General features: G+C 36.5%; 3 protein-coding genes across 9 annotated transcripts; 1 reads left to right on the top strand and 2 right to left on the bottom strand.

The window, feature by feature from the left end:
* Nucleotides 1–14,082: 14,082 nt before the first annotated feature.
* Nucleotides 14,083–17,124, bottom strand: LOC114140321 (N-acetyltransferase family 8 member 3). The gene has a single exon (XM_028010094.1). It carries the CDS (start codon nucleotides 14,892–14,894, stop codon nucleotides 14,196–14,198), a length of 699 nt encoding a protein of 232 aa, XP_027865895.1. The 5' UTR covers nucleotides 14,895–17,124; the 3' UTR covers nucleotides 14,083–14,195.
* Nucleotides 17,125–45,738: 28,614 nt separating this feature from the next.
* Nucleotides 45,739–50,351, bottom strand: pfdn4 (prefoldin subunit 4). Its single transcript, XM_028011732.1, has 4 exons — nucleotides 50,221–50,351; nucleotides 49,764–49,871; nucleotides 48,811–48,951; nucleotides 45,739–46,174 (listed from the first exon to the last, which is right to left on the bottom strand). Exons 1-4 carry the CDS (start codon nucleotides 50,296–50,298, stop codon nucleotides 46,043–46,045), a joined length of 459 nt encoding a protein of 152 aa, XP_027867533.1. The 5' UTR covers nucleotides 50,299–50,351; the 3' UTR covers nucleotides 45,739–46,042.
* Nucleotides 50,352–53,688: 3,337 nt separating this feature from the next.
* bcas1 (brain enriched myelin associated protein 1) lies at nucleotides 53,689–68,862 on the top strand. 7 transcript variants are annotated; one of them, XM_028011006.1, is made up of 15 exons: nucleotides 53,689–53,797; nucleotides 53,941–54,012; nucleotides 54,191–54,275; nucleotides 54,931–55,244; nucleotides 57,491–57,673; nucleotides 58,535–58,594; nucleotides 58,940–58,975; nucleotides 59,187–59,402; nucleotides 61,656–61,715; nucleotides 61,866–61,907; nucleotides 62,050–62,091; nucleotides 64,094–64,216; nucleotides 64,328–64,408; nucleotides 64,726–64,941; nucleotides 66,983–68,862. In XM_028011006.1, the coding sequence occupies exons 2-15, from the start codon at nucleotides 53,974–53,976 to the stop codon at nucleotides 67,061–67,063; spliced, it is 1,578 nt and encodes a 525-aa protein (XP_027866807.1). In that variant the 5' UTR covers nucleotides 53,689–53,797; nucleotides 53,941–53,973; the 3' UTR covers nucleotides 67,064–68,862. The 7 variants fall into 7 exon arrangements, with proteins under 7 accessions (XP_027866807.1, XP_027866805.1, XP_027866808.1 ...); XM_028011004.1 differs by having other exon boundaries at nucleotides 62,038–62,091; XM_028011005.1 differs by having other exon boundaries at nucleotides 53,700–53,797; nucleotides 53,944–54,012; nucleotides 62,038–62,091.
* The last annotated feature ends 3,227 nt before the right edge of the window (nucleotides 68,863–72,089 follow it).

Raw genomic sequence — 72,089 nt, 5'->3', positions numbered from 1 at the left:
TATTCTAGCTTTATTATACAGGTGAAAAAATTCACAGACTATAATTTGGGTTTTTATTTAGAGAGACATGGCAGTTTCCCTAAAATAATCATACTAAGTATTCCAAAAGGTCCTTCCTGAAGAGTTTTTATGTATCCTAAAAACCAAGTTATTTGAAAAATTCATTATATATCAAGAAATATATCAAGCGATGGGGTGAAAATGAACTACTATGTCTTTCTGACTCTGAAGAGAACCCAATGCATGTAGGGTTTTTTGCTCTTCTTCTTGGTCCTGTTGAGACGTGTTGTAAATTTCCTCTTCACTGAAATATTTATGAGATTAGATAATAGTGTTTTGGGTTCACTATGGGTCTCAATGATTTTTAATTTACAACTAAAACACCAATCCAGACAAGACATCAAAATAGCTTTCTGTTTACCGTAATGTGTTACACAGAAATTTGGTAGCATAGCATAGCATACACACAGACATTTTGTCTCACTGAGTATTTTGAGGAGAAATAAAAGACAGTGTTTTTGAATTCACTTTAATTTAATCAGATTAAGTAAAAATTAAAATAATGCACTTAACCCACAGTATTAGTTGAAAGTAGTACCAGCGGTATTAATTTCAATTGAACAAAAAATTGATAATTCATAAAATAAGTTTAATTGCATTTAAAAGAAATCAAATTTGGAAAAAGAATAAAAATTGTTTTAGTTGTCATTGATGTTGCGGTATTGAGAGTTGAGAACAATTTGTTGGAAAATACACAACGAATAACATCAAACTTCATTATTCCATCGACTTTGTAAAATGCTTCATTAGTTGTGGCAGTGAAACATATCATGAGTATGATGCAGCCACCACCATGCTTGACAGCAGTTTTGAAAATATCACTATGACTCATTCAAACATACTTGTGGTCAGTGTTGATAAATGGCTCAATACTGAATAAGCCCAGGTTAAATGCATACATTTCTGGCCAAAAACCAATGCATACACTGAATTCTTGTTAAACAAGAAAAATCAATTGTTTGTCGTATAATAATTCCACCCAAGGAAAGAACAAATAATCCAGTTAATTATGAGTGGAGCTAAACTTCTGATTGGAGTTCAAAATCTTAATTTATTAGATAATAAATTAGTAATTCACCTGAGCAAAGAAATCTGCTCATTTTCTGCTCTTCCCAGATCCTAACAACACAAGCTGTAATATCATCATCATTATATAGTTCAGCAAAGTTTTGCCAGTTAGGAACAGAATAAAGTATCAGTCTGTCCTGGAGAAATCCAAGCAAATTTAAGATGCAGCCATGATTAGGCCTGTGTGGTTTGTGCTTTTGACCCCAAGGAGGTGATGTGACTGATGAGGCCCCTCATGTGGCACCTACTCGGGTCTCATCAGCTTCTTTTCTGCCTATGAATCAGACAACAGGATGAGAATACAGCACAGGAACCCTGGTGTGTACTAGCAACTAAAGCTGAAAAAGATGGAAACTTTATGGCAACTTAGCGGGGATTTTCAAATATTGTCCAACAACAATTAAATCTCCTGAGAAAGGAGCGGACGGATGTGCTTATTTATGCAATCTAAGCTAGCCGAGGGTACAAGCGACCCACAGCAGACATCTCCATTTCAGTGCAGCACACAGAATTAATAAACATCCATCTGTCTACCCTTCCTCTGCAGCCGATATTCAAGCTTCTGGGCTGTTGCAAGTTGTAACTGGGTAAAAGTCGTTTTGCCCCAGAGCCACAAGGCAGGCAGCCTGGAGGTGTAGGATGGTCAAATTTAGCGATATTAGTGTGGCTCTTCAGGCATACAGAGGGACACAGACAGAAACAGGGCCAGCAAATGAAGGATGAAGGTTTGCCTGGATGTCTGTGTTTGTGTGTGTGGCACAGTGGTGACAGTGAGTCTGTCTGTGGGAGGATGGATGAGTGGGATTTCAGTCAGTTGGAAAGGAAGACTTATTGCTGTGGTTTGGAGACAATATTTACAATCCATGATGGTTTTGCAAACAAAACTGTAGTTTCTAAGTCTTTGTCTTTTACTTTGCTGGATCATGTTAGTGAAAGAATAAAATAATAGAGTAGCTATTAAGAAAACTGATTTTCCCCTAGGTCTTTGTTTATTGATAAATGTTTTGGTCACTAGAAAAAGAGACTAAGACTGCAAACATATTTTTCTTTAAAGTATGTATTTTCCAGGCATGTAGTGTCATTTTTAAAGTCCTTTACAATAGTCAAGGCTGGAGTTAATCAAAATTTGTAGAAGTTGCTCAATGAAAAGTGTGTAAAGGTGTAAATGAAAGAGTCTTTGTAAAGTGCATTGTAGAACCATGGAGCAATTAAAAATGTTGTTTCACAGAAGTCAGTTCAGGAGTCTTTATTAACAGTGTTGCTGATGTCTAAGAATCTGGAGCTGTTTTTAGATTTCCTCTGGGAGTAAAGAAGGAAAAGATGGGGTTCACACCGTGATCCAAATTATTACACAAGTGATATTTTCTCAGATTTTCTTAAATGGTCAATGCAAATGATGGTCAGTATAATTTTCAAGTCATGAACTATTACAGTATAAATCAAATTTTACTGAACAAAGCTTCTCATGAGAACAGTATTTTTTTCAAAAAATAAAAAACTCAAAATGCACTGTTCCAAATTGTTATGCACAGCAGATTTTCTAAACATTTTATGGATTATAAAGAACCGCAAACGGTCATTCTGTGAATGTGCAGCATTAAATGGTCACATGAACTAAAATCAAAAGCTATTTCAATCAAAAACATCTTAACAGACCCAGTTACTGTACATGTTAACATAGGATCCCTTCTTTGATATCACAGCACAATTCTTGCATCCATTGAACTTGTGAGTTTGTGGAGTTTCTGCTTGAATTTCTCTGCAGGATGTCAGAAAACCTTCCCAGAGCTGCTGGTTTGATATGAACTGCATTTCACCCTCAGATCTTCTGCTTGAGGACCTCAACCCAAGGGTTGAGGTCAGAGGAGGATGGTGACCACACCATGAGTTTCTCCCCTTTTATGCCCATAGCAGCCAATGACACAGTGGTATTCCTTGCAGCATGCATTGTCATGATGAAGATGATTTTGCTATGGAAGGTACGGCTCTTCTTTTTGAACCATGAAAGAAAGTGATCAGTCAGAAAGTCCATTTACTTTGCTGAGCTCCTTTTCACACCTTCCTTTTCACACCCTCTGATGGGGCCGACTAATGATTCTCTCTCCATGATTTCGGCCCAAAGCATGACTCCACCACCTCCTTGCTGATTGGGATGTGGTGGCCATCCACCACCAATCCACTACTGCGTCCATCTGGACCATCCAGGGTTGCACAGCAGTCATCAGTGAACAAGTCTGTTTGAAAATTAATCTTCATGTACGGCTGGGCCCACTGGGACCGGTTCTGCTTGTGAGCTCTGGTTAGGGGTGGCTGAATAGTAGGTTGATGCACTGCAAGCCTCTGGAGGATCCTCCACCTTAAGGTTCCAGAGTCACCAGCAGCTTCAAATAACTGTTTGCTGCTTTGTAAGGGCATTTTAACAGCTGCTCTCTTAATCCGATGAATCTGTCTAACAGAAACCTTCCTCGTTCTGCCTTTACCTGTATAAAACCATCTTTGTTCTGAATCAGCCACAAATCTCTTCACAGTACAATAACGCTTCAGTTTTCGTTAAATATCTAATGTTTTCATACCTTGTCATATGGCACTACACTATCTGATGATTTTCGCCAGCAGAGATCCTTTCTCTTTCCCATATTGCTTGAAACCTGTGGCCTGCTTAATAATATGGAACATCCTTCTTAAGTAGATTTCTTTTAATTGAGCTCATCAGACAAACTAATCAACCCAGCTCTATGAAATTAATTGTAGTGATTCAAAGAGCCCTGACACACAATACCATCTATAAATGTAATAGCACAACAAAAAATGTAACCTTTATGACACTTAAATCCAATTTGCATAGTAATTTGGTGTATAGAGGACAAACCTTTCCCTGCTCGTTAAAACTGTTCTTTCTATCTTCCATATAACTTGTTTTATGGCACATTTCTGAAACGCAACGTACAACAAAAATGTAAATGTAAATTTTGATGCCTCACTTTATCAACACGTTGGTGAAAATGATAGTTTTACTAGGAGTTGCGGCGTTAGCATTGCTTAAACCTGCAGCTCTTCTGGCAGCAGTTGTGACAAGAAGCAAATATAATCTTTTTGGAAAAAAAAAAAAATCTGTTCAAAATTGCAAACAAATTATGTTTTTCCAAGCAGCGTCTGCTTCACATCACCTCGGTGGTTTCACACAGACAACTCATTCCTAATTTGTGCACCGTGATGGAGGAAGAGAGAAGAAAGCACACACATCTGCCCGATAATTGTTAGTATAGAAGAGTTCCTTGGTTGTGGTGCTGATTTCACTTCTCTTAGGACAAAAAAATCAGAATGTCTCCTGATGTTGCAGCAGTAAAATAGTGCTGTTTAATTTTTTTATGAAGAAAAGGAATTATTATTAGAATATCCCTATCAGTGGGGTTGTATTGATTTTGAAGCAATACAAATTTCACCTTAGAGATATTTTTTGAGACAGTTTTACAAATTTTGATAATAGACAGTAATGAAATTATCACAGAAGTTTAGGAAAGTAAATCCCGAAAAAAAAAGAATCTATCCTGTGAAAAAATTGTATTGCTTGGTTTCATTGTTAGAAATACTTTAGTAATTATGTTCAATTACTTTCAAACAAAGTAACTGTTCTGCAGAAGATTATTATACTCAAATGAGTCCAGAAACACTTAATGATCATGGTGCAAGTAGTCAGATTGTTTAATGTGAGGAAATGCTTGAAATGTATTTATCCAACAAGATCCACTTTAAAACAGCTTCACTGTATAGTCCATTTTGTCCACGCAGGTAGGTCTGTGTTTCATTTAGAAAGAAATCCATTTTGGAAGGAAGAATCCACCTCAAAATGATCCTCAGAGACGCTGGAGCTGCAGCAAGCACAATACACTGTTTAGATATATTTGTCAGCCTGTCCAAACATTAATACTCTAGAGACACAGCTTCATGAAAAATGTACGTTGTTTCTCTGTCTCGACCTATTAAATCCTCTATTAAGTTTCCAAAGGCAGTCAATACCAGTTTCTGAGCCATTTGGTTTATCTTAGAGCTTGCGTTTCACCTTGCATATTCCACATTTGCACACTGTCAATACAGCTCAATACTGACAGCATGTAAAGCTGAGGAAAATGCAAAGTTTCCAAGAGCAGGTACAAGAGATCTAGTAAGATATCACGTCTTATTTTAGAACCTGTTATTAACAGGAACATTTTACATTAAAACATTACACTACATTATTGCAGACAATCCCCTTTGGTTTGAAACTGCTTTTGATTTAAAAGACTTTACCATCCTTTTCATGAGACTATTAGTGTCTTCAGTCAGAGGCTTCTTCAAATTCAGTGTAATACAAACTGCTACAAGAGATCTTTCCTGCTAAGAACCATCACTATGTACAATAACTCACTGAAGATTTTGAATTAATACGAGTTACAGCAACATTTAATTCCCTTCAGGATCAACAAAGTATTTTCGAATTTGAATTTTCTTGTATGTCAGTTAGGATTTCTACTTTCTACATACTTGAGAATTTCTCTTTTTTTTAAAAAAAAAAGAAGCTAAACTTACCATGACTTTAAGCAAATTGGCAAAGCATAGACAATGATTGTGTGAGTTTGCAAGGCCCTGTATGGTCAAAAGCAGCATAAAGATTTAGATTACATTATGAAAATGCACACATTACGCCCTAAGACCGTAATTTTAAGACCACAATTTTATTTTGGATAAATATTCTGTGGTCTGAAGTGTTTGACACAGTAATCGTTGTTATATTTGGATGGGGGACATTTTGCTGAACTATTCATGAGTTATTTCCCCAAAAGAGATTCAGAGGTTTTTATTGCGGCCAAGAAAGCAGAGAAAGGTCAGGCCCAGACATCAGGAATTATAGCGTATTATACAAGCAGCAGCATAATCTGTGCTAATATGACAGCCACCATGTTCGCTGTTATATAACTGATAGCAGAAACTACGCCAGTGTCACTTGCTTCCTTAAGAAGAAATCGAAGGCCTTAACAGGTCTATTTCTCTCACTCAGAGCTGCAGGCTCATCACGCCTGAGCAAAACGTCGTCCTCGCACAGCAACACAGGCCACATATCCTCACCGCAGAGCAACATAATCTGAATGGGCATAATAAGAAACTGTCCTCCAACTCTTGTCATGGAACTTCAGAAACCTTTAGAATAACATGTAGCTCAATCAAAGGAGGAATGTAATGTATTTTCCTTGAAAACTTGGAATCGTGATTAAATTCTGTATATCAGTGTGTGGACGTGATTTTAATGTAGTTGTGCAGAAACTCACCCGGAGTTATCTGTCTTTAGCAGAAGATGACATTAATTGCAGTAGTTGCAGGTCAATTTTCTATGGCTTATTAGCTAGACAGTCTTTTTATTATCTGTTACAGCATAATGTGAAATCTGGGAAGTCCTGGGGGAGCAACAGACTTGTTGATTCTTGTCTATTTCTTACACGTCACAGACCTGCAAATGCATGTCTGCATGTATTCCTTTGTTTTCTGTTTGTGAACAGTCTTGGGTTTTCACAAGCTCAATCATGTAGCAAACAATGCAACACGTAGCTTGTTTAAAATACCGTTACAAATATGTAACAGTATTTACATACTTAAATAGAAACGCATTGCAATATTACCAAGGCAATGGCTAAATGGAGTTTTTATCTGCTACGTTTCTTGCTTGTATCTATAGCTAGCTGTGCTGTCCAGTTTATATGGGAAGAGCATAGAGAGAGATGTTCTTCCTAAAGGCAATAATGCATCAACATGACACCACATCTAAACGCGTAACACACATAGGCGTAAATCCCAGGGGATTGGGGGGGGCCGGACCCCCACAATCTTGGAAAAGTCTAGAACTGTCCCCCTCCCCCAATAAAAAATTATTGAAGAAATGTTTGCATTTAAATAATATCAATATGAAAAGGATAAAAGAAACAAAAAATTAAATAAATCCGCCATTTATCTCAGAAATATATTATGATTAATTTTCTGAACTTTGGTTCAGTCCAAAGTGTAGGGCACAGGCGCCGTTAGAGCCACTGAAGTGAGGAGCTAGCTGTTAGCTGTAGCTCTGTATCACAAATAAAAACCCCTCCAGTAAGTAAATACATACAGCAAAATACATGTAAACATTTTACTTACTTTTATTTATCACTGCTCAATAAGAAGAAACACATTAACAATAAAAATCAGACTGCAGTTTGTTATTCCGTTACTTTGATTCATGATAAGCTGCCTTATTAGCAAAACTGCTGCACTGCTTTCATAGACAAGCTTTTTTGTTAAAGGTAGCAAACATCTCATTCATATTTAGCTCTTTAAGTTTTAGTTAATTAAAAGAGTTTGAAACGGGAGGGAGAGGCTGAGCAAATGGACCCAGCTCTGTGTGTGGGAGCTGAGAACAGATACAAATTAACAAAAAGTTATGCCTTTATTTCTCACTTTCTTCAACACAGAGCCTTTAAAACCACAAAATAAAATCTCAATATTTTTCTATATGAACTCTCGTGCTTTAAGTGTTACGTTTAAATTACGATACTCCCCAGATATTCATTTCTATCTACTTATTTGTTCTCCGTAACCAGGACATGCCAAAACTAAAAAAGGCTTAAAAATAAAGCAACTGAACAAGTTTTAATTTAAATACGCCATAACTTGTATTGGGAGCCATTTCAATAAATCAATGTTTTTGGGGAATTTTATTAAGAACTCCAAGTTATTCATTAAAGCTTTTGTAAGCTTAAATTTTTGTAAAGATGTAGCAGAAATTAAATCAGTCAGACTGAACAAAACTCATATCTGAGCAACATTTTAATTTTAGTTTTATGTCTCTGCAGGCTGCTTACTGAAAAAAAAAAAAAACTTTTGATGCGCATTACTAGTCATTTTTGGTCCTGCAGCTTGAATATGGTTTAAAAACTTTTTAAACCACATTTTACGTTACATTTCAATGGAACCGACCCCCCCAAAATTTCTCTCAAGAAATTTTTATGTTTAAGGTCCCCCCCCATAATGAGATGGGATTTACGCCCTTGGTAACACAGTACATACCAGTATATACAAATAAGTAATGAATGCAGCAATATTTTCATCAGTAGGTATATTTCTAATATTTTGTTTGACAACAACCTAAGAACTTGCTAATGACCTAAGAAATAAAAGCAAGTAACAATTGAAAAGACATTGTGAATAAGCATTGTACACACTTACAGAATGGATTCTAAATGGATTCCAAATTTCATAGAAAAGCCTTTTCTGAGCAAAAACATTCATTGCTCAGAAATTTTGACCCATTCATCTACACATAATGTCTTCAAATTTTGAACATTCTGGAGATTTTTTTTCATGCACTTTAGTTCCTTCTGTAGATTTTCGGTTAAATAATAGTGACATTTTTGGAAATCTGCACTTGTCTCATTTGTGGTCTCTAACAGGTTTCTTCCAGTTTTGTCCTGCAATCCCTGGCCACACTAGTCTTTCCTATTACTTTTGTAAGTCACTGTATTAAAGAAAATTATATAACTGGGTTTATTTTGCTGGATCATGTTAGTGAAAGAATAAAGTGATAGAGTGGCTATTAAGAAAACAGATTTGCAACATTTGCAACTCCCAGCAACAAAAAATTAAATTGTTAGTGAATATAATGAGGACCAGGATACCTGCAGCTCCTTTTTCAATGTGAGTGAATCATTATAAATACAAATTTATACTGCAGCAGAGCCCATTACTTCGCTTTTAAAACAAGTTATTTCTATTTCTAAGATAACTTTTGTCTCACAACATCTGTCAGACGATGTTCAGGATGTTTTATGAGTTTGTGGTCACCAGAGCTCTGACTGGGGCAGCAGACTGAGAGGAGTGAATGCCAATAGGCTGAATAAACCGATCTGCAAGGCCGGTAATGTTGTTGGGGTTGGAACTCGGCTCTTTATGTCGGAGAGTAGAAAGCTGATTAAGTTAAGAGCGATAGTGGATACTACTCCAAGTCCACTCCGTGCTGGTCAGCAACAGAAGCGCAGGCTCACTCATCATGTTGAACCAGCGAAAAACCCAGGAAATCGTTACTGACTTCCTGCAATTCCTCTATGTGACAGCCCAAAGTGCATTTATCCAACTTTGGAATATTTTACTCATTGTTGTGTTGTTTGTAATTTGCCATTTTCATTTCATCACTGCAATCACATGTTTGTGAATTAGAATTTGTTGTATTATGCTGTACTGCTTTGCCTTTTAATGAGAAGAAAACCTCATGTATATTTTCTTGGCTTCCTGGGTTCATTTCTTTCATCTAATTGTTTTTTTATGTAACAGTTTGATTCGTCATAGAAACAACCCAGTGGTGTAAACAATTTTACTCTAACAACAAAAACTTGGTTAACAATGGATTTACTCTGCAGTATTTCACAAAAAAAAAGATCTAAAAAGGCACAAAAAACTTATTCTATTTTATATGTATTGAGGTCATAGACATCACAAGAGGTGGAAAAATTTAGCTAATCAGCTGGCATTAACAGATTTTAACATCTACAGTCAGATTTCCAATCCAGTTTGCTCTGGTCTCCATCAAATTCTGTCTCCATGTGTTTCACTGCAGCCAAATGTTGCTTAAACCTATGCAAACATGTTCCATATGATGATTATTAGTGAAAGTGTTCAAATGAATTTAATAAAAAACATTCCAATAAGAAGAAAACAACACCAAAAATAAGCTTTCAAAAGAACAAGCTTGTTTTTGACAAGGTAAATTTAATCTTCATAAAATGAAGCTTTACAACAAAATACCAAAATATTTGAAACAACCCCAAAACAAAACACTGACATTGACTGTTGCTTTGTATACCAATCTAACTGTATCTAAACTTCTTACATGGAGTAATTGAAAAACCTTTGTCATATTTAAAATAATTTAAGATATATACGTACATGCCCATTCCATCTTTTGGCTCTAAGGATCCAAACATAATAAAATAGCACTAACCAGATTTTAAATGTTTAATGCAATTCCTTTCTTCTGTGCAAGGACTTTATCAGTGCTCCTGTGTGCACAGTGCTTGCTCACTTTTCTCAGTCAGTGCTTATAAAAGACAAATTAAAAACTGATTTCCATTTTCCATCAGTTGTCACAGTTACTTGAAGCACCTTATTTAAAACTGCAGTTTGTAAGCCACTGTTGTGATTGAGATGTGACTGCGATACGAGTCCCTTAGTTCATTAGCTCAAAGAATATACACCAAAATCACTTTAAGCACAAGAGGATCACTCCAGAACTTTTACACCTCACTGTATCGGATTTGTAATAAAAATTGATTGTCCCATATTTCTTGTAATTACAGCAGCTGCAATCAATTTCTCAGTTGTTGTTGTGTCCAATTACTTCATTGAACAAATCCCCACAGTCCTCTTCCACTGAAGCTGCAGCTCAGCAAACAAGGCAGAATCTCGTCCTCTGCGACATTCAGCCACCATGCAGCTGTTTCCTGTTTAAAACACTTATCAACCACAGGGCCATGCAAAAGTATTCGCACTTCTTGAGCTTTTTTCACATTAATCACATTTCACCCCAACAGTTAGATGCAGTTTTTTGATGACTTTTGAGGACAAGAAGAAGAAGTAGATAGTTTCTAACATGGGAGAAAGATGATACGTTCTGTTTTAAGTTGACAACCCTATAAAAAATTCAAATTAAAACAATTGCTTTCAGAACTCCTCTGGTGTATAATTTTATCTCAGTATATATCCAGTTGTTCTGTGAAGGACCCAAAGGAGTACAAACATTAAAATCAAGCAGACAAGTCAGGGAAAAGTTGTGAATTTTACATCCCAGTCAGGTTAAACTATTACTGAAGTTTTTTAATCCATTATCCAAAATGGAACAATTATGCACAACTATAAATCTACCAAGTTGGGGTGGTCCAGCTAAAGAGAAGCATCCAAGAAGATCATAGTAGGTCTAGAAGAGCAGCATATACAGGTGGGAGAACCTGTATGTGTGTTCTTAAATGTACTAACATTTAAAAACCATTGGTTGTTCATGCCATAAATTTGGTCTTTATGGAAGAGTGGAAGTTATTGTTTGCAGATCACTGTCCTAAACACACTATCAGTGACATATGATAATGGACCTTAAGCTATTTTGCAAAACGAATGGGTAAAAAAATTGTTTCTGAATACATAACTCAAAAGAACGAAGTTTGAAAACAAATACTTTATATATTTTTCATATTTTTAACATGTATAATTTTCCTTCAACTTGTTATGATGTGTTTGTCTTGCCAAAGATCATCAATTTCATACGTTGAAGTTTCTGGTTGTATTGTAACAAACTAAGAAAAATCTCAATGGGCACAACTTCTATTCCCATACATATAAAATGCATCAAATTACACATTCATCTAATATTTTATCTGTGAATCATAAATATTCATGAGAATAATTTCCCACATGCTCCAGCTTCCTTAGCTTGGATTCATGTGACCTATTTAACAAATTTCTACTGATTTTACTGTCAGAATCTGGTGTGTGGTCTTAACCTCTCCTCCGAAAGAGGATTATGTCCAATCATTCAATGAAATTAGGGGCAGATTTTGCATAATTTCAGCTTTTTAAATGTAGTAACAAAAGTTAGAAGAAAATGTAGACAGGAAAAGCTTTGCGATGTTTCTTGGATTTATCAGCTAACGTAATTGGCCAGGTGTTCTTCTGCAGAGAAGCTCTAGGGAATGAACCAAAAGTAACTTACTTCCTGTGGTGCAACAATGAAGATGAAATGCGATTATTCAAGGCAGTGGTGAATAACATATGATGATGAATGATCCAAACAATCTACGTTTGGCTCTAATACAGCAGCACAAAGTGAGCTGGTATCCTTAAGCAATTAATCACCATAATGTTTGCCTATTCAATAAGGATACTAAAAGAAACAGCCCTGTTTACACACAGTCGCTGCTTGTAATGTTGATTACTTGCTTTGTTATTGTCATCAAAAGTTTGCCTAAAAGATATATAAACTCCTTCCATCATAAGCAAAAATGCTTAGATCAAGATAAGAGTTTGATTTATAAGATAAGGAAAAATACTTTACTGCAAGAATGCAGGAAGACACAATATTATCTCCAGCTATGCTGAAAGAAAATTCATACACACACACACCCCATACCATCCCATCACTTTTCCTCTAAGAGCAGACAAAAAATGTTTTCCAATTGGATTTTTGATGTCTTCCTTTGAAGAGATTGTGCCCATTTTTTATTGATCTTAAGATATCTCACACTGGGAATCTTCAGTCCTATAATGACAAACCAATAGAAAAGTCTCTCAAATCAATTCCAAAGAAATTTCTAAGAAATTCTGGGATGAAGGTGCCAAAAACATTCATGTTTAAGATCAGGCAGAGTTGAAGCTGATAAGTACTTTAAACTATCACAAAGACACCAGTGGCCTCATGAACCCATTGACTTACATGTAAGCGTTTTGGGGTGACAGTTTAGGGGCTAAAAAGACTAAATACATTTTCAAAACAGAAAAAAAACTGACTGAAGTTGGGTAATTTGTTACTTAACCGTTCACCGTTTTCCTGATGTACATTGGCACAAGTTTAGATATGGTGATTATCAAAACCACAAGATTTGTGATGAATCTTCATCTAACGTTGACACCAGATCCAAACAGCACTTCTCAGTGCTGCATGGGTATGAGTGGAATTACAATTAAGCTGTCATTACCTTGAAGCCAGTTGTGCTGGTAATTGTGAGAGGATGACAACAGGTTGGCCTGCATTAACTCTCATCTTCCTTTGGCGGGTTCAGCACCTGCCTGCTGGCCACCGGCCGAATGTTTTTCTGACAGGCTCAGCAGGAATGATTGATGCCTGAAGGTCTCTGATGGTGAGTGCATCTCACTGCCAAGCTGCTCCATCCAGCCAGCGTTCTCTCTTGAAACTCATTTTGGCCACACCTGTCCTTGCACGATTTGATTCTCGATGCATTTTTTATTTATTTTTTTTTTTTTGCTTGTAGGCTTAATGCCTGGTAACATGCTCATACTTCCAAGATAAACCAACGCTGTGTAGCACTGATAATTTTTGGGAAATTTAATTACCTTTGGGGGATTTCTGATGCAATGTACGATGAAAAATCTGTAACTCCATGTTGTTTACCTAATGATTCTTGGGGTGTGTCAGAACCGCTTAACAAAATCTAAAGAAGGTGTTGAATTCCCATGGTCCTTCATAGTCCTGTGTCCTGTTCAGAGCAAATATTATTGCAAAATGTCAAGCTTTTATTTGATGTCAAACACAGGATTCTTTATGTGTATTTCACTGGAATGCTCTGCAGTATTGAGAAGTCTTTATCTTCTTTTTATGCCACACACATACACACACCTCACACCTTATCTCCAAAGAATTTTAAACCCGCCAATGTCCTGATACTACTGCATTTCATTGGTATTTTAAGCAAAGACTTGTAGGGTCTTAGAAGTCAGCCGGCATTAATTCCTCTGAGGCAAAGGGATTCTACTTCCCCTAGAAAGAAGCTTAAGAGAAAGTTCTCCTGTTTTCAAAGGAGTGTTTCTCTGTTTTCACAAACATTTTATTTAATTTTCTGGACAACTAAAGAATAGCTAATTAATTCTGATTATGTTTATGTTCCATAATCACTTTTACAATGCTTCATATACATTTATTTAATTTTTTTTCCATTTGCAAACAATAAGCTAATTCGACCAAGCGAAAGAGTTGACTAATTGTCTCATTGTTCTGAAGGTTTGTGGGCAATGGACTGTAATGAGAGCAGGTGTATGCATAGTGTATCACAGTAAACAAAACTACAAAGAAACTGTGAATATTGATGCCGCTTTGTAGAGAAAATTTAATATTTATTCTTCTCATCGAAACTATGAGATGAGCAAGCTAACAAGTGCACCTAGCTAGCGCATACAGAAAATGGTTTGAATTAAAAATGACAATAAACATAAATTAGTTGGAGTATTCTTGCTTTACTGAACTATTTGCTCAGTCTCAGGTGTTGAGGTCAAACTAGTGTCCATTTTTCTTAAATTAACTTCTCCATTTCAATCACATTTATTCTTGCTAATTTGGAGAACCAGGGATTAGCATGGGTGTTATGGTAGGATGACGTTTGAACAAAGCCTAGTTTTTGACACATAGAAATGGCCGAGGTCTGTGGCGAGCTAAGAGCCATAACGAAGCGGGAGAAGCCTCGATCCTTGCAGAAATCCAGAGCCTTCCGTGTGAGCTGCGAGCCCAGGTTTCTGCGGCGCCATGCGAATGCCACGACCACATGAGTCATCCGGGCGTAACTTCTGTCTCCTGCGTCTTGAGCAAACTCTGTGCCGCTCACTCCACCGTTCAAGTCGTCAAACCTTTCCCCTTCTTCCACCCCCCTTTGACCCATCACCGCCACCATTCCCACCACCTTGACCTGACCGTTGATGTCTGCCTCTGCCACCCAAAAGCCATTGTCTGGGATTTCCAGGTAGCTTGCTTGAATGTCGGCCATGTCTGTGTTTAGCCTCCCCATCATGTAGCTATCGTAGATGTCATGGCAGCAGTAATAAATAAAGCCAGCCCAAAGGGTCCCAAAGAGCAATGCTTGGAAATAGGAGCTACCTCCAAGGACGTAGCCAGCCATGGAAATACTGAGAGCAATCCCGACATGGTCTGGATTGCTTATTGCCTTGAAAAACGCTGGGTAAACATGTTCAAGTATCCCATCGTGAAAGAGTGACATGACCACATCTTGATCTGAGAGTTTGTATTCCCTGATGGAGAACTGGACTGAAAAAAGAAAGGGAGGGGAAAGGAAAAGAGTTTTCAGTGAGACTAATCTGCCTGTTGTCGCAATAATAAATTCCTGATGGATTTCATAATAGGCTCAGTAAGCTTACCTAATGCTTTTAAAAAATACAGCCATCAATATACCTCTTACAGAATCTTACCGTTTTCATTGTAATTAATGCCTTTGAGCTTTGATACAAAACCTCCATTTGCATGACAACCTGAGGTGAAACTCACAATTGAAATTATTAGCCTATTATTTCATTTTCACATTCCAAGCATGAGTCATTGTGTGATGGAATACAATTAGGTCTCAAATGCACTGCTGATAAAAATCCAATCAAGGTGAAATCTTGAGGCAACAAACAAAAGGTTTCCGGTTTCACTGAGTGGTGTTATATGTCATCTAGGCATTTAATTGGTGACACTCATTCTCTCTTTTTCTCTCATATTAGAATCTGAATCTCAATTATAATCAACTCCTCTAGCAAAAAAAAAAACTACAAAAGTGCTGAAAAGATTCTAACTTACAGTCGCTTTTGTGGGCCATGCCGACTCTTTCCCCTCGTCTTCCGCTTGCACTGAAGAATTTAATGCTGCTGCTGTGCCTGGACTTAGGCTACAGATTCTGATAATCAGTCGTTCATGAAAGGGATTGAAATTGGTCTGAGCATGCTCACCATACACACACACACACACAACATGAAGACCTTAGACGACTTACGACCAATGATTGTTGAAAGCACTGAGCAATGTGTATACTAAACCACACAGCTAAATTGAGTTGATATCAATTTGTGGAAGTGTGTTAAAAGTTTGATTGAAATTATTTACAGCAATGATTTGATTAAGAAACATAGACTTTTTTTATAAACTTAATTAGCTTAGTCAACAGAGTAAAGAACTCAATCACTGGGTTTCTTTGGGAGGATGAGCACAGATCCCGAATAAATTGAGAGGGGAAACTGAGCAGAATGTAAATACATTGCACGATTGAGGTTTTAATAGACAATCCCCAGCCTAAAATAATCATAATCATAATACAGGTGCATCTCAGTAAAACAGAACATCACTGAAAACTAGTGAAACTCATATAATTCAGAGTGATTACAAGTGTCTATTTCTGTTAAGTTTGATGATTATATGAAATCTTTAAATGAAAACTAGCAATAATGTTTCTTTGAAAATTTGAATATTAAACTGGTCCATAAATAGTGATTTTTTTTTAAATACATAAATGTCAGCCTGCCTCATTGTACATATTGTAAGGTATATGTACTCAGTATTTAGCAGCTCCTTTTGTATGAATGCCACATAACTAGGGTGTGGCACAAAGATGATGTTATGTTGGGTCTAGTATTTTCCTCTGGAGCTTAGCTTATACATTGCCTCAAGAGTTTATGTCAGGTGAATTCAGTTGCTAATCAAGCACAGTGGAACTATAATTTTTACATTTCACTTATTTTCTTTTAATCCACTCAATAACAAATTTGAATCACTGTTTTTCCTTACACTAAACTATTTTTGCTAGGATGCACCACTTTTGTGGGTGATCTTCCTTGTCACTGACTGTCTACTGGATATTTGAAAAACTTGGTCTTCGTTAGCTCTAAGCTATTCTGAGCAACATTAAATGAAATAAACTTAAAGTCCTACATTTTATGTGTAATGATGCTACATAACATGAGTTTTTGAATTGTTCTAATAAACTAAATGAAATCTCAGATGACAATCTGGGTGATTGATTTATGAACCTGTACAAGTCTTTGTGAGAAAACAAATTCTGGGAAAGTTTTGGCTGTTTCTTTTCTGCCGTTAAAGGTTAAAATAAAATGAATACTGTCAGCCTGTCTGACATAAAGGTGTCCTAGGCTGTTGGTGTCTTGTGCAATAATCTGGTGGCCCTTGGACATGATTTAATTTTCGTTGGCAGGAGAGGGGCCTTTACACCTGCTTAAATCAATAGCACTGTCTCATGAATCTATAAAGGCTGGAAGGTCGAGTTGTACAGGAAGTTTTTGGAACCAACTCACAACCACCATGCAAGTTCTAAATCCTGGACCTCCAACCTCGCCATCACTGAAATCTCTTTTGGTGAGAACAAATCCCCTTAAATCTTCCTTTCCCGTTTTCATCTCAGTCTGAATTAAATCCCATCGGATCAATCTAAAAGCTTTGGCAAAATTAAAGAAACGGAGGGAAATTAAAAGCACATCATTGTTGGTTTGATTAAGCTCAGTTTGATAAATTTGCCACAAAGTAATTAATTCCCATGTTCTGTGGAAAACTTAATTAAACTCAATAAATTAATGTAATAAAATGCTAAAGACTTCAGATGTGCTGATTTTCATTTATTGGTGGTAGTATTATCACATATGTTTTGGTGTTGTTAAGAGTAGACATAAAACATATAGTATTGCAATCATAATCATCATGATTCATCTAGGAAAAGGTTTAGATGAATACAGTTTGTTAAAGTAAAAAGATAACTTTCTCAGTTGACCTTATTGTCTGATTTGACAAAAAAAAAAAAAAACTACTAATGCAACTGAAATATTTGAACTCCGATAATCACAGCATGGTGGCACAGAAGGTAGAACTGCTGCCTTGACGCACAACGGATGAAGTTTGCATTTTCTCCCTGTGCATGAATGGGTTTTCCCCAGGTACTCCAGACTCCTCCCACATTTCAAATACATAACTTTTTGGGTTATTAATCCCTATGATTTTCCTCTGTGTTTTCTTGTTGCTATGTGATAGACTGGTGACCTGTCCAGAGTGTAAACTGCCTTTAGCCTGATGACCATTAGAGATTGTGTCTTTGCTGCGGCCCTCCAAGGATTAGCAGCTGTACACAATTAATGGATGGGCATGGATGTAGCAGGATAGGGCAGAAATTGCTCCTGGATAAACAAATGTGGTTCTGTTGTTGGTTTTGAAAAAAGACAATAGACTGCTTGTTATAGTAAGGAGTTGCATGAGCAACTTCTGAGTAGTGAGCTAGCTGACCAAGTTGGCCAACTTAAGGGACATGGAATGTGGATTGCTTGGAGAATAAGGCTGAGCAGCAGCCATAAGCCGGCCAGAGCTTAGAAGCAACCTGCATGAAAAAACACCACCAAGTCTTGCACATATGAAGTATCCTTGAAAACAGGGACTGATTATTTACAACTGCAAGTACACAAGCAATTTGCTCCTTCAAGTAAGACAACTGAATTCACAGCATCATGGTATTTGTAAAGGTGGTTGAAATCATGAATACTTGCCAATTTTCATTCAAAACCTTCAGATATCTGCTACAAAGGTTAAAAGAGATTTCATTTTTTTTGGCATCATTAATCAAGTAGGCCAACAAAATAATGGTTTCACCACAATAAATTTAAAGCTTTTGACTTGCCTACATTTAATTTAGAACAAGCTAACAGAAAATATATAACCTGTGAAAAGAATAGTATACTATTTTGTCTATAGACAAGATATGACAGTGTGAGTAGTTTCTATTAGTATTAAAGTTCAGGGATGGCATTTTAAAGCAGGGTTAGATTTTGAACAATATCCCAAGCTTTAGACATCTCTGTCCCATCAATAAACTGAAAATGAAGACAATATGGCACCATTTCATACCAAACAAGATATGACCATCCACCTGAACCAGCAGGATGGTCAAGGATAGTCTGAGCACTAGATTCTGTGAGGAGTTGATTTGAGTCCCTGATAATTTTCAACATTGTGCAGCTCTCCTAAATCGAACCCTCTGTGGCTCACACTTCCTGAAAATGTTATTGTGTAACATTTCTTCAATTATAGAATAACTATAACAAAACATATCAGAGTTACGACTATAAAGTTCAACATGTGCAGCTCTTCTATCTTCCTTAATGGAAAAAAAAAAGAAATAAGTCAGACTAATTTGTCTCTTTTTCACCAGCAGAATGACTCTGAATTTCTCAATAACATGGAGCAAATGTCACAAGTGACTTTCTCTAAAACGTCTTCTCGTTTTATCTCACAGCTTCTTCGTTAGTGCATGAGGAAAATACGATATAAAGAGCAAAGACACCATTAATTGATAAAACTTAAAGACGATGTATAGCTAGAACAACCATTGAGTGCAATTTTTCTTTTTACCAGAAACAATAGAAAATGCTAAATGCACAACTGCCCTGTTACAATTTGGATGTTTCCATGGCAACAGATACAACTGACAGGTATCACTAATAATGAACGGTAATGAATTTAAAAATAATATAGATTTGATTGTTTTGACAAGATTACCGATAATCACCTCCTGAAAAATCTGACAGAAACAGAGTAACATGAGTCCCCTGCACTTTGCATTCTACTGCAATTTTACTAATGCGAGGTTTGGCTGTTGCAGATTCTGAAATGATGACAAGTAACAAAACAATGATTGAAAATTACTTTAGAACATTGATGTGCAGGATTTGGGCTGGGGAGAATAATGGAATCTTGCCTGGAGGGAACAAAGCAGCTGAGGTCAACAAACACTACCAGACAAAAAGCAAGACTAACACAGCCTTGAAAATATGATCAAGAAACATTCAGACCATAACAGGGCAGTTTGTGGGCGTCTGTATTAAATATTGTTACAGAAAACATATGGGTCCTCGTCTGTGGCGTCAGGCCTTTTATGATTGTACATAATTTAACTTATGAGCTCTGGAGATAATTACACAGTGAATGCATCGTTGGCTGAATACAGAACAGTTCAAAGATGCAATAAGCAAAAAATAAAAGGATGGTGGGAATGGAAAATAACAATGCAGCGCTGTGTGCTACCTGTTGTGCTCTCTGTTTTGGACAGGGGAAGTGCACAACTCAATACATTGTGGGAGTGTATTTCTACATGTGTCTGTAAATATATAACTACTATTATAAGCCACAACATTTCAGTTTTATTATAACTACTGAAAGTACTGACTTTCAGGGAATATTTGGATCGATTGGGGATGAAAATGGCAACATTAATTATATTTATAGCTGGTTTGGTTCACTTTCAAATTATACTATCAAACAAACCAAATCCTTTAAAAACCTGTTCATTCACTTGACTGTGGTGGCGCTGCATCAAGGAACACCGAAGGAATCAACACGAAAACCTCTGAAGAAGACACTGATTGCAACTTCCATCTTTGAGAAATGTAAAAAAAAAATGGAGTGTCAGATCTTAGTGGTTGAATAATTTGTCTTTTGGTATTTCTACCAATAATGCTAGACAGTGGTGGGGTTTTTTGTTTGTTTTTTTTTGGTTGTATTCAATCCCTTGCACTACAATCTGCTTCCAGGTTTTGGAACGGCCTCTGATCTGCTTGGCATTCACATTTGCATTTGAACAGCACCAGAGTTCAGTTCAACTGAACAAAGACCTAGCAGAGTTTTTTTTTTGGTGAGCAAAGTTTGACTACACAGTCACACCTCCCCAAATGAACCGGACTTTCTAAGCAAACAAAGTGTAGTTTGATAAAAACGGACTATGCACTTTTATGTTTTAATGTGCCCTGAAAGCTCCGTGGCAACTGATCCTTAATAACAAATTTTTTACTCAAAAACCCTTATCTCTGACAACATTGAGGCAGAGGTTTTAATTTTTGATCCAGTTCTCATGGATGGCAGCTTCGCCTCTGTCAGAATGCCCCAGGGGTTTTGAAATTTTCAGGTTGGGTGTTTGTCAGCCAGGAAATGACAAGTACACTAATAATCAGAATGTGAATGCAGACCCTGTTTCATATAAAGACTTATTAAAAAGTCCTCCTGTCCATAACATTTGAAATAATTAAAAGCCTTAGCCTTTATCCGAGGAAATGTAAATAGAGACATGTTGACTCTTTGCTTTACTTTTCTTTCAGATGCTTTAAAGTTTCTTCAATTTGGGTCACCACATTATATTGATTGCAGAACTGCTTGCAAACTAAAAGCCTCTTAGCTCTACTTAGCGAATCATCATCATCGTAATCATCTCACTCTTCCTCACTGTCTCACACACACACAACTTAATCCACTTTTCTTCCGAAAAGAAAAGTGGCAGGCTGTTATGAGACTCTTTTTGTAGTATTTCAACAAGAAAACACATTGATATAATTCAGAATCAAACACCTACATGTGGCTGTGGGTCCATTGATAAGACAATTACAATACTCTTCACTTTATTGATCTGTTTTGAAAAGATTGTGTGTTAAAGCTTTGAAGGGACTTGGGATCCATAAAGCTGAAGATTAAAGCTGAAGAAATAATCAAGACACAGATGAACATAAGAAATATACTACAAGTCCTTCCAGCACATCATTGAAAGTTCGTCATAAAATTAGTTAAGAGTTTTTCTGAGCTGATTGCCCATTGTCTTGAAGTTGAAAGTCATCAGAAACACCTGAGTTGCCTTGGAAACCAACTAAAAACTAAACTGCTTCAGTAAAAGTACAGTGGGGACATGGGTACCACTGAAATGAAATTTTATTCGTGGTTGTATTCTTCCACAAAGACTGAAAGGGAAAGAGCCTGTTTAGTATGCTTGTCATAACGCTTTGACATTAAGGGATTAAACCATAAAATTGTGATTTCCCCTTCATATCCAGTGGCAAGACATCATTTAATCAAGCCCTAAGAAGACTTTTTTCCCCATCTCACAGCTTTTCCAGAAACTTGGAAACAAATCTAGTGTGCAGCCAGTCAAGTGACCACAAACGGAAACTATATCTTGCTGTCAACTTGCTAGACCAGTGTATTTCATCTGATATTGGACATCCAAGTTAAACATGATATTTTTTAAGCATTGCAATAAAACTAGCAAAAAAATAAAAAATCTGATTTGGCTCTATTAAAACACACAAATAATGTCTATCACCATTTATGAATTTGGCATGCCCATCAGTAAATAGCTTAAGTCTCCTGCATACCTGATTAGGACTAATCTATGGTCCCCAGGAGCTTCATCACAGTTCTTATGTCACTGAATAAAGGCATATTTACAAATAATATTTTATTGTAAAGGCAATCATAATGCTACTGCACCTTGATACTGGGCAGATAGAGGTTTGTCTGCAGAATCACATTTTCGTTATTTGTTTCCTCAGAGTTATTTCCCTGTAGGAAGTTTCTTCACTTCCACCATCAGTTTAGCCTTCTTGAGTGATGCTAGGTAAAGATTTGATCTATAATCTGAGCCTCACACACAATACGGGCCATGTTGGGCAAAAACAATATGCTTGATGGCTGGGTTTTTGTGGCATGTTTTTAGTAAGCCTTAAACACACGACAGAAGAAAAAAAAAAAAAGGATAATATAAAGTTCTGTTAATCTATTTATCATAGACTAAACAGAGGAGCAAGTTGTTTACTCTGTTGAAGAAAGAGACGTTAATTAGACTGTAACAAGCACAGAGCACCACACAACTAATTCAGACATGGACAAGCCCGGTTCTGCTCCTATCAGTCACACATCCCAGAAGATTTACACTTGACTCACCAGTGTTTTAACTCATGCAGTTAAACACACACACTAAAATGGAGCTGAAATATGTAAAAAAAAAAATTAAAAAAACATAAAAAAACATACAATACAGTGGCATTTTGCCGTTTCACCTATTTTCCAAATTTACACGTAACTTGACAAGCCAGAGCAACTTTATTTTCTCTCAAGGTACTGCATTGATTGAGCTTTCGGAGCCAAGAGAGTCAAAATAAGGCCAGTACTAATAGCTACCTAGCGATCAAATTCTTTCAGCATTCATCAGATCTAACCATCCAGGCAGAACGGAGCTGATTGAGGTTTCAGGCTACAGTAAATTTTTGCATTTTGAGAGGAAATTGTGTCTGTATGAATGTTTGACAGACATCCTTTCAACTTAGATACAGTCAAAAAAAGCACACAGTGCTCATTATTTCCCTGAATGATTACATTCTGGTGCGTTCTGCAATATACCAGGTTTGTTATGGGATCCACAAGTATGGTTTCAGTTGTGTTCCCCTTATTCCACACAGGCTTGTGGATTCCCAACTTCTGGTTATGATAAATCTGAATTCAGAATGCTTTAACATGACCAAAGTGTGTGAAGTCGCAGGGAGGTCAACCTCTAAATCGGACCTTCCTCGCTAATCCAAAGAGTGCATTCCTCAGAGCATTCCTGAGTTTCCAAGCTTATTCAAAGCATCTTTACACTATCAAAGTCCGTTTTAGCCTTACTTTGACAGAGCAACAACACATTACTACTCATGAGTTTTCAGCTATCAAAATGTAGAAGGTTAGCTGCAAATAAAACAAAGACTTTGGAAAAGGGAAGGAAATATGCAATTATAGGATTTTGTTGTGATATATTTGCATCCTGTGGTAAACGCAGCAGATGTACTGCAAGCAACCCGCTGTTATAGAGTTCTCTGTGTATCGGCTGATGCACAGCTTCAGGCAAATATAGTATGTGATTTCTTTTGGATATTGCCTATTATGTTGGGGTTTTACACATCTCAATCCCGAGTGCTGTTTAAAGGCCATTACGATTCAAATATTATAAAAGCATCTCCACTGATTTTTTCTTTGAAATTGTACTAGAAATATATTGGAATCAAAAGAGGCTATTGGAAAAAGAGTTATGGTTTAACAACTTATTACTACTGAGATTTGAGCTGACATATTATGAGAACTTTCATTTGGTTTTTGTCACATACACTATCGAGGTTATAACGTTTGACTGGCTAAAATTTATTTAGTAGGGCAACAGTCCCTCATTAACCATCTAATAAATAATAAAGAATATGTTCATTTGGCCATTCTATTTTGATTATTATTCTGCTCAAAAACCCAAAGAAAACATAGTTTTAGTTACAGCATGGTGGTGTAGTTGGCTTGCAGAAAGAAGATCCTGGGTTCAAATCTACTTTGTAGCTTGCATGTTTTCCCACTTTGTGTTTTATTAAAAACTTCAGAGTTAGTCACTAATTTAGTCCTGTCAAATAAAGCACCAAATTATGCTGTTGCAGGGAAAGATTAATTTATCTTAATTATTACTGTTTTGTTTTTTTTTAACCAAAGGTGCCATTTAGGGTGAATGGTGCTGGAGAATAGTTACTGTACAAAGAAGTATCAGAGCATCAGTATAAGTCCTGATAATCCTAGATTGGTCATGATCAGGTGTTAATGAATAACAATCAGTTCTATGCCCTGGTCTAAATGTGAATCGATCAGTTTATATCTTGTTTCTAATAACACCCTACAAAGTAAATAAATCAAAAAAATAATGGGAGCTTGTTATGCTTTGGTAGTCTTACGACTCTCATTCTGATTGTAAAAGATAAGAACTATAAAAGTCAGAAACGACTACAGGCCCATAAGGGGATAGAAGATGTTTTCTTTCAACTCTTGCTTCATTATCTTGCTTTATCACAAACCAAGTCATGCTTCGTTTCCTTGTAAGTGCAAAAACACTTCACAGTGCTCAGACAAAAGCGTCTGTCTCACCTTAAGTGAGGATTCTAGGTAATTTTCATTCTGTCTGAGAGACTGCGCCCAGTAAAGGTGCAACAGTCTGCAGTATTTTTAAAATTGTGATCTAAAGAGGTTTGATAGGATCAGCAAACAGCAGCTGAATAAGTTATGATAATTACAGGACATAATCAGCTCACTGGGCCGCAAGTGGAAAATCTGGATCCCACAGAGAATAGTTTTAGGAGATATTGTCCCTGAAGAGGACGTTCACTTTATAAACAACAGAGATGGATAGATGAATTGAAGGTTACATCTTGTCTAAACCATCCATGCAGCAAACAAAAGGGAACAAATGGCCTCAGGGCTTTGCTAGAGGAAGGCAACGTCAAAGTTTTACTACTTTTCCAAAGCACATATTTTAGTATTTTGTTTTTACCTCTAATTAATTTAGTTTTTTTTTTCTTTTTCTAATAAGGCGATCTTGTAGCATAAATAATACAGTGATCATCTGGTCAAACCTGATATATGTCATTATTGCACATCTAAATGAATCGGTTTCTCTAAAATAATTGTTTCCATTTACAAAGAAAATATAAGTCTTGTCTGTCTTCTCTGTTGTCTGTCAATATAGGACATGAATCACCATGAATCCTAATGTGCATCAAAATGGTCCATCACAGATTCAAGCATTAATAAATCAAAATCTCGAAAGTGCTAACTGACCCAGCCTATTTGGAACTGTGTTATTGGTTTACTGGATTTTGTTTTTCTGTTCTAAATCTATTTAAATATAAAATGGGTAATATTTTGTGAAGACTGATGATATATACGAGTACTTGCCACTTGTCTAAGTGCAACTAATTATGCTAATAGCAGAGAAACAAGTTACTGTTACAGAAAAATTGTCATAAGTGGCCATGCTAACTACCCCAAGCATTCACAACAGGCTCTGGTATGGCGAACTAGCTGCCTAGCAGACTTAAAGGGAGAAGGGGTGTACATGAGCATGATTGACGGCGCTAACACCCTCCTCCTGGCTCTGATTAGTTGTTTTTAACTGGGAGCTGTGTATTTCTATAGGTGACTATACCACAGGAAGGAGACAGGAGAGCTTAATTTTTTTTCTACAGATTATCTGTCACATATCAAACTGTCACTGCCTTGTAACAGTTTTACAAAATCTGTTTTTAAAAAAGCATGTTGTTTATAAACGTTACATACTGCAGTTTTATGTAGCTTCCTCAACCCTGCAGATTTTCTCTCTTCTTGCACTTTTGATGTCAGTAAACTTGTCCCAGAAACTTTCTCTCTCTTTAAGCATCACTTTGAGCATCTCAGTGCAGATTTTTCCATCCCTGGTGTCCTGCTACCTGGTAACTTTTTACTTACCTCAGCAATTTCAACCAACATGACGGACACTCCTGGGTCCTTAGGCTCTACCTCCTTTGCAGCATGGTGACTTAGAATCAAGAGATCATCAAGGTGCTCCTTCAACTATTATAAAATGTAAATAATATTAACATAATTTTTTTGAATTTCCTTTATCCACTTTTTTTTTTTTACCATTTTAATCCAAACATAAAATTGTAATTATTAGAATAAATGGCAAAGTAAACTAACAGTGGGAAGATGAAAACACAAAACTCTCCACTGAAATGTTTTCCACTTAGACTTCTGACATCAAAATGCTGCGTAAAGAAAATCTGATCAGATGTGAAACCATGTAAGACCAGGGTGTGAACTAAACCATTAGACTAAGACCAGCACTTAGTCTTCATGTTACTCAGAATATTTGCTTTTCAACAAATCATTTAGGAAGACGGATTGCTGAAAAGTCAGACACATAATGTGGTTGGCTGGGTTTACTTCACAGAAAATCTTTTACCAATTTGTAAAACAAGTTGAACTTTGTCAACAGGGTTCTATAACCAAAATTCAGACAGTGGGAGGAAGCCGGAGTACCAGGGAAGAATCCATCTTCACAGGGAGAACATGCAAACTATCTTCGGAAACCCAGAGCCCTCTTGCTGCAAGACAGGACTGTAACCAACTTCAGATGGATGGATTGTTATTTACCTAGATGTTTTTATCAGCTTATAAAAAGCTTCATTTCATTTTTTTTGGCATCTTTTAATGTCTAATTAGACATCTTATTTTCAGTGCATGACTTGTTAATATATTGTTCTTTTTTTAGATTTTCTTTTATTTTGTTGACCAAATATTTCCATTTAAGAAGCTATTGTGATATTTTTAACCTATATTTGCCATTTCTTGCATTTTGACTTAAAGATTCATTAAATCCTATTGAATCACTTGGATTATAGCAATATTTTTCTCATCTCCTTTCTGGAACATTCCTGGGTCCCAACCCTTTCCATGTAACAGTCAAGTAAAGACACTCAGTTTGTAGAACTTGTCCTTAAATCTGTGTTAATAGAAGCCGGCTTAGTGTTGAGAACTAATGAACCAAATAAAGATCAGGGAAGGCCAGTTTGCTGAATAATCTTTTAAAATCAGATTTAACATCAAGAAAATGCTTGAGAACAGAACTGTACTAAGGCTCAGATTCATCCCAGTCTCCCGCAGGGGTTGGCCGGGTCAGAAAAAGAAACTGCAGCAGCCTCAAACTAAACTCCATCTATCTCACTTAAAAAGCTGCCCACCTCCACCTAGCCAACCGATACGCCTGGAGACATCGAGGGGGATTAGGGAGGGATTTGGCAGACGGATAAAACTATGAATAACCAGTGGCTTGTTTCTTTCATAAGGAGAAACTGATTTTGTTTAAGGTTAATTATGGTCTCGGGGAGGTAGTTGTAGGCTAAATTAAACAAGAAGTTCAACTGGAGCAAGGAATATTTTGAAGTGTAACATCTTATTGAATCCCTGATTAAAGGCAAGAGCCATTATTATGTTGAGAATGAATAACTGTAAATGATCAGGTGAATAGGGAAACAATGCTTAATTCATCCAGTCACGCAGCCATACAGTGGTATAAATTGACAAACTGAAATTTCTACAATTTCTGCTCACTTATCTTTATCATGCAGATTCTAAATGCAGGAATTCTCTTAAAGTGATTAAAATGAAGACCTGATCAAACCAAGTATTATTTCTCTTTTTTGTACTTATTTTTTAACTCAGCACAAATAAGCTTCTAAATGGATGGACTAGAGATATTTGCGTCACAGACAGATTATCAGACATTACAACTAGGAACTTCAGCTATTTTTATAGATGTTGCAAAAAATGCCTTTAATTAACGTCAGTCTCTAGTTTTATTTTAAATCCTAGATTGAATGTGGATTCTTATTAAAATAATGTCAGATGACCTAACTGATCTGTTTAGATTTAATGCTCATTTTTATACAACACCCTATCAAAAAAGTACACAATTAAATTCATATGCATTTAGGACACATCAGTTTTATTCTGACAAGGTATTTGACCACTCTTCTTGGCCGACCTGACAGAGTTCATTTAAACTGATTTGGTTCCTTGCACAGGTTTAGGCAAAGCACATAAATTCTCTAGAAATAGAAGGTTGGGGCCATTTGAGAGGATTGATAGTCACCCACTTTTTTCATTCCAAAACCAATTTTGATGTGTTTGTGGGAACATTGTCCTGTTTCAACTTATGTCTGTCTGCCTGGCTGCAGATTTGAGGGGAAGTTTAAACTTTTGTTGAGGTAGAGGCAGAAAGTACTGTGCCACACTGACAGGGGGCACTGCTGAGCCCAAAAGGTACAATGTGCAACAAGTGCTCTTCATCTACACATTGAAAGGACATAAAACAATTGGAAAAATACAAAAATACAGTCAGAATATTACTGTTCCAGTACAATGTTCTCTTGCCGATTATCTCCACTGACGCAACCGTAGTCGAAAAGAAAGGCAAGCAATTTGTTTTTATTCTATTCCATCTTAAAACAAGTAAAGATTTTTACAACAGAGTAACAGAGATAATAGTGAAGAAGGAAGGAGTTTATATACAAATAAATTTTAACTTGTATATATTTTTCTATCTTAATAAAAAAAACAGACAGATTGGATGAAAAACATTTATGGAATATTATTATTGTTATCACTATTATTAAGCTATCTAATTATTGGACATTATCATAGAGTAATTAACTTAGGATTCGAGCCACAAAACTCAGAGAAGCATTAAGTAGAAATGCATGAAGGTGCAATTGGACGCAAAGTCACATTAAAAGGAAATAGCAGCGTTGTATCTTTAAAAAAAATGTCACTGAAAATGTTTTTCTTCTTAAAAAAAGAACAGCTCAACTGAATAATTAAAAGCCTAAAATTATGACATTTGCTCCTATAAAATACTGTGAGTGCTCTTCTTACATTTTTTGTCAGCCAATAGAGCTTAAAGACTTAATGCAACTGTACATTTTATATCTCTGTTTAAACAAAGGGGCACTCTCCACCCTTTCAGTTATTTATATTTCTATTGCCTGGTTGTGCTTGGTGTTCATTTAAAAGCAAATAGCCTCTTGTTTGATAAAAGGGGTTTTTAATGGATTCTGCATTCTGAGCTATATTCTAAAAATGGATTAGATAAAAGAAGTATTCAAGTGTAAAAATCTATTTATGCAACAAAATATTTTATCTGATCTAGCATATTACAAATGCACATCCCATAATGCACAATGAATAAAAACCTGGCACTTTGTTGGTAAGGCGGTAGCTCTGAAAATGCTAATTGAACTGTGTAATTTAAAGGATGAACAAAGAAAATAATTTGAAATAATCATATTCTCAATGTTCACTGTGCGGTGGCGACAAGAGTAGTAAACAAACAAAAATGAGTCATGATCAGCAGCTGCTGCTCATCTCTGTTGTATTCTAAAGATTCCCCATCTGACCTCTGCTCCAGCCAATTCCAACATCTCCACTGCAGAGTGGAGGTATAATTAGTGAAACCAATGCGACAGCAACTGCTGCATCAAGCTGTCAAATGGTTTCACACATCCAAGATTACTGGTCATATTTCATTTCAGATTGGATCTGAACAAATATCTTTTTTTTTTCCTTTGTTCTGGAATTTTTGGATAAGAAACAATGAAGCCAACGTCTGCAACAACATGATGCTGCAGATACATACCTAATGAATAAATATTAGGCAATTTTCTTTCTAGCACTATTTATCCACATTGTATTTCAAACTGCTTTACAGTTTAAGAAGAATAGAAAGAAATATTGAAAACCTTAAATACCTTTAAAGGATATAAAAAAATATGCATTACATAAAAAATAAAGTGTGACATGCTAATTTAAATTAGAAGTAGCAAATACATGAAAAATTATTTCCTAAGACTTCTGTTGATCTTCATGAAAAGCTGCAGAAATTGACAGGAGTCAGCAGTTTCTGCACAGCTCAAATTTTCAATTTATTTTAGAGCAAAATACCTTAAATACTAAATAGTTCGTGTCCTTGTTGAGGTCTGAACCAGGGAATTTTGTATATATGGCTCTTTGAAGGCTTGAGGAAACTACATCTACACACCTGAAAAGAAACTCCAAATTTAGATCCAAGACTTTTTAGATGAGTAAAACCTTGTACCTGCTGATCGTGTCTTGATTTTTTTTCCTCTCCTGCAGGGGGTCTTTTGTGGGCTATAGTGTCCCTTATATGAAAGTAGGCTGACAGGAAGACATGCAGCAAATATCACCGGGTCCGGGAATCGAACCCGCAACAACGACTCAAGGCCTCCAAATGTGGGTTGCGCTATCCCCTACGCCACCACAGCACGCCGCGTGTCTTGATTTTAATAGTATCACTCATTTTACACTACTTAAATTTAGTTTGAACAATGTAATCAGTTCTATGATGATGGTTTTTCTATAATTTTATCAGTTTGATAAAACTCAACTACCTTCTGTGACAGTTCCATCAACAGTTCTTTGATTTCCTCAGCTGAATTCCCAGGTGAGGAATTCCTAGAAAAGCACAGACCAATCATACATGTTTCCACAACTGAAAAAAATGCGTGTGAAAACCCCCCCAAAAAACTGTCTGGAAGTAAACATACAAGCAAACTGAAGCTAAAATCTGTGAAATAATTATATTGTGATATGGTATTTGAACAGAACATTTGGCCTCAGGCAAGTACACATAGCACAATATCAAGGAAGACATTAGCATTTGCAAAATCTTCAGGTCCAGTACCAAGGAAATAACTGGATAGGACAAGAACAAACAATAAAGAAAACCCACAAATTGATCAGAACATAAACACACAAGAAAGCAAAAGCAAACAGTGGTTATTATGGCACAATTGGCCTGAACGCAAGGTTTCCCCATTAGGATTTTTTTAAATTGTATTTTATGATGTTTGATCAAACATTTGTTTTACTTTTTTAACTGAAGAGGTGCAAATTTGCTCTGACTGAAGAAAAAATTTTAACCCTCAAAGGAGTTACGTGTTTGATGAAATAGCAACATTTAGCTTTCCATTCACCCGACTAAAGGGCTTTAACTGCCAGTTACCCGTTCACCTATCACGTCATCACCCGTTTACTCAGAGAAAAACTAATCCATAACTAATGGCACAGTACTTTAAAAGAGGAAGACAGATGGGCGTAGCGTCGTACAGGAAACAGCAGCGCTGAACTGCAATGAAAATGTCAGCTGGGTTATTCATGAACTGTCTGAGAGTTATCAAAACAGTGGGTAGATAATTTCCAATGTTTGGTTTCAGATTTATGACAAAGTGACTGAGCAGCCAAGCAGAGCGGGTTTAAAATGCCTCATTAATGCTCCCAACAGTCGCAGGCTACAAGCACAGAAACATTTTAATAGTACCTCAGTTTTCATTTACCTTCTTTATATTTCAACACTAGTCATCACAAAGTTGTAATTTCCTCTTAAGGTGGAAAAACAGTATTTGAAAAACTATGAAAATATCAAAGGAATAATTAGCCAGAGAGAAATAATCGCTCTGAAAATAAATGAGGTTAGCTGCTACTCCAGGCGCCTGCGGTCCGTGTGGTCCGAGCGAACCTGCTCCTGCCAGCTTTGTTGCAGCATCTGCTCAGTCTGGGAAGTTCTCTTTTGACATCATGTCCATGCTCTGATGTTCATCTATGGAGCAGTAAGGGCAGAAATTGCCGCTATCATTTTTTTTTCCACTCACGGATGACAACAGTTTAAAATATGCAGTGGTTTGCGTGGTGCAACACGTTAATGCATCACGCCATCTGTCCCACAGAAACATTGACGCTGTCAAAAATACAGTGTGGTTCAGAGATGTACTGTTAAAGATAGCAATGTATGACACATTGAAGGATGGCAGGATTCTAGGGCTCACATCTTGTCTAATCCTTACAAAGCTAAGGTGGAAAATGGCCCTCCTCATATTTTTAATTGGGTCACCCTGTTAATAAGGTGTGACTGTTGCAGAGCATCAGTAATATCTTTAGATCTGTAGACTCAGAAGGGGCTCATTTTAAGACTAAGCTCCTCCAGCGTGTGATCTACATATATTTAGATTACACAGCATTTATAATCATTTCTAGTGTGCTGTTTTTTCATGTAAAATATTAGGATACAGAAATAGTAAAGATATTAAAGCACTAATATTTAGATTTAAAAAACACTGAGGTCTGATAGTACCTGGTCTCAGTACTTTCTCCTTGCCCCTTAAAACACTTCTTTGCTTGTTATGAAGAAAATGCTCTAAGCCACTTTTGGGCTCTGTGATAAACATCTAATATTGCTGTGCTTGATGCTGATTTTGCTCTTTCTTAGAGTCAGCAGATATATCAAGATATAAATTGTATGTGATGAGAATAAGTTGCTCTGCGTTCACTTTCTTCTTAAACACATGGGGAAACTTGGAGAAAGGAAACATGATTATTCCTCAGCCTAAGAGCGAATACTGTCTATTTCAAGTGTTTTAAATGTTTTTTTTATTACATTCAGTCCATGTTAAATAATAGAGTACAAAATTAGTCAACAGTAAGTCATTCAGCTCAATAATAATACAAGATAATACATTTCATAAAACATATGAGTCAGACTTCTCAATTGCAAATAAGGAATATTTATGTTAATTACTTGCATTATAAAACTTGGCATCAGTGTCTGCAATATGAATAACATAAATATCTTTATACTTACAATCATGGGGTTTCATACATTTTTGATGGATGATGCACAAGATAATTTTAGGTGTTTCTGCAACATTTGTTGTCATTTATGTTTTGCAGCCACTTAAATTTGGCCTGCATACATTATTTTCTGGGGCACTGCAGCCTGCTGTGTGGTATCACATTGTTTCCTAATCATTTACAAAAAATGTGCCGTGCTTCTCTCCGTGTGTAAGAAGCCTTATCTTTTCAACTTTGACTTCACTTTTGTGGTTAAGCTTAGATCAGCAAACTGCTGAGTGAAGAGTTTTGTTACAGAACAAACCTCAGTATAATGAAGACCAAGGAACAGAAAAAAGGAACCAGGAAGAAAGTTACTTGATTTGTATATTGAAAACCATGTCATTTTCAACTACACTTTCACAATTATCTATAACTTTGTTGTGGTCTATTACATAAAATATGTGTAAATAACAATGTTTGAGGATGTAAAATCACAAAATTGAAAATAAAATTTCAAGAAGTATGAATACTTTGGTTTACCATTCATTTATTTTAACAAGCATTAAGTTAGTCAACCATAAATCACAATTTAGGAATATCACCTAAGTTAGGAAATTTATAATTGTTTAAAGTTTTTTCTCGATTTGTAGGTCTAAAAGTATTTATTATGCTTTTTTTGCCCAACTTTTGAATTTCCTTTACCATGAAGGAGTGACAGCAATACCTGCTATAGATTATCTCCATTGATTTGATATTTAGATTTTCATTTGTCTGCAATAAACAAAATTTCAGCCGCAGACTTTTCATTAGCAGAATGTCAGAGCAGGGAAGATGGTGAACGTGGAGGAGGGTCAAAGTTAGCTTGCGTGCTCCCAGTCCGACACAGGGGACCTTCTCTATTTGCGTACTCGGTAGACACTGAAAATGTAGACAGTTAACTTATCACATATTCTTGTTATTTTATGTCGATATCGTTCCTATAGTGTTAGCTTTCTGTTAGTGTCCATGGTATTTGGGGTCAGTTTTGACCCCAACCTTTAAATCAAAGAATGTACTCAAAATATTTTTGTTATTGCCTAACATCTTGGTGACTTTATTAAAGTAACATAATATTGGTTAAATGGAGGAAGGAAAAGTATCTACTTTGTTAACAAGGGTCCGTTTATAATCCTATGTTTAAAATTATACAGAGTCACTTGTGGCATCTTCTTTACCATATTATTGTGAATTTCTGGATGTGGATCTATTCCTTTACAAACTCTGCAAATTTTGCTCTTAAATAGTTTGTAAATGCGGCTTGGGTAGTGAATGTATTCTGAGATTTAAATGCTCTAAATTGTTGGACTGCATGCGATTTGTGTGATCTACATAAAAGTGATATTTAATGTTAAAACATGCAATATATTCAAAGGATTATACAGCTTCAATTTTTTGTCTCTGAAAAGGTACAGTCCAACCAAAAATGCAACTTGATTCAGAAAGACTGAAAAAAAGGATGATTTGAATAGCATGCAAGAATGGAGAAGCAATTATGGCTAACAGTGCCTCGACAAAAATATAAAAAGCACATGGAGACGGGGAGAATAACATGAACTAAAATGGCTTCTACTGTGATAACTGTACCCTTCAAACTTTGCTATTATGACTCAGGTGAAATCAGAACAATCAGTGCCCATTACTTTTCCAAATGTTTTTACTTTTCTTTGGTCCAAGCAAATCAGCCATCACAGAATTCTAATGCAGTAATAAATCAAAGATAAGAGCAGAGAGCTTTTCCAACCTCCACTCACATCACAAAGGTCTCTTGTGTTTTTCATTCCACTGAACATTAATATAACATAATTTGCCTTAACATTCAGGAATGAGATTGCCAACCAGATAATTCACATCAGAGTTAAAAGTAGAGCTGTCTTCCATTTTTATATCTCCGTAGAGTCCACATGAACTCTCTTCAGTGCAAAGTTGTGAAAACTTTCTTATTGTCAAAAGATAAAAACAGGTGTTGTCTCCATATAACACCCTTCTATTGTGCTTACTTACAACGGTCATTTATTTTCTAATAGAATACGATTTTCCAAAAAGGGCACCTTTAATATTCTTGCAAAAACCTAAATGTCAAGCAGAAAGTGGCCAAAATACAAAACGGAGCACAAACAGACTGAAAGATTGTTCACAAAAATTCTGCCTCTTGTTAATAGCAGCAATGTAGCACAAAAATAGAAGAAAAGAAAGAAAAAAATCACCTCAGTCTCATTCATCTTCCCTTTGTGTTTTGTCAGGTGCACACAACAGATGCTACATTGACACAAGCAGTCAGAGAGACGACAAACGTCTCATCTGAGCACATATTCTAATATAGGAAAAGCACTCTACAGACTTGGACCGGCCCTCTCGTCTGATGCTTTCAGCTTATGAATGAGAATGGAGACTTTTTCCTCTGTGTTCTTATGCTCTGAAATCTGTGTTGATCTGACAAGCAGGTGGAAGTGCTGCGATAAAATATGTGGAATGCCAAAGAAACATATTCAGACCCGCTCAACTTTGTCACCTTTTCTCTCAGTACAACTTCAAATTTCAATCCACTTTATGAAAAATTTGATGTGATAGACCAAGGGTCTGCCACACCAACCCTCGGGTCTTAAAAGTTTTGGATGCATTTCTGCTCCAACACACCCAAATTTAGTGAATGGTTCATGACCAGGCTTTTGCAAAACTTGTTGACATGCCAGGGAGGTATTTCAGTCTTTTCATTCAGATGTGTTGGAGAACAAATGCATCTAAAAGTTTCAATTAAAATCACACATGTACGCTTCCTCCTACCATTTCCTGTTTTCTTCTGTGTCGTCTCCTCCTGTAGTAACATCTGATTGTTGATCACATGACTCGTGATGCAAAAGAAGTGTTCCCAATTCAGTGTGATACAATCAAAAGGAAAACCAAAGACATTTAATGAAATGTTTTTCAAAATTGGCATGTTTCCATTAAGCAATTTTTTTTTTTCGTGATTCTGATTTGCATAATTATACGGTCAATAGAAACGCAACTAGTGACACTCGATAACTAGACATGCAATAGTACAATATTTTGGACTGAATTATTTTAGCACATAATTGCTCTTGGTCTAAACCAGAACCTTATTTCTCCTTGTATGTTAATGGCCATTATTCTGCCAGAAGTTTCAGGCTCCTGCAGGGTTTATGTCAGGATTACCCCGTATTTAGCTCTATTCCTTGTCCCATCAACTCTAACCAGCCCCCCATGCTGTGCCCCTTTTATTTTGGAATTATGGACTGAATAGTGCTGCGGAAGATGTCCAAACCTTGGCATATTGTTTTTCAACCTAACTATTCTTTAAACTGCTTAACTACATCCCTGACCAGGCTGCTGTCTTCCTTGGTCTCCCTAATGCTGTTTGTTCACTGATGTTCCTGAACAAACCTTTGAGGCATTCACAGAACAGCCGCTTTTAAACTGAAATTAAATCTGAGACAGAAGGACTTCATTAATCTGATTGGTTGCATTGGATTTTATCAAAATAGCAAAGCAAAAGGGGCTGGAAACAAACAAATGATACAATTTGCATTCAGTAATCTGTACAAAATGCCAAACTTTTAAATTATGTGCCACTTTATGTTGCCATTTGCATAAAATCCCATTTAAAATCTATGAACATGATCAATAATCCTTTGATTGAAAGCACAGATTTACTACTCTGATTTGGTGTCCATTACCGTTCATCTTTGGAAATAGAACAAATTCACTGCAACCACAGGATTATTTTGTAAAATGAGTCAAAAGGTGGTTGAAAAAAGTGTAGAACTGATGGACACTTGATACTTGAAGCAATAATTACTTAGTATGCCTGACTAAGGTAACAATGAGGGACTCAGACTCACAAGGCATCTGCTACAAAATGCTCCACTGAGTTGGAGATTCTCCCCTCCAGCATCACCTGAAGAAGGTATTAGTGAGCTGGGGAATCACAGTGATTCTATGGTATCACTTCGGGCCCTCGGCTCCAGCTGTAGCGTCGCTGGAAGCTGCGGCTCTAAAAGCGACGGTGATGCATCCAAAGCAGCCTTTGCATTATTAGTTAGAATGGAAATAACGCAGCCCAGCGGGACTTCTACAGCTGTCATAAGTGAGAGCCAAATTTGAAATACTAAGTGGTGAGTGAGGGAAAATCAGCATGAACTCCAGCTAGTGATGACTCTCAATCAGCATATCTTTATAAAACATGTGCAGCTTCCCTGACTCACATCCAAGGACAAGGGTTGGAAGAGCTGAGCTGACCGAAGCTAATTTAGTGGCCTGGATCTCTCTTTCAGTAATGTAAAATTCAATAAGTAAAACAAACCCAAAAGACTTCGCTGCTAGCAGCAGTCTTCAAAAAAATAATATTCTATAGAATGCAAATATTTTGTTCTGTAAAAAAGGAAAGAAAAAGCAAGAGAGAAAGAATGAAAGAGCAGGTGTTGAAATGTTAAAATTTACAAACCTTACCAAACAAGCAAGCGATCATTTGAATATCAGATTCATGAGCAATTGACCAGACATCCAAAGCCTAACTCTACAGCTTCAACCCAGGATGGCACACTTATTGAGGTAAGCAACATTCCAGGTTTTTGTTTCTGCGTTTCCAACCCATAGGATATGAAATGTGCTACTGAATTGATACAACTCCGACTCAACCCTTCCAGAAAAATCCTATGAAATTCATGTCTTCACATGTGGTCCCTATTGCCTACATGTGGGTCACATGTAGGAAATGTTTCATGTTCTATTCACACATGGAACATGCAATCAGATATTTATCATATGTGTAAACATGTGGAAATATCTGAAACTCATGTCAAACACAAGAATTACATGTTTGTTTGTTTTTTACTTTTTATTATGGAACATTCAAAATCCACATGTAACAGATGCAGCCTTTATCCTCAGAGGGGGAAGTAACAGCAGCATCGCAAAGTAAAGTGTTTTTTATGCAACGCAAATTACTTTCGATGTGGCACATATTTTTTCATATGTGATTTTTCCATGAAAAATTCATGGGATATTTCCATCAGGGAAAGCTCACACTATTCCTTTGCTATTTCTGTGGTAAGCTGTCTTCAGGTTTGGATGCTTGAAATTGAAACTTGCCACATTGGTCAATTAGTACCTGACCAGTACTGGACATTCAGAGCATCGAAATTTCCTCCCCAAAACCTGAGTGGCGTTGATCCCCAAAGCTGAGAATACGATGTCCTGTTTCCTGATACTGCAGAACACTTTGAATTCCACACCCTTGATCCCAAAACACATGCATTATTCAAAACAGGAGTTCATTACAGATAACAAACATACCCCCAAAAAACCTGACTGGATTTGATGTTCCTCAAATGTTTGGATCAATATAACATCAAGCAAATAAGGCGAGATAGAAAATAGTGTGACAGGAGCTGGAGTAATCCTTTAAGAAATCAACTAATAATAAGCAAAGTTTCTTGCTGTTGTTTTGAATAATAAATAAGGAGATAAGGTTACGTCTTCTCCCTTATAGGTTGAATTTCTTCCAAATTGAAGGGGAATTCATTATTACTGTTGTTATAGTAATGTGTGCTGAATAATAAGAAATATGCTAATCCTTTCCAATTTTCTTCCACAAACATTGTTTTTTTTTAATCAGCTGAACTCCTTTGTGATGCATTTGCTGACAAAATTGAAACCCTTTGTCTATCTCCGGCTCCTCAGACATGTTTGCTTTGCACCAACTCATGATTGCAATCAGCTGTCAACATAATTTAGCAATGCTTTGTGTCATTTTACCCAATAACCGGATCTAATAACCCAAATGTAAAAAGCACTGAAATGCAGAAATTGATGCTGAAGTTGACAAAAGAAAGCATAAATCAGTTTGTGTGCCTACTGCATTTTCGCACTATAAACAAGTTATGATTTTGGTTTTGGATATGCTAACCCAAAAGTTCCTCATCTGGACATGGCCTACATGCATGATGAGTGGCTAAAGCTAACAAGCCTCTCAAGCTCTGGCCAACTAGATTAAAGCCAGTCTTAATTGTGCTGCAATGTTTCGCACCCTTCTGCCTCCCCTTTTCATGCTATTCTCTCCTGAGTTGGTCGAGTGGCCTAATTGAAAGCATTCAACAGACAATTTGCTGGCAGGATGAGCTTCTTGGCACAAATCAAAGTTCCACCCGCCAGCTGGAGCTGAATGAAGCACTGAAACCGGAGCTGAAGTGAAAACACACACCATGGCACCATGCTGAGGTGTTAACAGAAGGACTGAACGCGAGGTGAAAACACCTGGACCTGAGAGGAGTTCATCAAACACATGAATCACATTTTATTGAACTTAAACAATAATGCTGAGTCTGTTCCTGCTTGGACACAAAAAGCACATGTTCAAGGGTGAAATTTGGGTCACTGTTCTTCAATTACATTTACGGTAATTGGAAGGGGGAGGGGAAAAAAGGACAAGTTATAATACATCCTTGTTTTCCCACTTTTACTTCAGTCCATTAATTAGGATATGTTTCACTGAAGAAGGGAAACGTGTACGCTGGAGGAGTTATGGCTATGGAGACGACTACAACAAACCCTCTCAGTGCTGTTGTTATGCCATAAATTGAAACTAATTAGGTGACAGTAGAGCTGAGTCGGTGCAACTCTAATATGACTGAAGGGTCGTTGGTTGAAATCTCTACTTTGGGAACATCCTGCCAGAGTAAATGGGGAAAAGTCATTCTTCCTGAGTGAATGCGATTAGAGGAATGGTACACACGCACACATACACAGCTGGATAATGGACCTAGCTGTGAGATTCCCTGTTGCACATGTAACTTTTAACACCAGCCAGGTTCCTTAATGTGATTTACCGTGAATTTCACATTCATCCATTCACCCCCACAATCGTATGACTGCCACCTAAGATTCTTGGCAAAGACGAAATCATCCACCTTGCAATTACGGTCATGGACAGTTATCTCAATTTCCTTAGCTCAAATCCTGCACCGTCGCTAAAAATGTTTAAGTCAGCATCCTATTATTCCTGATTTTGAAATCCTAGCTGGGCCTCTACTGTGTGGAGCTTTCATGTTCTCTCTTTATGGAAAAAAAAAGTCCACTGAAGAGTTCACTAAGTCTTGAGTGTACCTGGAGTCAGAGCTTCAAGAGCTAGCACACAGAAACATCTGTGTCAAACTCCTTGAGTTAGGCCACTTCTGACACAGAGTCATTATTAGAAGTATCTTATCAGGAATAATGGGCGTTTTGTAACAGAACAAGCCAAGCTCAGCTAAATATGAGACTACAGATAATAAGTCAAGAGCTGGCTCTTTGTTAGAAGCCATGCAAAGAGAGACAAACTTCCCATCTAATGCTCATCACACATTTCAGATATTTGTTTGTAAAAATATTTCCCTTCCACTTCGAATTTTAGATGCTACTTTGTGTTTGTTTATTGAAAAATATCACAATAAAATAAATGTTTGTGGTTATAATTGGACCAAATGTGGAACAGTTTAAGGGAAATGAATACTTCTGTAAGGCATGGTTTCACAGTGAAGTAAGAAGTTTTGACCACCAACTCTACTGAATGTACGGAAGAGGATTAGGGCCACCGGAAAAAAAAAAAGAATTCTGAGATTAAAGTCAGAATTCTGACTTTAAAGTCAGAATTTTTTTTTTTTTTTTCGGTGGCCCTAATCCTCTTCCGTATGAATGCCATGTTTATGAGAATTTATTAAGTAGTTTTTCTTTGGAGAGTTGTCACGTTAATTGACTAGTTTGTGAGACTCAATCAGGGCTAAGGTAATATGATTAAGACTTCTTCCCTTCTAGTGGCACCACAAGTGACCAAATTAAATAAAAAATTATAATGTGACAGTTCAATGTCTTTCAATAAGCTAATTTGTTAGAAAACTTCAGTTTCTGTCCTCTAATTGTTTCTGTCCTCTAATAGTTTCTATCACTAACCACATGGTAAGGCAACAATTTAATGGCAGATGCAGACATGTATGATAGAAATATATTTCTGGGACTTCTGGTTAACACAAATAATAGATGGAAGCTTAGAAGCTCACACTCCCACATACTTAGGCTTAACAGTGCATGGCTAAATATTTCCATTTCCAATTTGGCAAATCATAAATTGAAGACAAACAAATGTTTAACTAAACCACTGGATGCTGGTTCTGGGATGCTTAATTTGTTTTCAGAGCACTTCAAAGTCCTTATTGCTTCCCAGATGCTCACCGAGGGATCGGTTTATATACAAACTTGTCTTCATCATTCAGATGATTCATCGGCTGACACTGTGGAATTGGGCCGTTATTGTCGGAGCTGATCAGCTTGATGGACAGTAATGAAATGAATGACAGAATATATTCCCGCACAGGGCTGTGCTTCCACACACAGAAACACACAAAGTTCCCAATCGCAGAAAGTGGAGTGAAGGAATTCTTCAGCAGCTTTTTGTTCATCGGTGTTAAAATTGACAGAATCTTACAATTTAATTGGATTGAACCAATCAGAGGTGTACAAAGTATTGGCACGTTCAGTGTTTTCTACCAGTTGTACGTTACACACAGCTTAGCAACTCTTTAATCATTTGCATTCTGAGTTCTGTTGTGGTGTCCTTGATGGCTTCTGGCACACTGTCTCTTCACAACACTCAATTTTATTTGAAGCTTCAAGACTTCTCTTAATATTTTCAGTACATTATCCCTGTTATTCTCTCATGTGCACGCTGTTGAAGGTAAGTAGATTTGTATCGTTTCATATCTCATGACCTCCTAAAACACTTGGAATATCAAATCATCTTGATTTAAATTCACTAATCTTTTACGGCTCAGAATGTCCACATATTAGATTTTTTTCTGCTTACTTTATTTGTAGGCAATTTTCAGAAGTGAAAAAATGAGGTCAGTCTCGCCAGAAAGAATGCTACTACCTCTGCACCTGTTTACTAACCTACTCCAAGGTTGCTGACTTATGTGTGACAACAAGATAAGAATTGTGAAGCAGGGATAAAATAAATTTAAGCCAAACCAATCCAGGAGTTCCCATTTTCAGAACCCTTTCCAGGAAACATGGTAGGTTCACAGTAGCATTCAAGAAGCACACAGTTTTGAAAGATCTATGCCTATCCTTTTTAGTGATGTCATTATTAAAACTCATAATGCTAACTTTATGTGCGCAAAAGTAACAGAAATGAAATGATAAATTTCCAAAAACGGGGGAACGGATCTGCACTCAGCTTTTCTAACAAGAAGGTAAACTGCCTGATTTCTCATAACTGTCCATTTTAATGGAACTACTGTGTTTATGTAATATTTAATTCAAGCCTTCCCTCAAAACCTTTCATTTTTTCACTTGTTTTTGTTCTCCTTAACTGTAAGTCATCAAACTTTAATACACATGGCATCCTAGCCATTTAACAGAGCTAAGAACAAGCTAAACATCCAGTCTGCTCCATTCTACTGGGCTCTCAGTTCTACAAATACATGCATTACTGTCCATGATGGGCTCAGCTTGCCGTTTGACAGGTGCTGCATTGTGCTTTTGCGAGGCAGAGGATGGTGTGTAATGAATAGGGCCTGCCTGAGACAACAGCTGGAAGTGATGAAGAACGGCTGTGGCTTCCTCAAGCCGTCTGGGTTGACTCTCCTGACATTTAGCCTAACATGTGCAGACAGTGAGCAAACAATTTTTCACCATAGCGAAAAACAATGAAGCGTTCACAAACTCTGAACTAAAAGCAGGCGACGGTGCACTGGCTTTCCAGACCTGCAAAGAATACAGATCTCTTCATTAAGAATAGAAAATGTAATCGAGCTCTATTTGATGCATATCAAACTCAAAACACACACATTCATTCTGCTTGAACTTTGTTCTCACATGAAAATATTTATGAACTTTTCTCCATCACTTATTCAGGATTCTTCTGCCAGAACCGTGACGTGAACTTTACAGGCGTATTCTTAAATATCTGCAATGTGCAGACATGTCTAAAAGGTTTTTCCTAAAGCTAAAGTCAAAGCGGTTGATTCACTGTAAAATTACTGGAGAGACAGAGACACCCACTGGCATGTTTCAGCTGTTACTTGAAGCCTGAAAAATATTCAGGAAATATCCAATGTATACCTTAGATTGACTTCACATGGTGCTCCTTCAAGGTAATCTATGCGTTAGTTGAAAAAGCAAAGGGCCTTAACAGCCCTCCAGCAGACTTTGATAATATATTAGCTTATTAGTCCATTTTTTTTATTTGGCAATAAACTAGAACAAGGTCATGCAAAAACTGTCAAAGACCTTTTGCACTTCAGCTGGAGGGCTCGAATGTATCAGCATTCAGTGCTTGTAGTTAAAACGGAAGCAGGGAAGTAAAATAGATAGGAAACAAGCAGCTAAGGAGAATAAGAGCGGGGACAGAGACAGAGAGTAAACAAGGCCATCGGGGAAATAAGTCCAGTCATTTCCATGTGTGTTCCTCTGAGCCCAAGGTTTAACAAGCTGTTCATAAAGACAAGCCTGTGTGGGTGCAGCTCCTCTTAATCATTGCAGCAGAAAAACCTACCGGGAGGAAAGACTTGTTAATTGAGATCTTGATCCTCCAGTGGTGTCTGCTATGAATTCAAGTTCTCCGGTTCTTCTTTTAGATGTTTTATTAGCTGACGGGGGCCACACTCCAGGATGCAGTTTAATGAGGTGTGTGCACTGTTGATATTTGAGAGGGCCACCAACCATCCAGCAAAAAGGAGGGGGAAATTTGTCCTAACAGCAATGCAAGGAATAAAATTTACACCTGAAGTTCATTCATTTTATGGCTATAGGAACAGAAAACTTTTAAAATTCAAATTGGTTTGCGATCAAAGAGATATTCACATTTGGGCTGGTATTATATTCTGGCATTAATTTGACGTCAGAAAATCATCCTTCTTGTACCAGAATTTATCCATATGTTTTAAACCAAATATGTGAGTTAATTTAAAACAAAAAAATATATAACATGAAAACAGATCATTTTATACATTGCATAAAAATGCATGTAAAAATTGTTCCTTTGCTATCTGCCATCAAACCTTTTCTGTTAAAGGTCAGTTAGGGTTACCAAAGTTTTTTAGAATTTGTTAAAAGCCAGAAATAAGAATTTTTAATTATGTAATGTAACAAATTCAGATGTTAACACTCAGATAACTACATATTTAAGTAATTTGGGAAAATGCCTGTCCAGATGTCTTAGATTTGTAAGCTTCTCATAGGTTTAATTCTCAATATTTGACTGAAAAGAGGTGTGTGTGGGGGAGGGGGGGGGGGGGGGGGGGACAAAGGGTGGAGTATTTTCACAACAACTGAGTGCATACCCCCATCCTTCTGCAGCAGAATAAAAATAATCTTTATGGATACTCAAAGGGTCCAAACATCAGGGAGCCACTGCCAGCAGGGACACTGATACAGAACATTTTATTTTTGGTTTGTTTACTCACGATGAAGGGGAGGGCTGAAGAATTAATCATTATTATTGCAATAAATTAGGTAACAAACTGTGAGAACTAATTTCAATTTGAATTTGCGCAGCTTGAATGTGAGAGCATTCTGCTGTCTGCACTGTACACAAACTCTCACCGGTTGATTCCTGGAGTTGGCCCCTGTCTCCTCTGACTCTACATAGTATTGGACAAGCATAGAAAATCGATCTATGCCTTTAAATTAAACTGAATCTATGCTAGAGTTTTGATATAGTTTTGATAAATCCACATTGTTGCTTTGTTATTAATTTGCTCCACATGCATATGGTTTCAGAGTAATTTTACCAAATGACCTTTGATTACTGCTTTGCCATTTTCTTTACAAAAACCAACCGACTCTAGATAAGTTGGCAATTTTTCAGTTTTTAGGCTTTACAAATCCAGCAGTTAAAGTGGGTTCAATACGACCTGAGCTGAGCCACAACACATATTACACTGTATTACAGTCAAAATATAAATACACGCAGGAGTAAGCTTCTCCCTCCAGACAGCATCCATAGGAATGAAACGGTTAAGTAGCAGTCAGGAAGTGCTAAATAAATACAGCAAAAAAGGGACAATAAGGAGGCATTTACAGAGTCCCAGAAGTGAAGACTCCAGCAATAATGCTGTAGATGACTGTTGCTGCCAAAAATCAATTCTGCTGAGAAGTTTTTCCTAAGGCTTTACGAGTCCATCAATAAACAGATAACTTGCATGTTCAAGGCAGCTGCTGATCCCCCCAGAACGTTCACTCTGAGATCAGATTATGCCATATTTAAAGCAGCAGTATGCAACTTTAAACATGAATAAAAGTTTATTAGACCTTTGTTGTACACACACAGCTCAAGGTGCCAATAGTGAAGAAACAACTATGTCAGGATCATCATTATAGAGGTGTGCAGCTATTGGTGGTCATGCTAACTAGCCTTTGCATTCATGACATAATTGAGTTGTATTTTAGTTCATCCTATAATATTGCATGATTGAAAGACAAATGTGGAAGGAGGTTAATGGTAGGTTTATGTACATTTGCCTACTGTGTATGCAAATATTTTAAATCCCCTTTTTTGATGCCTAGGATTTCTTTACTCATTATTGGTTAATCACACCATTTCTAAGATGTTGGAAGAGGTTTAATGAATACTTTTGCACAGATAAATTCTGCAAGTCAGAGTTGACACTGGTTGCTCTGATTTTAATTTCTGATTTCTAATAAACCTGACTGAGTGCTTTTTACCTTAAACAGATAAAATAGTGATTGCAGCTGGCAGTGATTTTTAAATGGTGCTTTTTTATTCACTGCTTCTGTTTTTCAGCTTAATGAAGACATTGACCTATATGTAAAATATCCATCTGAAATATTAGTATTATCACAAAAAAACACTCATTCGAACCTGCTACATTTTAGTAATGAATGAGTGCAGAGCATTTTATCGTGACCAACTTTTACGCTAACTAAAACACTGATGAAGACCCAGTCAAGACACTTGATAAATTAGCTTTTTCTTCAACTCTTTTTCAATTAACTGTTGTATAGTCATATTTAAACCAAATGCATCAGGGAAGTGTATTGATTCTATCCAATATTTATGGCAGAAAATCTGAGTTTTTACAGTTGAAATGATAAAACTGCTAGCAGTTTTATCATTTCAAATAACATTCTATCTGTAATATTGCAAATTAACCCGCATTAATTGTTAGATTAATGTGGGTTTTGTTAGAGACAGTAAGACTTGCAACAAGTTTAAATTAAGTTCCACCTTTTTACTTCTGTTTTATCAACAGTAACAAAACACAAAAAGAAGTATTAGGGAGTACATACATGTGAGATTATCTGCACTGTTTCATTTAATAACCAAATCTTAACAGTTATTGTCCTTTTTAATATGCTTTCCAATATCAAAGCACAGACTTCTGCATCAGTGTAAACGCAGGCCAGAACCTACAAACAATCAACATCCACGTTCATGTTTTTGTTGGCATCATCAAGGATCTGAAGCATGAGCTGGAAGGAAAAGTAAAAGTCCTCTAGTTTCCATTTGGCAGCTTAGCTTTCATCTGCCTCCAGGTTGATGTTGTTACCAAACTTGGCATAAAGCTGGACCTTCAGGTCGCCCAGCACCTGCTGGATCTCTGACACGCGTTCTTCCAGGCCTTTGACCTCCTGCTCCAGGCCTTCCTGTCAACAGATGTGGACAGTCCAGTTATAAGACAGGCAGAATCCACTGTGAAACTCTTGAATGTGTTTTATGAATGTATCTTTTTCAGTGAGTGAAACCAGCTTGAAGTTACTGAAAAATCAACCATTAGGAAACATTACTTTTCTCTCCTGACCTGCAGGTTTCTAATACGAAGAAGGGGCTGTAAGTGAGAGAAGCTTTTCAAACTTTTGCAGGTGCTTCATTTTCTTTTCTAAAAACTTTTTTATTCCTTCCTGTAGCTCAAAGTCTTGGATGTGAAGAGGTCAACATAAAAACAAACAGCCATTATAGAAAGCCCCTGTTAACATTCTCTTTGTGATCCGGATTTTCCTGAGTAAATTCATGAATCAAGTCTTGCAGCCAGATGGCCCTTAGAACCTCTTATGCAAAGAATCCTACCGTAAACAGCAGGCTTTCTGCTAATTTTGAGAATAAAACATTTACCCCATTATACTGTTATTGTTATATACTGGAAAACAAATTGTCTTCCAATTTCCAGCCTATTAAAGTGTTATTTCTGTTACGTTATATCAGCTAGGACAGGGATGGCCAACCCGCGGCTCGGAAGCCGCATGCGGCTCCTTGACCGGTTCCATGCGGCTCTTACGTTCATATAGTCGCATTCTGCCAGACGTGCAATAATGATGAAAAGTAGTCAAATGAACTGTCAATTATTGACAACTTTAGCACGCCATTACTGTTGGCCGTAACCACGCAAAAACAACACAAACAAAAAACAGTCTTTGTTTCTCTTGCAGCCTTACTCTTTCCAGTCGTTCGCCATCTGCTCTCACACAAACCTCTGCTCACCCCTCACTCTCACTCCCCCGCCCCCTCGCTCTCTCATCCATCCTGATGCATTCGCGGACAATGGGAAATCATACACTCTAATTTTAATCTCTAAACAGCGTAACATCCAGTAACATTTAGCACATACTGTAGGGTCGCTATAATATCCAAGTTTCGCTTCGCTTGAGTGCAATACGGTATTTTCGTCAAATGCGCATGTGCGCAGTTTTTCAGTAAGAGTAAAATCATCTGAGTAAACCTTTCGCGCTCAAAATGGCAGGGAAAAAATGCACAGGAAAACGAAAATATGAAGATGAACACAGGACGTTTTTGACAGAGTGGGAGAATTTATATTTTTTGTTGAACATAGTGGAAAGCCATTCTGCCATACATGTCAGGCCCGGTTCCGTGATCTACAACTGAAAAGGCCACAGATTACATTCCTTGTCGACCCATTTAATGCTGAGACAGACTGTTTGAAAGTCCCACTAGTCATAGATGAGTGTGCGGTTGAGTTGGAGATGATTGATCTTCGTGAGGAGGACCAACTGAAACCTGCTTTAAAGGAAGGGACCATTGAGTTCTGGAAACATGTGCCAATGGAAAAATATCCCAATGTCAAACGAGCTGCACTTAAGATACTGTCAATGTTTGGGTCGACATATGTCTGCGAGTCTGTGTTTTCTACCCTGAAACATGTGAAATCGAAGGTCTGCAGTAGGTTGTCAAGTAACCAGCAATGATTTGGGATTTTTACTGCAAACTAAAGTCCAGCATGAAGCCACCAGAACCCCCCCCAAAAAACAATGAAGTCCTACAATTAATGATTCAAATGCAGAATATGTCGACTTTAATATTTAGTCCTACAGTGGTTGTGAAAATGGAAGAGGAGAGAAATGGTCTGTCATCATCAAAAGGTTCTGAAACTATGCCAATAAAAAGCTTTGGGGTTTTTTTTTTGTCTTTTTAAAGGAAGAATTAACCCAAATATTTAAAAAGTTGTAAATTTTGACTTGTTTGAAAGGCAATGGTCTAAGTGACTCCTACGGTACAAGAGTGGAGAGGTCAGACATAATGTTTGAAGATGTTGAAAAAAGTCATAGCTATAAATAAAACAACACATTTCAATTTAGAGCTAAAAATGTTAGTCACAGTTCCAACATATTTATAAGAAATTAACGATCAGACAGATGATGAATGGGTGGATAAGTGGATGGGTGAATGAACAAATGGATACTGTGGACAGTGAGATAGAAAATAAACCCAGAAAACAGCAATCATTTTCCACACATCCTCATCTTTACCTGGAAAAATCCATGCTTTCACAAACTTCAAAGGATCTCTGGTTACAAAATACCAACTATTTGTTCCACTTCTATCAAAAATGTGTTTAAAATTATAACTTGATGACACACAGTTGTATTAGTACAAATACATGTGGAAACCACATTGCATGCTTTGTGTTTGTTTTACTCTTCACACACATAGATTACCTCAATGTGTCACCTCATTGAAGGAACATTTATTGAGTGACATTATCATTATATTTAAAAAGACATTCAAACATTTTTTCAAACCCTGTTAACATCAAGTTCATAAGCATCTCCTAAAAATGAATCTTAGTTTCTTTTATGTACTACGTCCGCTCTCTGCATCTCAAATATTTAACGCACAGAAGAGAGAGCAATAGGGTCATCATCTTAATACAGGTATGCTAAAAATTATAATGTTAAGCTTCTTGAATATAACTCCAACAAAACAGCATATTATATTAACCTTTTAGAAAAGACAGAATAAGAACAGGTGCTAAATGACAAACACCTACCTTGGCAGCTTCTAGCATTTCTTGTGTTTCTTCCTGAGAGTGGCCAATAAAAACACCACCAATCTGGTAAGGGACCAATAAGGAGTCGTCATCCAACATCATGAGCTCATCGCTGGCGTCCTGCAGGTTCTGCAGCGTTTTCTGCACAGCAATATTAGCAGACAATTACACTGAGGACTATTTAACTGTTGGCATTAATTTAGCAGCTCACCAGCCTTTCAGGATGACGTAAAACTCCTTAATAAAAATAAACCTACCACTATTAATTATATTTATACATAAAATATTACTATATATAATGAGGTAATATTTACATTAGATGAGTTTGATATGATCAAAATGTTGTCAACAAATGTTATGAAGTGTACCAGCTTGTATCTGTTAATGCTGCAAACAAATAACTGAGGTTATATTTCAAACATTAATGTAAAAATATAACAATTCTGTAAAGCTACCGCAAATCCTTTCTTGCAGCAACAGAAAAACTTTATAAACATCACTGCTCCCAAATGACTCAAACTCAGAAAGCGTTTACATATCTGCTATTGTTAGCAGTTTTATCACTTCAAATAACATTCTATCTGTCATTTGCATGTTTTCTTCACCTCTTTTTTATACATATACACATTTTGTGAATCTTAAATTATCCTATGCAATTTTAAAATGACTGAGAAGCCGTATTTTCTTATGTTTTAAATGTCTCTCTTCTGCAAAGTCGTTTAAACTAGTTTACATATGTATATGTCCTTTGTGAATTTCCCCACTGTGGGACAGTAAAGAATATGTATATTCTTCTAATTCAAACTAAACACCAGAAGGTTCTTATATGCATCATGACAGCAGGAATATTACGTTACGTTACAGTAATTTCAGATACGCGTCTCTGGTCAACTCAGTATAGTTCAGTCTTTATGTTCACAATACTGTAGTTTTAAAACCGTTGTGCTACTTACTTTCTTCGACTCTATTTCGTTTTTGAGTTCCCCCATCCGACTCGTGTTTCTGGCAAATTTATTGATCTTCTGTTGGTCTTCAAAAGTCACGACGACGTCTTCAACCGCCTGTAACCAAGCTCCCGTTAGCAGGTTCACCAAAAATATACGTCAAATACGGCAGATAGAACCACAAATCTGTGTCCTGTTGGCTTTCATTGCTCTTGTTTGGTTTGTGATAACATTCGTCATATCTGAAGACCTGAACTACAAGAATAACGGTTAGTAGCTGAGGGACTGGAGCTAGCTCCCTAGCTAGCTCACTGCACGAGGATGTGACATGAATTTAAAAATGCTCCTGATATCAATATATCTGACTTCTATCTCTCCAACACCTAAACTCTTCCACTTGTTCCGCAAATACATATTGTATATAAATGTCCAAGAAACAAAAGTATTTCTTTAATACATCACTTACTACAGGTCCCTTCATGGTGGCGGCTGCCATCTTGACTTCTTCTATTTTTGAACAGCGGTGCTCAGCAGAACCTGACATCTGCACCGCCTTCTACCGGGAGACAATTACATTGCACTCGAATACACATTTTCACAAGCATACTGAACTCAAAAACATTTATACCCAAATACATATGCATGGCAGTATTTATTAGTAACTAATTCTATTTCCTCAGTTAAATCTTTTAAGAAACCTTTTTGAAAAAAATTTACCTTTAGGAGTAGTTTTATTACACCACCCTTTTTCCTTAAGTCTTTGTAAGGACTCTTGCCACCAAATTTGGGACTGTTAAAGACTGCATGTCATCCAAGCTATCAGATTCAGAAGGACAGAACAAATAAAATAAACACCTGTCCAAACATTTGCTATGTTATCCTGTTCTTGCTCATAAATTATTTTTATTCATTTGTAATGTTGCAATTAGATTTTCCTGCAGGTTGTGTGATTTTTTTTTAACATATTAAGTCCAGAGGAATTGTTCACCATAAGTATTGTCAAGCCAATATGATTATAAATAAAATAAATGAAAGCATTGTGTGCTATTCTTTTTAATCAAATGCTTTAAATACAAATTACATATCTGAACTCCTGAAAACCCTACTCCAAAACAAACAATTTATATTCTAATAAAAAGCAATAGAGAATAATTTGTTTTTTATACACTGACTGAAATCTTTATTTGACGAGCCTCTCTTCATCCTTCAGCTGCAGGTGAGCAAAGGCTTCTACTTTGTAACGGTAGTAATCAATACACATTTTTTCTGTCTATACAGAAAAATTATATATACGTAATTAGCCAGAGTTCTTCCTCTGTGACACCAGAAAGCCTCACAGATGTGACTTTATCCAAAATAATATATTTTTTTAATTATTATTATTATTTGTAACAGCTAGCATTACACAATGCTATTGTTTTTTCTATCTTTTGGTGACACACTCTTGAGGTACTATTGATATTCTGCAAGCCAGGTCTTTTTTCCCCTTCACTTGTCCAGTTTCATTGCACACAAATCTAGACATATGAAGAATTGGGGACAATTTTCAACCTTTTTCACTTTGTTCAAGCAAATAATTCTTATGCATTTTTGGTTCAAGCGACCAAATATTTACCAATGATTAACTGTCTCAAACAACAACAAAAAAGATTCCCTTGAGAAAGTCCAAGAACTAAAATAAACAGACAACTCCTAAGAAAACATTTAGTGGCCATTATGCCTTTTTTCTTCGCAGCACTGTCTACAACCAAAATTACATCCTTACATTAAATACACATTGCACTTACATGCTTTGCTCAAACATTTTAAACAACATATTAACATATAACAATTATCACAACACAAGAATCTGCAAACCTTCCAAAGTAGATCCAACATTAACCGGAACTGCTGCTTTACTCGTATTTGGATAGCAAACAGTACTGCACCCACGGTCAAATATTTGCTGAACACATCTGCGAGGTAAGAGCACCATTAATCTAATTGTGTGCAACACCACAAGAAGCTATTACACATAACGATTTGGGACAGTCATGAGAACCTTTGGAAATATCCCAGTTTTCTGTCTGAAAATCAATGGCCTGTTTGTGAAGGTCTTTGCCTCCAATAAAACCAGTAGGCTGCTATGCGTTGGTATGCCATGAAGCGTTTGCATGAAGTGCACTGGCCAAACAGGGGAATCCAACTCCCACCTTAGTGTGCAGACTAAAGGCTACAATTGAGGCATTGTTTTTGTGGATGACAAGGGTTATCATAAGAATTTCAATTCAATAAATAATGCATCTTTAAAATAATGCAAACACTTACTTAGCTGGCGTAAAGCTAAGCATAATCAGACTCACTGAAACATAGAGTGAATTATTGATATTATACTTAACAAAACAAATTGAGGAGTATGATGTATGATTTAATGGTAGAGTTGTTGTGAAAAGAAAGCACATGCTCTCAGTTCAAGACTTTCATGCATCTAGAAAAATACATGTTCTGGTCTGCATCAGGTTTTAAGATCACTTACATATACCCATATTGTCAAATTGATAACAAAAGCACTCTACAACTTCAATACTGTCATTATTTATTGAGCAAATATGAAGTCAAACTAGTCTAACTGTATTCAGCTCTGAGAGAATTTTGGCTCAGTTTACGTTCAGAACCATCCTTCATTGCTTGTATGACCCAGTTTCAGCCAAGCTTCAGCTGTTGGACCGATGGCCTCACACTTTCTTCCAGAGCATTTGTTTGTGGTCGACTCAATGGATGTAGTGTCTCACCAGATCAAAAGTGGATTCTTGTGTGTCATGTGTTGCATCAGACATGCAACTGGCCAATGAGTTAAAGGCACCCTGAAATTAGCCAGTCACAAGGGTTCTTCCTCTGTGACACCAGAAAGCCTTACAGATGTGACTTTATCCAAAATAATATGTTTTATTATTATTATTATTTACAACAGCTTCTAAAAGGTGTTTTTTTATTGAAGGTATTTAAACACCTCCAGATTTTTCACAGAATAAAAGTTTCATTATTATTAATTTGACATTGCTCATGCAACATTGAAGCAAACTGTTTAATTTGTGGATTAATCTGTAAAAATCATGTTAAAATTACATGCAATTACAGATTGTAATGTCTGGAAAACATCTTTATGTTCAGAAACTGACAGTCAGCAACTCTTAATAACTTTGGCTTATAAAGTTAAAAGTTTTTCTTTAACCTAAAAATAGAAATAGAATAGAAAAATAGAGATAACACGGTCCTTCAAAATAAAAACAAGATTTCTAGGGTAGACATCTAGCAGAAAGCCATCTTTTTTAAAAGGGTCATGTAACATTGGAACTTTAGCTGCTCTAAACGAGGTTTATTTAACAAGACCAAAGGCAAAACTGATCTTTGAATCATAAAAGTGGTAAACGTTTGGTCTAAATTAAGGGATACGTTTGTCTGATAAAAACCTAGCAGGCTATTTAAGGTGGGCAGGAGAGCAGAATCTCTTTGCAGATAAAAAAGTCAAAGTTCAAAGGTTGATTCATACTACGCAAATAAGAAACAGAAAATGCTCATAATGACATAAACATTCAAGATTCTCCTTTAAAAATAAAAAAATGAAGCAATATTAGTGTAAACCTCTATATATATATGCAATAAGTTACTAATGGATGCATGCCAAAACAACATCCTTCATTCGTATCCTGTTATTCTGGGTGACAGTCATCAACAACCTGTTCTACACTGCCTCATTTTTATGCGGTAGACTTTAAAACTCAATGAAAATATGTTTGTGTTATTTTCCCCCTTGTAAACTCACTACAAAATCTGCAGTATGTTTTCTAACTTAGAGATCACCAAACTTTAAGATGATTTTTTTACTGTAGGAAATCCAGCTGACTGCTTCAAAACAGTCACACCCATTTTAAAGCATACATAAAACAGTCTGTCAATAACAGCCTTTATATGCAGGCAGAAAGACAGGAGGAGTGCATCCATCTCTCTGACAGGCATATATTCTTTTTTTCTTGGAGTCACTTAACCTACAGGAGTGTCACAAGGTAAAATATTTGACTAAACATACTCACAACACTCATTAATTGTACTTTTAATGATTCAAATATTTGATTTCTCTACTTTGTTTTATGTCTCTATAAAACATTTCATATCCAAAAGTTTTCTTATTGTGCTGGATGTGTTTTAGAAGAAAGGGTGGCAAACCCAGACAGGGACCATCATGGGAAACGAACAGTCAACTCCTGAAGAAGTAACTGAGGTAAAAATCCTACATAGTAAACACTAAACCTGTACAACAAATCTTGAACTTTACAAATGACTGTCCATCAGTAACAGAATGCACATGGGAGAACAAGCATGCCTTAAAACTGGTGATTGTGATGTAGCTACATGTTATTTTTGAACAGAGATGCTTTGTTTTCCTTATTTATCCATAGAATGGGACAATTCCAGAAAAATATGAAAATGGATCAGTGAATGGCATCTCTGCAAGCATCACACTCAATGGATTGGAGGCTGATGGTGACTTTTCTCCCTCCTTTTAATTTCTTACTCAAAATAGACCTTGGTTTACTGGCAGAATGAGCAAAGCTATGCACTGAAAATATTTATCCTTCTTGTTGTCACCTTTCACCAAATTCCACTTTCTGGGAAAATATTCAGGCTATATCGGCTGACCTTTTAAATGTCCCTATTTGACTTACCATTCAGACTCATAAGTCTCTGTAAATACAGAGCCTCCCAGCCTGGTCCTGTGTCGGATCCCCTAATGTAAACTCTGGGCGTAGTCTCAGGAAAGCTGACAAGGAGCGATTATTTGATCTGTCACAGTGAGGTTTGTGTCACTGCAGCGACAGCAGTGCTGAGCTATTCCCACCGGCTCTATAGTTTGTCTAAGAGCTGGAATGTTGACCCTGGAGATAAAGATGCCACTTTCTTGCACTGAGTAGCCCATGTTTACTTCATGAAGAATTAGACATTAGGATATCAATTAAATGTTGCATGCAAGTGGCTTGAAATCCTAATGTGCATTGATGCCTAGCAGAAACAGCTGTGTAATTATTTAAAAAATCATCTGAGACTCCATATTTACACTAAATAGGACTTTCGTAGAGTCTGTTTTAATGAGATTTTCAACAATAAATAATCATTGTGTCTGGTATTCTGTTTTTTACAGTTAAGAGTGACATCACAGTTCATCAGAATGGCAAGCTGCAGTCTCCAAAACTTGAGACGAAAGCTGAACCCGATAATGTGACAGCTGAACCAGAGCCAGAACCAGCTCCAGCTGAAAGTGTGTCTGAAACCACTGACTCCCCACCAACTGACACGGAACCAGTCAAAAAACGTAAAGAGAAAAGTCATGGTTTTGGCAAACTCTTCAAAAAGAAAGACCGTAAAGCGGAAGAGAAAACTGAGGTTCAGGAAAAGGAAAAGATCTCTAGTGAAGAGCAAGTGGATGCAAGTCAGCTTCACATTGAGCCTCAGCAGGTGAGTGCAAGAGTCCTCTATTTTGTATTCACAACAATGTATTTTAATCATCATCAACACATCCTATGCGTGTTGCACAATAATATAAACAGGTACAAGCATTTTGTTCTAAAGGTCTGCAAAACTACTTTTTTAATTTCAGTACAAAAATACACTTTAGCAAAACAATTTAAAAATCTAAAAAATAAAACAAACAAAATAAAAAATCTTATATTTTTCTCTTATATACTGTATATAAGAAAAAAATATTTTATTACATTGGTACTTTTCATAGTTTTGATAAATTTATTATCAAATGGAAAACATTTTTTTATGCCTGTAATCATTAAGACATTTACTGTCATGATTGCATATAATTTCATATACACAGTGTAGTACATTTATATTACAATGTCAAAATATGTAACAGCAACAACATTACACAGAATTTCAATTTGCTATGAAAGCTGCAAAACATGTATTTATTTATTATTTTAAATACCAATAATATATGATTCAATATCTGGTCAAGAAAGCATTGAATGCAAACCAACATTTTATGTGCTATGATATAATAGAAATAAAACAAAAAAATTACAGATATAAAATGCCAACAGATAATTTGCATACTGCAAGAGTTACAGATAAATGAGTAAAAAACTGTTTTTGACTATGGAATGATCCATGATGCAAATTAAATGTCTGCATATTGTGATTTCAGATTACATTTCATCAACTAGAACGGTTAATGAACAGAAAAAAATATATTTCTAAATTGCCCAGAGGTGTGTTTTATTGCCTCAGTGCTCACTCTGTGATAAATACTAATCCTGACTTTCATAACAAATTATTCAAGTTGGAATCAAGGTGATCAGTTCTTAATAAAATCTGTGCTTTTAAGTGAGGAAGTGGTCAGTATGGAGAAGCTAGAGTTTATACATGATGAGCGCAATACTGCAAACCAATTCAAGAATGCTAAAATTATATAGCATTAGGCTCAGAAATTCTTGATAAATTGGATTTAGTCCAATTCAAAGTGCCTTACACCATAAAAACACAATTATCAAAATGCCATTTTGATAATGCATTTTGTCAAATGACATTATCAAAATCATCAAGCAAATATACATCAAATACATTGATCAATGTTCCAGTTATTATGAATGAAAGGCATCTCTAAGCATGTGGATTTTTAGCCCTGATTTTAAGGAACTGTTTTGGATGTTTTGCCGTTTTCTGGAAGTTTGTTCTAGATTAGAAGAGCATAAGAGTTGAATGCTGGCAGATATTTGGTTATATGGGTCTGAGGATATTCCCACAGCCAAAATGGACATACAAAAAAATAAAAATAAAACAGCAAAACGTTCAACCCAGTAACAATAAATGAGCTTATGAAGAACTCAAAGGCAGAAGTTGAGGTTTCTGGATGATTTAGCTGAATTTGCAAAAACTAAAGAACCTCATAAAGATACCTCTTATGAAGCCCCATATTTATTAAACCATGCTGCAGGTTTCTGGCACCAGCATGAAAGTTCTTAAGAAATTTGAGCTCCATTAACTTGTATACCGGATCAGAAAAGACACAGCTAGGTTTTGCTTCCTGTGTGCATCAGTCACCCAGTCTGCCACTGTTCCACACAAAGATAATCAGTGTTATTGGAGATCAACTTGCTACTGATATCCCACATGATACAGAACTTTAGCTAACATTAGCTTTTCAGTTAACTTTAACATACACACGGTTTCAACTTGATGGCCAGCCTGTTGAAACTGTGGCTAATTTTAAATACCTGGCATCATTCCTAGACAGTGTACTCACAAATAATACTTTCTTCACAAATTATAATTATTTTTTCAATAAAATATACAAAGAATAATCAAGTTAAAAAGTAAAATAAATAAATAAATTTCTTAAACATTGCATAATTGTGGTTGCATTACAAAAATCTAAGTTGTGAAATTCAAACAACTTCAAAATAGAAGTAATTTTAAATTATATCAACCAACCATATGGACATTGCAAGACAGTTGGCTTTCCTAACATCTCACAAGGCATAACTCTCACACATTGTGGAATATCAATGAGTGAGGGGTGGGACACACACATTAATAAAAGGCCTGATTGTTGACAATGCCCCGAGTAGGCAGAGGCATGGTTGGAATTGTGCTCCCATCTCAATGCTGCGATTAAGACACTCACTGCTTGCATATCAGCTCTGCTGCTCCAACATCCTCCTCAAAGGCCCATTCTCTCTGGCGGCATATAGGAGACGGCAAACGTAAAGCAAGAGTCAGAACCTGTGACTGAGCCAGAGGTCGGAGCGACTACAGAGTCGAGTCCAGAGGAACAGACAGTTCCTGAAAGCGAGAACGGAAACAATCAGCCTGAGGAAAGCCGAGAGGAGAGTGAGCTTGAGGAGAATCCAGTTATGAGCTTCTTTAAAACACTAGTAAGTGACACTGTGTGAGAATTTAGGTCATGTTTAAACACTGTTGAAATGTCTAGTTGTTTGTATTGTGAAGAAATGGTGCATTAAATTAAAATCAAGAATCTAATTTTGTGAAACTGTGAAAGGAAAAATTATGTAAATTGGAGATTGATAAAAAAAGGTAATTATTATTAAAAGTAGTTAATTTTTTTCAAATAATTACAATCTGAATGTCTGTAAAAGCTCTAACATCAGTATTTCACTGTAAATGAAATTATGATGACTGCCTGATGGAAATCCTACAACAAGCAGCCATTGTATTTCCTCTTCATCATGCTGTCTTTTGGATGCATGGTGTTTTAAAGAGTTACCACTGCTCCAGCCCCATGCTAATCAAGTCTTTGAACATGCGGGAATGTGGTGGCCTTTTGTTCGTCCCATAGGGTGAGCTCACAAGAGAGGCCTGTGCCACTGGAAGTTGAGATTTGTGCAGATAGTGCGCGGGCAGGCCTACGCCATCTCCGGAGCACAATGGCCGTCACAATGACAGCACATGTACTGTACGCGCTCTGTCAGAGACCTCAGTGTGCACTCTGTCTGCCTCGGTTAGCTTCTCATAAAGGCTGAATTCATTAAAAAGGCTTTGGTTTTATAGAAATAATAGTTAGCTTTGCTAGCTGGTACAGCATCAATCACATCCTCTGACTGGGAGGTTTTTTTTTAAGATGCTTAAATTCTTCATAAATTGGAAGGAGTGCAATTTAAAGTGCCTTACACCACAAATAAACAATGTAAATGTGTTCTGATGTGTTGATATCAGAACGCATTTAGACTTGAAATATTTTTCTGGTTAATTCATTTTCCCATTCTGTTGTATCACAGGTTTCTCCCACAAAAACACCTAAAAAGGAAACAGCTGCTCCCGATGCCGCAAAAGATCAGGTGAACAGATGTTCAGTGCTGAATTTATTATCGACCCTCTTTCCTTTTCCTACAAGTGCTGATTATCACACCGCATTTCTATTCCCAAAGCTGTTAGAAGTGATTGCAAAATGCAGAGGGCTAATTAGCAAGTTTTCTACCAGTCTGGGAATTTCAGCTACAAATTGTAGTTAGATACAGTATATTTCTATTTTTGGCCCTCCTTTTGAAATAATGATGTCTTGTTTCCTAAAAATGGAGCATATTTGTTACTTATAGTGGTGCATAATGAGCTTTTTTGCTGATTTTTATTTGCTTCTTTTAACCATATATTCCTAACTGCTTCCTTTTTTTGTTGCAAAATAGTCCCAGAAGGAGACCGCACCTGCAGAACCCACCACTGTGAGCATATAACCCAATGCAGCATCTTAAAGTTCAAAAGAAACCACCTTCAGAATTTACCCTATGTGCCGATTTTACAAAAATAAGACTATTTAATCATTTAAAGTAGATAAAAATCTAACCTGAGCTTGCTGCTAGAAAATATGCTTGTTAGTAAACATCATTGTATTGTTATCTTTGCATCAATATATCATTTTTCTGTTTTGAATAGATTGCACAGACATCAGAACAGTCTGCAGCACCCAAAGGAATGCCTGCTCCACCCCCGCCACCCCCAGAGCCTCCGAGACTGGAGACCAAAGGAGAAGCAGCTGCCAAAGCTGCAAAGCCAACACAAAAAGAAGAACCAAAAGCTTCTGCAAAAGAACCCGAGTCCGCAAAAGGAAAATCGACAAAAGATGCTCTGAGTAAATTCTTCCGACCAAAGGTAAAGAAACTCAACGAGTTCAGCTGCACTATATGCATTTTACACTGCATATAGTGTAAAAGATGTCATCTTAAGGAACTGATATAAGGCAAGAAGAGAAGGGTCAAGGAGAAGTGTTTCAGCTAGCAGAGCCAATCGTACAGAGATGGTACAGTAGATTATTATATCCTCACACTGACCATGACTCATCTGGCTCCCAATTGGACAGAAGCTGGTTTGTCTGGGAGTGGCAGAAAGATGCCAAGTGTTGTATCTTAGCTGACGCAGCAGTTGAGTAAAGTTGCCTCTTTCATGTAATCAAATGTTTTCAGAGGAATTGCAAATAGTAAGCATGAAAATGCTTATCTGGCTAAAAGAAATCCATCCAGCATCTCCTTTAATCAGTTTTATTGCATAAGATGTATCAATATAAACTGTATCGATATAAACTACTGGCTATTAAGTATTATGGTGAATAACCATAAACTCTCGTGTTCAGATTTCCATCTAGTTGAGCAGATAAAGTAGAAAAGGTTAGCGTAGCCATGAACTCTGTATTCTTTTAGTTTCTGGTAGCGACAAACCTTTTGAAGACGTTTTGGGTTGATCTGGCATAGAACATAAATGACTCACAACTTAATTGTGCTGACCTAATCTGCAAGATTTCAACTTCAGCAACTTCAGAGTCAACCAATGATTTTGCACCTCTGTGTTAGGGCAATGCAAATATTGCATGTCTCACCTGTTGTGCAGTCTTTTTACTCCCTGCAGTAGCTTACTTAGTATTAAAATTGCTTATGTGAAAGAAGCAGGACAGCCTATAAAATTTAACAAAACTGTAAAATTTAAGTGATGCAAAAAAACAAAAAACAAATACTGTTCAAATTTTCTTAACATATTGTGAAACATACAATTTCTGGTGACAACTAATTTAGTACAGAGCCTCATTTATTCATAACATAAATGTCTTTACATCAGGCCTTTACCATTTTGAAGGTTTTTTGATGTTTGATCTTCAGACATTTTGTTTGATGTGTTTGAGTTCCTTGAAGGACCATTAAAGTCACAAATAAATATTTATTCTAAAGACTAAAAAATGGATTTTAGTTCAACTTTAATGTCAAAATGTTAAAATTCAGCTCTTCACAATGCCTCTGGCTGTAAATAAATCACCAATCATAAAGTCCCACACAAATGTCAGCTTTGAAAAATGAAGGCCGGCATTCCAGACACAGGAGACACAGCAGTGAAATTTTGCTGTGCATTAAATTTGTGTCGTGCATCTCAAAGTCTAAAGGCCAAAACAGATTGAAGGTTTGTAAAACTTGTCAAAAATACAATTGGATTACAACCCACTCAGTGACAGTCTGTCCTCTTACTGCTGCTCCACAATGTAACACCAAGGCATCCTTCTTGGTTTTGTTTTAAATTTAAACATCAACCCAACTGACCGTCCCACAGTGAAATTTATCTGGTCCTTCTAAAATGTGAATGACTAGAATAATAACAGATTTTTGCAGTAAATCCTACGACCAACAGATACCGTATTTTCTTCATCACATCCTCCAGCCACAGCACTCGCTTGCCCTGTCATAAATCAAGTGTTATGGCTCTGTCACTACCTCGTTTCACAAGTAGTGCCAAAAGCAACACGTTTACAAGAAACTTCATGTCACGTTGGTAGTTTTAAAACTCACAGAGACAGCCAGAAGGTGCCCAAGTCCCAGCTATTTGTGTTTTGCAAAAGGCATCAAGGAGATCCCTAAAAATATTGGTTAAACTGTTTTATGTATATTTATGCCAATCTAGATTTACATGAAATAAAAAAGCAGCTACATTCTTTTTTATCTCCAATAACAAAACTTCTTTACCTCCCACTCTTTGAGAAATGCAGGATTTCTTAGAATGAGAAAAGGGAGCATTAACTTAGACCAACAAAATGTATTAAGCTCTAATTATAAAAGTGTTTTTCTATAAAGTGATGAGGCACTGTGCAAATCTTGTGGTCCCAGTGGTTACAGCTTTGATTGAAAATTAGCATTTGCACCAGGTGTTGCATTCCTATGAATTGGCATCGGGGCCAGAAGTGAAAAATGTTGACGAATACCGGAAAGTGAGTTTTAATGCAGGATTGAATGCAAATTAAGGTATACATATATCCACATGCACTTAAATTGAAATGCCATTGGCAAAAGTGTCATTTTATTGGGAGATAAAGCTTTCTTATCTCTTTAAGATTTCACTAAACGTAATAATTCCTTCACTGTCCTGCAGACTATCAAGGAAGAAGCACAAGCTATTGAAGTAGAGGTACAGCCAGTTGTAGAAGTACAGGTAACTAAAGAGACTCTGGTATCTATTCATAAAAATCTATATATTAGAGTGAATACCTCACTCTGGGTGAAATCATCCTTTAATTAAGGGTATTTAGTTTTTATCTCAATATAAATGGGTTCAGAATATAAAAGCAGTTTTACTCTGCAGGAGACAGCAGTGGAGGCACCAGAGCCTGTTGTAGAAATGCAGGTAAACAAAAAAAGTTCTCAATTTTGGCTTTTCATTCTCTTTTTGATAGTTGAATAAAATTTTCTTTAAATCTCCATTCTGGTACAAAAGTTATATTAAATTTGCATTTGCTTATAAAACTGAAAATAAGGCTGAATCTCAGCAAGCTGCTGTGGAAGTGGACAAGCAAGTTGGAGAAGAGGAGGTAAATATGCAAGATGGCCGCCAAGCTATTAGTTTTTTTCACTCTTTATTTCCATTCTGCATGCATCTTTGAAGTTATTCAAATCAATGTTTTCTCACTGACAACCCTGTTTCCAGAAAGCTGCGGTGGTTTAAAGAAATGTAAATGAAACTGAATGTAGTGATTAGAAAATCTGATTGGAGTAAAAATGAAACAAAAACACCCACACTTGTTTTCTACCGCATTGGGGAAGAGTGTGAGAAAATAACGGAAAAAACACATGAAGAAAAATTTGAAAACTCTCTGTGAAAGGTTGAAAAACTTAAATATCTTTAACATTTTGTACTTCTGAACATAATACCATGTTAAAAAGCACCCCACAAACAGAAATTCTTTAAACAAAGTTAGCCACAGAATCTTCATAACATTTAGGTAGTTTTTGAGACACCCCAGGAACTTCTCACCAGTTCTTAGAGATAAAGGTAGTAATGAGTTAACCTAAGATGATCCCATTTTCAGTAAGGTTCATGTTTATCCCAGAAAGACTAGATTTTGCATATTGTCTCACATCCATTTTAGGCAGTGAACCAGTCCAGAGACCAAATGCAATCTTTTAAACACACACACTGCACACAGAATCTATATTTCATTATGTTTTTGAATTTGTTGTTTATTGATGCACTCATGGAACCATCAGGGGAGAAAATGGCAAAAAATAATTCCAGCAATACCATCAGTTTTGGGAGTTTCAGACATCGTTAACTGAAATTTACCGTTACAATAAATCTAAGTTCTTATGAGTATAAGAAATATTTCATGATAACAATGCAATAAATCTCCATCCTTTGCTCCCACCTACTAAGAGGTGTTATTAAACAAAACAAAATACACCTCAGTGTGAATTAATCTTTTTAAAATATTTACTTGATTGAACTGAACTCACAACGTTGCCTCCAGTCAAAAAATGGAAAAGCTGAAGAGACCACTTCTAGAAGATGTCTGTAGATGACTACATCTGGTTGAAAGATGCTGAAAATTGATCAGATTAGGTAACCAAGCCTGACTTTCAACATCTTAGTTCAGGCTAAAACAAATTCTGATTTTTAATGTATTTTTTGGACTGTTTAAAGACAAAGCTCTGCAGTATTTTCAATTAAATCTTCTAGACTTTTTCCAGAAAAAGGGTCGCATGGGGTCTTATTTCCTTGGTTTGGGATAACACAGAATCACTCCTTCACACTGAACCTGTTCCACCATGACAATTATCAAAATTGCAAAATTGGTGGAAGACGTACCACAGCTAAGGGAAGAAGCTAAATGGAACCATTGGAGAGTTGAAGATTATGGAAAATAAGTTGATTAGTTTTTGTTCCCCAAAAAATAATTTACATGAAAAAATGTAGTTTGTTTCTAGTGTTATATTGATTCATTATAACTTAAGCCACAGCTGGAACCTGGCTGCACATCTGCTCTTTAGCCATCTTTATCTGTTGCACCAAGTCCAAAACTCAGCAGCTTTTGTATTTTTCATGCAAAAACATATTTCATTTATTATTATTATTATTATTATTATTATTATTATTATTATTATTATTATTTATTAGAGCCAAATTGGGTGATGTGCTAAATTCATCTTCTTGTATTTTATTAAAAAGTACAGATGTCTTACTTTTTGGAAAAACACATTTGTTTCTCAAAAATCTTCAACTTTCTTGATAATTCCTTGGAGGTGGAGAATCTCTGTCCTCTGAGACTGACATTTTCTATTTTCTGGGATTCCTTCCTACATTGGCTGTTAAAAGCATCAATTCTTGTTGTTGTCATATCAGATTGTTTGGGTTTCTTTCTTCCTTCAGGAACTTTTTCCTTCCCTCTCCTGTATTTTCTGATTGGAATTCCTCCTCTCTCCTGTCACAGGTGGCAGCTCCGGCTTTCACTCTGTCAGCTACATTGACGGCCGCGCCCTTGGGTTTGTGTACGTCTCATGATTTGTGTTTTTTCCTCTGTGTTGTTTTGACAAAAGAAGGTGGATCCTTCCAAAGCTGGCACTCTGGAGGCAGCAGCGAAGCCGGAACCGCCTCCTCCTGTTCAGGAGGAAAAGAAACTAACCTCCAAATCATCTTTCATGTCTCTCTTCAAGCCCAAAGTAAGAATTGACTCACTTCAGATTTCCCCTGTTCCCCTTAAAATTGTTGAATAAGCATGCATTGTGATAAAAATCACCTGTCAGCGAGTAACAGATTGATGTGAACTTGAGGTACTGTTAGATACCATGACCACAAAAGTCCAAGCAGCCTCCACAAGTGGAGTTCGGTTCCTCAAGAAATCAACTGGCCTGGTAAATAGCATCATTTCTTGTGTGAATAGATGCATTATTAACCAGAATAATGCCATCTGAGATTCAAACGTGCTCTAAACAGCTTATTTGCTCGAAGCGTCTCTCCGTTTGTTTGCTGTCATATTCAAAAATCATAACAATTTCTCAGACCGTGTGTGCTCGTCTGTCAAAATGCAAGCTGTGTCCTAACAGCAGGTGTGCATCTTAATGTCGGTTCAAATCTCCCCTCGGAGTTCAAACTCCGAGCAGGAATAACAGCCACTTTACCCTAAACTGATACTGGAGCAGAACAGCTAAACTTTATGCTTCTCTTTTAGGCTGCTGACCCCAAAATGACGACTCCAACCCCGCCTGCTCCTGCAGAGTTGCCTCAACCTGCAAAAGCTAAGGAGGAACCTAAAGCTGTGGCCAAGTCAGAGGCAGTTGTAGATAGCAAGCCGGCGGCGGCCTCCTCTCCGGCTGGAGACGATGCAGCGAGTCAGCCCAAAAGACTGGAGAAGAGGAACTCCATCCAGCTGTTCTTCAAAAATCTGGTGAGAGGAGCTTCACTTTTCTCCCAGATCTTGTTAAAGCAGCAGTTGAGGTCCAGTGACATGTTTAAATTATGTGCAACTTACTTCTATTTAATTCAGTTCAGTTTATTTATATAGTGTCAATTCACAACACGTGTCATTTTAAGGCACGTAACAGGAAAAAATGTCAATTAAATTATCCAGTTATTCATACATTGATAGACACATAGTCTTGTAGTAAAAAAAACAAAAACTTTTCTACTTAAGGCCTTGATATCCAAACTTTTTGCATTGGGATCCAAAACCTTGCAAATTTAAACTACTGGTGGGCCACAAAATTCATTAAATTAAGAATACAAAATTATTGTGAATTTTTTTAATTTAGTTTTACCTGCTCAACAATAAACACACTTTAGTTAAATCTGTATATCATTAAAGGTCCAAGACATAAAAAGGGCTTTGTATGATTATAAAAAGAAAAAAAAAAGATCATTTCAAAAATGGTCAGGTCATCAGTTGTTTTCCATTTTGTTTGCCAAATTTTTATTTTGCTTAATTGGTCATCAGAGGCTACACAAAAACATTTGAAGGGACACAAAAGGTTCCCAGGCCACACTTTGGACACCCTGATCTACAGAAGCCTATAGCAGATTTTATGAAGTCATTCACTTGCAGCATTCACTTCCCTTTAAGATGCATCTTTGTAGATATAGATAAAAGAAAGTACGCCCTATTTCAATCAGGACATAATCCTAACTGAAATGATCATCTTTACTTTTTTAGAAAATTATTGAGATCTAATCTAAAGTACTGAGAATCATGTAACAGATTTCATAGCGTTACTGGAACAAAACTAATTTACTGCTAAGATTGGATTTAAAAGTAAAACAGTAGCCATGTGTTCAATCAACTTTGTTTCATGTGCCAACAGTCTTGAAGAAAGAAAGCCTTTTGCAGGTCTGGAACATACAGATGTGTTCAGTCACAATTCCAGAAAGGGGAGACAACAGCAGTGAGCTCAGAAATATAATTGTTGCTCCCCATTAATTTGATGAGACCTACAAGGTAATTTCCAATTAGTTCAGTAAGATACAAAAAACAAGAATTACATCTTTGACAGAGTTCATGATCAGGCAATATTAAAAGACTAATTAGAAAAGATTAATTAGGACAGGGAGTGCTAATATAAAGCAATGAACAGTCAAAATACATGCTATGTGGCTTGACCCAAACTGGGTCATCAACAGGACATTGATTTCAAACAGATGGCTGAAAAAGACGTGAGCCAAGGTGATGCAATAGTCTTGTTCAAACCATATCTCAACCTGACAGAAATGATGTTGTGAGACCCTCAGAGAGCAAATATCTGCAAATCTCAAAGAATTGAACAACATAAATAATAAGAGGCCAACATTTCTCTGCAATAATATAAGAGAAAGGAAGTCAGTTAGAAACCAACTATTGTTATTTCTGCTAAAGTTAGTTGTGCAAGTTAAGTTGAATCAGATATTTTGGAGGGTTTTACATGCAGATTTTCTATTTTTGCTTCCTCTTTTTCAAAAAAGAAAACAAAACAATACACTTGTAAAATCTGTTATGTGGTAAATTATTAAAATCATGCATATTATTGGTTCCTAGACATAAAATCTTAGAGTTAACAGAAGGCATAATTTATTTTTTGCCATGTCTGTATTTGCCTCATGTGATTAACACTCTTCAGTTTAATTTTCTTTACTGCCCACTAGATGGCAGCAGCCATTTGTTGTATTATTGGAAGTACAGGCCATGCTCTGCTGAAAACAAAGCAGATTAGCATGCCACTTCATGTTTCTCAACTTTCAGTTTTACACCCAGCAGTGGTTTAGTACAGCTATGCTGACTTAAAGTCAACACATTTCACTTTGTTGTCAGCTACATTTTTTTTTTCTCTTATAGACAAGCTCCTGGCAAGGCAGTTTAAGGAAATAGTGGTAAAAGAGGTCATTTCCTGTGGTTAAATATAGTTGTGCAGACAGTTTTACAGTGAACAAGAATTTACCGTTTTCTCCCTTCTTATTTATAGGGTCAGAAACGCCACTCTACAGATGCTGGGGTCCAGACAGAGCCAGCGACTGCTGCTACAGCATCTGAGAAAACCAAATGAACCCTTTAAGTTTCCCTGTACAGCACCCCCCCACCCCCCCTTCCACCGGCTACCCCTCCCCCTCTTTCTAGCTCTTACTTTGTCTTTGTGTCTGTCATATTTCGTCATCATATTAACTACTTTTTTAGATGTTGTAATATGAAAAGGAGTGCTTTTAAAAGGATTCAGGAAAGAATTGCATGTGGGTAGATGAAAAAAAGAAGAAACTGTGCCTATAAAATATTCTACCCAACCCGCTAAAATGGCATGTTTATAGTGATGTAAAAAAAAAAAAAAATCAAACCAGTACAAAACACTTAAGATCTTTCCCCACCTTTAACACACCTCTGATTAACACAAATGTAATTCAGCTGTTCTGTTCCTGACATTTCTTTAGTCACAGCTTCCAGTAACAGTCACGCTCTGCTGGGAGGTTCGAATTCATCAGAACAATCTGATTCTTAAGATAATTTCTGAGGCACTAGATGTTACATGGAATGAAGTTATTGTGGTATATTTGAAGACAGTCAATCCATCATCATCAATTTGAGAAAATGTTGTGTAACACAGATAGTACTACAAATTGGATATTACTCCAAGATTAATAAAAAGACAAAACTGACCAGGTTTATAGCAACATTAAATGAGCTGCAGGAATTTCTGTCATGTATCTATACCTCACACAATGCAGCAGTCTCATATGTGGCAAGATGGAAGGCTTTTATTATTAAGAAAAACATCCAAATCTGGCTAAAAGTTCCAAAAAACATTTCAAAAAACACGCCTTCATTTCACACTGAAAGTGTGTAGGAAACTATCACCAAACAGAACACCATCCACAGTGAAGCATGGTGGTGACAGCATCATACTTTGGGATTGTTTTTCTTCAACTTGAACTAGGGAGTTATGACAAATTAGTTAACGATGGATCAAAACATTCAGGGTTCTGGTGACAAAAAAAAAGGAGGTGCTTTTCCGAACTAATCATTTATGCAATATTTTAGGTTCCTTATTTGTATTTATCCCTCTAAAAATATGCCTGTTTATATTTCATCTGAGTTGTGGTTTCACTAAAGATGGAAACATATCTGACATTAATTATTTGAGTTTTGTTTTTTTTACATCGCCCAAACCTGGCATTTTGATATGGTTTGGAGGCTTTTTACATTCACCTTACTGCAAAGTGAAATTGAGATATTATGGCAACTTCACTGAAATTTATATTTTTGATCATAAAAATACATTGAGTAGTGTAGCAGTGTGAGTGTGAAATCTTTTCTACAAACTTTTAGGACAAGTCGGACTTTTCCCTGTTTATGTTCTAACATACTGGGCTTTTGCAATATATAGTCATGTGTTTTGCTTTTAGTATCTAATTCCTGTGCTAAAATCAAAGTGGCGATGCCGTGTGGGTTATGTTGTCCTCCAGGCACTTCTGGTACTGGAGTAGTTCCAACAAAATTGAAATGAAAGATGTTTAGAAATATGGAGAAAAAAAATCAACACCTTAATTAAACAGCATGTACAAGCGCAAATAAATATATCCTAGCACTGAAATACTGGGTCATACAAGAAATGATGCCAAGGGAAAATCTTCGTGTTTCCCTTGGCATCTGATTGTAAATACCAATGTTAACAAATACACTGGGGATGGCAAAGTCTCATCCACATCTGTCCTTTTGCATCCTGTCATTTAGTCTAAGCCTTATTATGGTGTTCGTCGTTTGTGTTTGTCACATGTACAATTAAGTCGCTTTTGATTGCTTACATGCATGTGTAACTTCTGTCATCTCAGAGACAATAAACATATTCACCCTTCACTATTCTCTGGCCGCTTTTACTATTAAAAATATATCAAAACATCTAAAAATTATTACATTTGTTTACATAAAAATACAAAAACAAATCTATGTTGCTTGCTCAACTTTTCTTTTTCTGATGTTTTGGTTTTTACGCCACATCCATATATTCAAATGAAATAAAAACTGCACAAGCTGCTAAAAATGACTGAAAACAAACTTTAAACTCTTTTTCTTTTTCTTTAGATTGTATTCTGTGTTGTTCCAAATATTAACTGGAAGCCGTAAATGTAATGGGAATAAATAGTTTCTCCTAAACAGAAATGTTCCTACAAATTTTATACAAATTGAGTTTCTTAAGAAACTTTAAAAGGAATTCCAGGGTGTTGCTGGAAAGTCAACAGTTGTGAGTCAGCAAGTTTGGCAAAAACCCAGACAAACAAGGTGTAGCACAAGTGTCAGAGAGTACAGAGGAAAAACTGAAAGTATTGCAATACCGTGCCAAGTTCCTGTGTAATCCCCAATTTCTTTATGTCTTCAGTAGAGTAATACTGAATGTACGGTCTTAAATCTGAATCATGATCACTAGTTCTACAGGTCTTTCAAAGTTTTTCTTTGGATGTTATGAGCCCAGTTTCTTTTCATTTTACATTTTCATTGTTTTTTCTTTTCTTTCTTAAACTGCTTAAAGCCGACCTGTGCAAACAGCATTCCACAGTTATTGGCCTTTGGTAAAGATGTGCAAAATGCTTAGAAATAAATCAGTGTTGAAACAGAAACATAATCTCACACACAAAACAAAAATATGTATGAAAAATGTGACAGCTCATATGACAGAAAGATTTTGTGTCTGGTGAATCATTTCTGTGTTGATTTTATCACATGACTTTCATCAGTATCTTGGTCAAACTAGCAAAGTGGTCTTATTTTTATTTTCTGGCAAAAGACATCAGATTGTTATTTAAAATAATGCCATTTTTTTAACTAATCTCAGTAAAAATCTTACAGTTTTAGTTAAAATCAAAATTTAGTAAATTCCACATGCTTACAGTTGGTAGGACATTACAGCTGGTAGGTATGTAAGAACTGTCATAGAGACAAGTGACTCCATAACTCCAGCAAAAAATTACTAGAGCATGTAATTTCTGCTGTAATTCTATAAAAGTAAGCTTTGAATATTTTCTCATACCTCCCTCACCATCCTCTTCACTTTATGTGGAGATACAGAAAAAACTTGAGCTCCTGTCAATACTTGTCTTATTACTCATCCGGTTGTTTTAAACTTTGTAGTTATTGCTTTAATCCTATGTGCGATTAAAGCAATAAAGCAATTGTTAAGATCAACACTCTGATTGAATTTAATGTTCTCTTCCATTTCCTTCTTTAAAGTGCCAAAACAAATGGACCACTGTGTCACAAAGGAGAAACAGGAAGTTTCTGAAATTTTGTTTAATAATTATTGGGTAGGGTGGAATTTTTTCCACTGACTAAATAATCTAATTTTCAAGGTCGGATTATTCTCCATTTTTAAATGTGACTCTGCAATAAGAAACTGATATAATATAGTTGTGCTGAAATTATTGAGAATAATTTCACTATAATATATTTCATTCAAGCATAAAAAGGCAAAAGAAGGGTTACATCTGTGTTATATCAGCCTAATACAGCAGGTAACTAAAACACATTTGAAACTCTTAATGCAGGTTTTTTTTCTGACAAAGACAGACTCAAATAAACATTGAGTAACCAGTTACATCTATTTGTTGCCGCCATCTGTCTGTTTAACCTTATAATTGCAAAATGCTATTGTTGCTAAACTGTATTATGTGTACAGCAATGGCCAATTCTTGTTTAGGCTTGAAGGACTCAAGTCATTCTGAAATGCTTGACAATCATGGGTAATATGAAAATAATGCAATATATGAGTAATATGGAAGCATGGCAATGTATCAGTATAACTGATACATAGGCCACTCAATACTTGCAGCGCTTTGAAAAAGTATTCATGCTTTTTGAACTTTTTCATAGTCTGTCACGTTAAACTAGAAACTGATAAAATAGAAGTAGAAAGTGCATAATTGTAAAAACAAAATATTTCTTTTTATATTTTTTTGTTATAAATGTTATAATCTTGTTTTCATACACAGGCCTCTGTAGAGCTATGTGGCATGTTGAGGGTTTCCTGTCTCAGCTGAAGAAAATAATTCCCTCAGCATGATGCTGCCACTGAAGTATTTCATTGTGATAATGAGACACTTCATTATCACAATGACATATATTATCATACACACAGGTGGACTCCTAAAGTAGATGGGTTTGTTGGATTTTGTCACTGCAGACAAATGCATGCTAAACTTTTCAGAACTTACGTGTGAATGTTTTCATAAACCATGTATCATTGTCCACTTCACAATTATGCTACATTTGCTGCTATTCTATCAAATCCTGAAATATGCTGAAGTATCTAGTTGTAGCATGATAACATTAGAAAATTAATACTATTGCAAGCATAACTTGGAGTGACTCATACAGATTAAAAACAAATAAAAAGTGTCAGAGCTGCTGGATGTCACAGTTTAAGGAAAACCTGTAGTCTTCCTCTTTGCCATTTTTAATTGATTTTGAAGTGTCCAGCCATGTGTGCACTGGATAAAAATGACCCATTCACCCACCATTAACTGATGAGTCACAGAGCCTGAAGGCATAACTCTCACTGCTCCTTTCTTATAAAGGAGGTACTCTCTTCTTCAACTGCTGTTTGTAACAGGAGATCATTTTAAACAGACCCAAACTAACTCTTATGGTAGTGAAGGAAAAAGAAAAGTGAAGTACTTTGTGTTTTAGACACAAGCTCTGTTGTATTTCCCCCCTCTGAGAATTGTTTTAATTAACACCCAGTATGGCCTTTTTCTTCCCAGCAGTTTGTCTCATGTGTGAAGAACTCATTTTCATTGGCAAAGCATCAGACAGAAATTTTAATTAGACTGAAGGAGAAGAAAGGGTGAAACTTCTGCGAGGTTTCAAAGAGTACTGAAATCAATAGTATAAGCAGAAAGAGTGCTGCCTTAGCTTGACGTGAAAAAGCTGATACATGCCTCAGTGATATGTGGGGCCATCAGTTCCTGATCTCTCCACTTCCTCGTGCAGTTGCCGAGAAGTCTCTTTTTTCTGCGTTTGGAGTGTTGGCGGAGAGGATGACTAAAGCGTGTTCCTGCATGCAGAGTTTGAGATAGAGGAAAGATTTTCAA

The sequence above is a fragment of the Xiphophorus couchianus genome, chromosome 24 (genome assembly GCF_001444195.1).
Source record: "Xiphophorus couchianus chromosome 24, X_couchianus-1.0, whole genome shotgun sequence".
NCBI classification, from domain to species: Eukaryota; Metazoa; Chordata; class Actinopteri; order Cyprinodontiformes; family Poeciliidae; genus Xiphophorus; species Xiphophorus couchianus.
Note: the sequence above shows the minus strand (reverse complement) of the source record. Positions and strands in the feature narration are given on the sequence as shown.

Bases quoted from the DNA above. Each gene is read 5' to 3' on its own strand.
- LOC114140321 (XM_028010094.1), bottom strand. From the start codon at position 14,894: ATGTCACTCTTTCACGATGGGATACTTGAACATGTTTACCCAGCGTTT.
- bcas1 (XM_028011004.1), top strand. From the start codon at position 53,974: ATGGGAAACGAACAGTCAACTCCTGAAGAAGTAACTGAG. The intron at 58,976-59,186 runs GTGAGCATATAA...TGTTTTGAATAG, and splicing joins CACCTGCAGAACCCACCACT to ATTGCACAGACATCAGAACA. The intron at 64,217-64,327 runs GTAAGAATTGAC...TGTGAACTTGAG, and splicing joins TGTCTCTCTTCAAGCCCAAA to GTACTGTTAGATACCATGAC.
- pfdn4 (XM_028011732.1), bottom strand. From the start codon at position 50,298: ATGTCAGGTTCTGCTGAGCACCGCTGTTCAAAAATAGAAGAAGTCAAG. The intron at 48,952-49,763 runs GTAAGTAGCACA...ATTGCTGTGCAG, and splicing joins ACGAAATAGAGTCGAAGAAA to AAAACGCTGCAGAACCTGCA. The intron at 46,175-48,810 runs GTAGGTGTTTGT...ATCTGTTGACAG, and splicing joins AAATGCTAGAAGCTGCCAAG to GAAGGCCTGGAGCAGGAGGT.